Source organism: Nomascus leucogenys, chromosome 12 (genome assembly GCF_006542625.1).
Source record: "Nomascus leucogenys isolate Asia chromosome 12, Asia_NLE_v1, whole genome shotgun sequence".
Lineage (NCBI taxonomy): Eukaryota > Metazoa > Chordata > Mammalia > Primates > Hylobatidae > Nomascus > Nomascus leucogenys.
Genome location: NC_044392.1, coordinates 39,060,940 through 39,133,028, shown reverse-complemented (window position 1 = coordinate 39,133,028; position 72,089 = coordinate 39,060,940). Strand labels below are relative to the sequence as shown.

The 72,089-nt window shown below is 40.1% G+C and overlaps 1 protein-coding gene across 1 annotated transcript; it reads left to right on the top strand.

Annotated features, from left to right (window-relative positions):
* Positions 1–33,086: 33,086 nt before the first annotated feature.
* On the top strand, positions 33,087–60,277 carry UHMK1 (U2AF homology motif kinase 1). The gene is made up of 8 exons (XM_003258779.4): positions 33,087–33,537; positions 35,203–35,495; positions 36,157–36,348; positions 39,294–39,388; positions 48,413–48,489; positions 48,638–48,736; positions 53,691–53,779; positions 58,045–60,277. Exons 1-8 carry the CDS (start codon positions 33,270–33,272, stop codon positions 58,189–58,191), a joined length of 1,260 nt encoding a protein of 419 aa, XP_003258827.1. The 5' UTR covers positions 33,087–33,269; the 3' UTR covers positions 58,192–60,277.
* The last annotated feature ends 11,812 nt before the right edge of the window (positions 60,278–72,089 follow it).

The following is a 72,089-nucleotide window of genomic DNA, read 5'->3' as shown; positions in this document are numbered from 1 at the left end:
TCTTTGCACACTTAAAATTGAGCCATACTGAACTACCTGTACTTCCTGAAAAAGAACATGCTTTTCCGGATGACCACACTTTTCATATATCTAGATCTACACTTGCATCTTTGCATACTTTCTACTTCCTGGAATGCCAGCCCCCTTTGACTAACTGATAAACACGTCTTTCAACATCAAACTCAAGTGTCCTCTCCTATATGAAGCCTTCCTTGATCTCTTGGACAAGTTTAACCAATGAGTCCTTTGTGCCATTGGTTACCTAGTTCGCACTTCAAATATCTTTTCTTTTCTTTTCTTTTTTTTTTTTTTTTTTGGAGACAGGGTCTTCTTGCTCTGTCTTCTGGGCTGGAGGGCAGTGGCACTGTCATGGCTCACTGGAGCCTTGACCTCATGGCTTAAGCAATCCTCCCACCTCAGCCTCTTAAGTAACTGGGATTATAGGCGCACACCACCATGCCCAGCTAATTTTTTAGTTTTGTAAAGATGAATTCTTGCTATGTTACCTAGGCTGGTCTCAAACTCCTGGACCCAAGCTATCTGCCTGCCTCAGCCTCCCAGTGTTGGGATTATAGGTGTGAGCCACAGTGCCTGGCCCACACTTCAAATATTGTAGTTATCTCACTGATGCGCAATTATTTGTTTTTGTTTTTGTTTTGGTCTCCTCAACTAGATTGCAAGCTTTTTAAGGACAGGTACTATATCTTCTGTCTTTTTCGGATGCCTAGTAGTTTCTAGCACATTCCAAATACTCATAAATATCTCTTGAATGAATGAAGCATGCCCTCAGCATCATTGTTTCCCTTCCTCCTTTAGGTTCCCCTTGCTTAGTCTCACCAGCCCTGGCCAGTCTCCCCAGCTCTACTTTGTTGGTGCCCAGATCTTGTCATTATCAGGCTTAGGTGTAAGATAAGACCTGTATTGGGTCTTACACCCAGGAGCTGTTACCTCTCTAGTAAGCTAACTCACCAGGTGAACAAATACACTTGTATGTGGTAATACTAAAAAGCTGGGAGACCGCCTCCCAGATTTGTGCTTGTTACTTCTTTCACACATCCCTCAGTGATATGCCTCTGTCTCTTTGTGTCTCTAATAGGCAAGAAAACAGGCTGCAAGACAGATTTAGGTCCCTCCGATATCTGGATTACTGGAATAGCCTCCTATTATCTCTCTGCTTATAGTTTTGCTCTTTTTCCATCTATTCTCAACATACCCATCAAAGAGATCTTTTAACAGTTTAGTCAGGCAGGGTGCAGTGGTTCACGCCTGTAATCCCAGCACTTTGGGAGGCCAAAGTGGGAGGATCACTTGAGCCCAGGAGTTCAAGACCAGCCTGGGCAATATGATGAAACCTCGTCTATACAGAAAATACAGAAATCATCTGGGCATGGTTGTGCACACCTTTAGTCCCAGCTACTTGGGAGGCCGAGGTGGCAGGATCGCTTGCGCTCTGGAGGCGGATGCTGCAGTAAGCTGAGATCACACCACTGCACTTCAGCCTGGGTGGCAGAGAACCTTTCTAAAAAAAAAAAAAAAAAAAAGGTTCAATCAGACCTTGTTTTTCCTTTGCTCAAAACCCTGCAAATCATTTCCCCTTTCACTTACAGTAAACGTCAAAGCTCTACTAGGCTACGAAGCCCTGATGATCTGTTCCACTGCCCTGCTCCTCTCTGGCCTCATCTCCTACTCTGCCTCTTGCTCACTCAGCCTCAGCCACCCTGGCTGCCCAGTCCCTCTTAAGCACCCTTGGCATGCCCCAGAAACAAAGCTTTCACACTGTCTGTTCTTGCTGCAGGATGGCTTCTTCTGCAGATTCACATAGCTAATTCTCTCACCTCCTTCAAGTCTTTGTTTAAATGCTGTCATCTCAATGAGTCCTGCCCAGACTGCTCCTCTGAAAATTGTAGCTCCCCTCACCCCACCTTCAGGCACTCTTGGTTTCCCTTACTCTGCTTTTTAAAATTAAAACATAGGCCGGGCGCGGTGGCTCACGCTTGTAATCCCAGCACTTTCGGAGGCCGAGGCGGGCGGATCCCGAGGTCAGGAGATCAAGACCACGGTGAAACCCCGTCTCTACTAAAAATACAAAAAATTAGCCGGGCGTGGTGGCGGGCGCCTGTAGTCCCAGCTACTCGGAGAGGCTGAGGCAGGAGAATGGCGTGAACCCGGGAGGCGGAGCTTGCAGTGAGCGGAGATTGCGCCACTGCACTCCAGCCTGGGTGACAAACAGAGACTCCGTCTCAAAAAAAAAAAAAAAATTAAAACATAATGTTTTATTAATGCACTTATAACTTTTGTACCTACTATATAATTTACTAACCTATTAAGAGTACTGTTTTTGTCTGAATTCTCTGGGTAGAACATAAGCTGAAGGAAGTCAAGGACCTTAATTTTGTTCACTGATATATCTCAAGTTCCTGGAACAGTGTCTGTTCTATGGACTCACCAAAACTACCCGTGAAATGAATGAATGAATAAATGAATGATTGAATGATGACAGCTTTAAATTATGAATTTATGAATGAGTGTTCCTAATTCATTCATTCATTATGAAATGCGTGAATGATGACAGCTTTAAATATGCAGGTGGTTCTTTTGAGAACAAAAGGGACACAGATTTGCATAATTCAAGGATAGAGTACATTTCTGATACTTACAATGGGGAGTTAGATACTTATAATGGGGAGTTATGTTTACAGAAAAGCTCAAAGAAAAGAAAATCCTGTATCTTATTACCCAATTTTATCACAAACTTATGAAATGTAGCTATTGAGCAGTGTGTTAGAATAGACATATGTTGTAATCATGGCTGTTAAGTATAAAATTATCTGAAATGAGAAAGAATATTCTGCCAAACCATTTACATACATTCTACACTCGCTGCATCCTCTTTAACACTTTAGAATCCAGATTCTATCTTTTTAATTGTTTCTAATAACAATATTTGTGCATATTTATACTCGGTCTGCTTCCAGTCTTTTTTTTTTTTTTTAGCTCCCCAAGGCATCTGATAAAAACCTCTAGTTTCAGAACCATTTATTTAAGACAAGAACTCTATCTTAACACATTTTTTTTGTCCCTAGCACCTAACACACAATGTGGTACAGAGCAGGCATTCAGTAAATGCTAACTGAATGCAGGAGAGGAGTCTCACCATCCTCTAGGACATTTTCTGCATTATACCACAGGAGTTACTCTTCAACATAATAGAGGTGTTTGGCTTTAGCATTCTTCAATGGTATCAACTCCAAATACATAAACTGTGAAACTTAAATATGTACATTGTGAAAATCAAACTTTTATCAAGATATGAAACACTACCATTATCCTTAAAATTTATTTGTGTCTCATCCCAGTCAATTTCTGCCCCACCCCGACCAGAGACAAACACATTTCTGATTTTTCTCACTGTAAATTAGTTTTGACCTTTGGAAAATGTCCTATAAATGGAATCATAAGGTAAGTAATCTGTGTAAGTCTTTTGCTCAGTATAATTTTGCCAGTTATTTTGTTTAAGAAATTTGGAATTATGCTTATGAGTGAGACAGGTCTATACATTTCCTTTCTTGAACTATCCTGGTTTTTGTATCAAGATTATGCCTTATGTCCCCATGTTGCTCTCTTCCTTTTGTTTAATAGCTAATACAGTGACCTGCACATTGTAAGTACAGAAGAATATGAATAAACAAATGAATAAACAGAGCTATAATAATTTCATAATTGCCTTGTTATAACAAGCTCCTAGTCTTTGTCAAATTCTATGGTGGTTCAAATGAAAATATCAATACCTTCAAAGTTAACACTGGAAAATTAATTTTGACCAGATCCCAATGATGAATTTGTTAATTATGATAATGTAATAGCATTTTAATAACAATAAACCATTGTTATTACTTATTGTGGCTTATACTAATAATTGCCACCCAATGTCCACCTTCCTTACTAATTAACACCTTCCTTACTAATAGAATCCTGATTTTAAGACGATGTGCACAAAGAAAAAGAACTTCACACACCTAGCCTCTCTTGCAGCTAGGGGTGCCCACACCACACAGGTCTGGTCAATAAGACCTTGATACATAATTGCCCGGGAATTGCTGGGAAGTTGCTTGTCTCCCATAGACATTGCATCTTCTTCCCTGTCATTTCCTTATTCATGTATGGAATACAAACATAAATTGAAGATGAATTAGCTATGTTGTACCCACGAAGCAATTGAGACAATGAAAACCAGGTGCTGATACAGATGCTCCTTGGTTTACGTCCCAATAAATCCATCGTAAGTTGAAAATATCATAAGTCAAAAATGCATCAGGGTGGGCACAGTGGCTTATGCCTGTAATCCCAGCACTTTAGGAGGCCGAAGCAGGAGAATTGTTTGGTCCCAGGAGTTTGACAACAGCTTGGGAAACACAGTGAGATGCCATCTCTCAAAAAAAAATTAATGTAGTACACCTAACCTACAGAATATCATAGCTTAGCCAAGCTTACATTAAACGCACTGAGAACACTAATGTTAGCCTAGAGTTGGACAAAACCATCTAACACAAAGCCTGTTTTATAAAAAAGTTTTGAATATCTTACGTAATTTATTGACTACTGTACTGTAAGTGAAAATACAATGGCTGATGAGTACTTGATATACAATTTCTACTGATGCATACCATCATGAAGTCCAAAAATTTTTAAGTCAAGCCATCAAAAGTTAGGGACAGTCTATATGTTAATTGGGTTATAGGCTAATTGGCTGTGACAAAGAGACTGAAAGTACATTGCCTTAAATAAGAGAGTTTATTTCTCTGTCTCTAGAGTTTGCAATTCAGGCCTCTGCCATTCATGATGTGGCTTCCATCTCTGTGATGAATGCATTTGTTTCACCTTCACCATTTCATGGCCTTTGGGAAAGGGGGTAGAGACCAGGAAAGCACACACCTGGTTCCGATAATGTTAAGACCCAGAGGGGTACACATTATTTCCATTCATACCCCATTAGCTTCTACTTAGTCACATGACCTCACCTAGCTGAGAGAGAGGCCAGGAAATCCAGGTAAAATTCTATTAGTAATGGAAGAAGAAGAGGATGGATGCAGAAGGACAGAAACAGGTCTACTTCACTAATACTGGCACAGCAGAAAGGCAGAAGGCTCCTGGGTCCCTAATGGCATAAGAGAAGTCCATTCTAGCTTTCCACTGCCTTCCCCCAGCCTTCTCCTTCCACGAGAAAACTAAATCTCTATTTGATTAAGCCTCTGTTACTATTCTTGTTTCTTATAAGATGTACTGTTTATTTGTTGTAGCAGAATTGTTTTTTATTTTTGGTAAAATATGCATAACATATAGTTTACCATTAAAGCCATTTTTAGTTGCACAAATAGATAATGTTAAGTACATTCACATTGTTGTGCAACAATTACCACCAACCATCTCTGGAACTCTTCTTATCTCGCAAAATTGAAACTCTATCCTCATTAAGAAACTCCCTAGTCTCTCCTTTCCCCAGCCCCTGGCAGCCACAATTCTACTTTCTGTCTCAATGAATTGGATTACTCCAGGTACCTTATGTAAGTGGAATCACACAGTATTCGTCTTTTTGTGACAGGCTCATTTTACTTAGTATTATGTCTTCAAGTTTCACTCATGGTGGAGCACATGTCAGAATTTTCTTCCTTTTGAAGGCTGAATAAAATTGCATTATGTGTATACACCACCTTTTGTTTATCCGTTCATCCACTGATGGAAACTTGGGTTGCTTCCACCTTTTTGAACATTGTGAATAATGCTGCTATGGACATGGGTATAAAATGGGTACACAGACACTGCTTTGGGACCCTGCTATACATTCTTTGGGAGTATATAACCAGAAGTGAAATTGCTAAATCGTATGATAATTCTATTTTTAACTTTTTGAGGAACCATATTCTGGTTTTCACAGCAAGTGGGCCATTTTACATTCCCACCAACAGTGCACAAGGATTCCAATTTCTCACAAACACTTGTTCTTTTTTTTTTCTTTTTCTTTTTTTATGGTGGTCATCCTAATGGATGTGAGATAGTTAAGCCTCTGTTAATTGGATTCTCTCTTACACGAACCCAAATGCAGTTTCTGACCCATATGCTGTACAACATTGTGTATATATCACCAGATTTAATCTTCCAAATCCTAAGGCAATACTACTATTATCCCTGTTTTTCAGACAGAGAAACAGGGGGTTCAGTGACTTGCTTAAAGTTACACAGTTAGTAGAAAAACCAGGATTTGAAATTAGCTCTGAATATTTTTTGGAGGCCCTATTTTTAACAATTCTAATTGCTTCCTTGCTTTTTGTCTGGATTACTTCGTGATTATTTAATACATAAACTATTCCGTTCACTATTCTGCCTCGTTGCTGCAATATAAAGAGTTGGTGAATGAAGAGGTGAGGTGGGCAGGGGAGCTGTGGGAGCATGTGGGAGGAAAAAGTTGTGGTCTTGGTTCTGCCTCTAACTGGTCTGAACCAGTCTTTCTGAGTTTCTGTTTCCTCATCTGCAAAACAAAGGAGTTTGATTAGATGATCTCCATGGTTCCCTCCAGCTTAACATCACTGATAGTTGGACTTCAAGGGGGATGGGAGTGCTAACGGGAGGGAAGACAAAATGAGAAAGTATTTGACTGAGGATAATTATTGGGGGCAATGAGAGTGAAAGTGAAGAACAGATAATTCAGTCAATTAAGCAGTGAAATAGGTAAAAGGGAGACAGCCACACCTGGGAAAATCATCAGGTATGTCAAAATGTGTTGTGGGTCTCTTGTTTGATAATAAAAAAATAGAGTGTTTGGAATTAAAGAAATTGAAAAACACACAAAGATTGATCCCATAGGTTCTGGAAGAATTATTTGATATTTAAAATCAGAGTCCTGGACATTCTTAAAGTTTGACATTTCTAGTTCTAGTCAATTCAGTTTGTATTTTACCAGTCCTATTAGCTTAACATTCTTATTTTTTCCTTCTATTTACTTAAAATAAGGTATCTTGATTATTCCTCCATATTAATGGATTTCAGGTGATCCCCCTCATCAATGTAGAAATGTACCTGAAATATCCTAAGCCCATGGCTGTCCACATTTCTTGTATTAAGAGAAGCCTGCTGGCCAGGTGCAGTGGCTCGCACCTATCAGCCCAGCATTTTGGGAGGCCAAGGTGTTAAGGATCACTTGAGCCCAGGAGCTCAACGTCAGCCTGGGCAACATAGTGAGATCTCATCTCTACAAAAAATATTTAAAAAATTAGCTGGGCATGGTGGTACGTTCCTGTAGTTCCAGCTACTTAGGAGGCTGAGGTGAAGGGATGCTGATGTACCAAGAATATATACATAAGAAAAAGAAAACTAAAAGCCAGGTGTTCTTGGCTTACTACTTACAAATATCTAAATAACTAAATATCCAAGTTTCAGTGGAACCCAATGGAACCCCAATGGTCCAGCAAAATATTGTGATTGAAAACAAACCTATCATTTTTGGTACATTATACACTACCCAATGCTACTGCTCACAGTGAGGGACAGTAACCCAAAACTATGTTAGCAATTACATTAAGAGGTCAACCTATGGGGACAGCCCCATAGGTTGGCACAGGGTAAGGCCATGTTTATTTAGTTGGCTCATTGTCAGTTTTTGATGTGATAATTGGTGATTGCTGTATTGCACAGACGGAAGGACCAGAGACTGATGACATCAACCTCTCCCTCCCAAATTGTCGCGCCCAGTCTCTCTTATAAGCTACTAAGCCACCAACTGCTTTTATGGGAGCAAATTTCATCAATGTAATAAAAACTCGGCCGGGTGTGGTGGCTCAAGCCTGTGATCCCAGCACTTTGGGAGGCTGAGGCGGGAGGATCACCTGAGGTCAGGAGTTCGAGACTAGCCTGACCAACATGGCGAAACCCTGTCTCTACTAAAAATACAAAAATTAGCTGGGAGTGGTGGTGGGCACCTGTAGTCCCAACTACTCCAGAGGCTGAGGCAGGAGAATCGCTTGAACCTGGGAGGCAGAGGTTGCAGTGAGCCGAGATCACGCCATTGCTCTCCAGCCTGGGTGACAGAGCGAGACTCCATCTCAAACAAACAAACAAACAAACAACTCACAGGGAATTTTTTATTCTAAAGAAGGGACATTTATGTGCCATGACTCAGCTACTCTTTGCAGCTTTGCCATTGTAAACATTGCAAAATGTGGATGATTTAGGTTGGAAGTAAACTGCATTGTGAAGTTTTCATATTTCTTATAATATTCTCATTTATTTATAATGCTCTTCCATTTTAAATTAGCAATTATGTTTTACCAATATGTCTGATGGTCACATGTGGCATTTTTTTAAAGTTGAGTTGTGAAAATGTTAGTCCTAGGCCTAGGCCTCTGGAAAGTTCTGCTAAGACTAGCAATAAAAAATTACTGTCAGGCGCGGTGGCTCACGCCTGTAATCCCAGCACTTTGGGAGGCCGAGGCGGGTGGATCATGAGGTCAGGAGATCGAGACCACCCTGGCTAACACGGTGAAACCCTGTCTCTACTAAAAATACAAAAAATTAGCCAGTCGTGGTGGTGGGTGCCTGTAGTCCCAGCTACTCGGGAGGCTGAGGCAGGAGAATGGCGTGAACCCGGGAGGCGGAGCTTGCAATGAGCCGAGATCGTGCCACTGTACTCCAGCCTGGGCGACAGAGCGAGACTCTGTCTCAAAAAAAAAAATTACTACCTTCTGAATCACTTCACTGTACTAGTACAATAATGACAATGACAGAAGTTCATATTTAAAATGGAAGCTGATTATCAATAGGTTTTACATAGGATGATAATCCAAACTGTCCATTGTTGTATGCCTCCCAAACATATGTCCACATCCTAATTCCTGGACCTTATGAGTGTTGTCTTATTTGGAAAATGGGTCATTGTGGATATGATAAAGTTAAGGATTTTGAAATGGGGAGATTATCCTGTATTATATGGATGGGCTCTAAAAGCAGTCATGTGTTCTTATGAGACGGAGGCAGAAGGAGAGGTGACACAGGAGAGAGTAATGCGGAAATGAAATAGAGTTAACAACCGCAGGTTCCAGGAATAACTTTAGGGGCCATTACTTAGCCTACCACATGCAGTAGGAAAAACTGGGAAGCTCAAACAATACAATAAATCCATGTATTGGTAACAAGTTATATGACATTGAGGATACTTCTCTAGAAAAAACTAGAGAATGGCCGGGTGCGATGGCTCACGCCTGTAATCCCAGCACTTTGGGAGGCCAAGGCGGGTGGATCACAAGGTCAGGAGATCGAGACCATCCTGGCTAACACGGTGAAACCCCATCTCTACTAAAATACAAAAAATTAGACGGGCATGGTGGCATGTGCCTGCAGTCCCAGCTACTTGGGAGGCTGAGGCAGGAGAATTGCTTGAACCCGGGAGGTGGAGGTTGCAGTGAGCCGAGATTGTGCCACTGCACTCCAGCCTGGGTGACAGAGCGAGATTCCATCTCAAAAAAAAAAAAACTAGAGAACACGAATTTTTTTATCTAGGATGATGAGTCAACAGAGTTCAAAAATAAATATGCTGTAGCAGTTGTAGGATTTTAAATGATGGCAAGATTTGCTGGGCACGGTGGCTCACCCCTGTAATCCCAGCACTTTGGGGAGGCCGAGGCAGGTGGATCACCTGAGGTTGGGAGTTTGCGACCAGCCTGACCAACATAAAGAAACCCCGTCTCTACTAAAAATACAAAATTAGACGGGCGTGGTGGCGCATGCCTGTAATGCCAGCTACTTGGGAGGCTGAGATAGGAGAATCGCTTGAACCCAGGAGGCGGAGGTTGCGGTGAGCCGTGATCACACCATTGCACTCCAGCCTGAGCAACAAGAGTGAAATTCTGTCTCAGAAAAAAAAAGAAAAAAAAAAGATGGTAAGATTTAAGAAAATCTTTTCTGCTGCAAAGAACTGACAGAAACAAGAAAAGGCCAGGAAATATGAAGTATTCATTTCTGTGTCTAAAAAGGAAGGTATGGGCAGGGTGCGGTTGCTTATGCCTGTAATCTCAGCACTTTGGGAGGCCAAGGTGGGCGGATTGTGGGACTTTGCATTGGAGCTTAGTGCTGCCCTGTCACAGTGGAAGACAACACGAGGCAGAATTCTGCCAGCACCCATGGAGGGAGCATTTAGATCAGTCCTGGCAGGAGGAAATCGAGTTCTGGCTGGCTCCACCACTGGCTGAGTAAAGTGGCCTGGGGCCCAGAACAAACTTGAGTGGCAGCCAGACCACTAGGACTACAGACCCTGGGCAAGTGCTGGTGCTGCACTGAGCTTGAGGGCAGTAGATTTGGTGTGTGTGACCCAGTGAGACACCAGGAGTGGTGACCAAGGTAGTGCCTGTATTATCCCTCTCCCAACCTCAGGCAGTACAGCTTAGGGAGAGACTTCTGCTTGGGAAAAGGTAGGGACAGAGTACAGGGGACTTTGTCTTGCAACTTTGGTACCAGCTCAGCCATAGTAAAATAAAGTACCAAGCAGATTCCTGAAGCCACCATTCCAGGCCCTACCTCCCTCCCAGATAACAATTACTAGGTACACCCTGGGCCAGAAGGGAACCTGCTGACCTGAAGGAAAGGACCCAGTCTTTACAAGATTCATCACTTGCTGACTAAGAAGCCCTTGGAATTTGCATATACATTAGTGGTGGCCAGGCAGTAGTTACCATGGGCCTTGGGCAAGACCCAGTACCGTACTGGCTTCAGGTGTGATACACAGCAGTAGCAGCTGTGGTGGTCACTGGAGTGCCTGCATCATTCCTTCCTCAATTTCAGGTAGCTCAGCACAGAGAGAGATTCCTTCTGATTAGCGGAAAGTGAAGGAAGAGAGTGAAAGACTTTGTGTGGTAATCTAGGGAATTCTCCTTGATCTTACCAAGGCCAACCAAGGTGATTCCTCTGAGTCTGCAAGAGTCGCTATGTTACTGAGCTCGAGGGCACCCCCTAATGCTGATAATGCCTGCAGCAATCACAGTCTCATATCACAACACTCAACTCTCTTTCAATACATGGAAAGTCTTCTCAAGAAAGACAGGTACGAATAAGCCCAGACTGTGAAGATTGGAATAAATACCTAACTCTTCAATGCCCAGACATTAATAAGCATCACAAGCATCAGGAACATCCAGGAAAATATGACCTCGCCAAATGAAATAAATAAGATACCAGTGACCAATCCCAGAGTGATGGAGATATGTGACCTTTCATTTTATTTATTTATTTATTTATTTTTAAATTTTTTTCTTTTCTTTTTGAGACAGAGTGTTGCTCTGTCACCCAGACTGGAGTGCAGTGGTGCAATCTCGGTTCACTACAACCTCTGCCTCCTGGGTTCAAGTGATTCTCCTGCCACAGCCTCCAGAGTAGCTGGGGTTACAGACATGTGCCATCATGCCCAGCTAATTTTTGTATTTTTAGTAGAGATGGGGTTTCACCATGTTGACTAGGCTGTTCTTGAACTCCTGATCTCAAGTGATCTGCTTGCCTCAGTCTCCCAAAGTGCTGGGATTACATGTGTGAACCAACGCACCCGGCTATATGTGACCTTTCAGACAAAGACTTCAAAATAGCTGTCTTGAGGAAGCTCAGTGAACGTCATGATAACACAAAACAGAGAAGGAATTCAGAATTCTATCAGATAAATTTAACAAATAAGTTAAAATAATTTTTAAAAATCAAGCAAAAGTGCTAAAGCTGAAAAATTCAAATGACAAACTGGAAAACGCATCAGTCTCTCAACAGCAGAATTCATCAAGCAGAAGATTGCTTCTCGGCCTTTTGGCTAAGATCAAGTGTAGCATCAAGCAGAAGAGAGAATTAGTGAGCTTGAAGACAAGTTATATGAAAATACACAGTCAAAGAAGAAAAAAGAAAAAAGAATAGAAAAGAATGAAGCATGCCTATAAAACCTAGAAAATCACCTCAAAAGGGCAAACCTAAGAGTTCTTGGCCTTAAATAGGAGTTAGAGATAATTATTGAGGTATAAAGTTTATTCAAAGAAGTAAAACAGGCCAGGCATGGTGGCTCCTGCCAGTAATCCCAGCACTTTGGGAGGCCGAGGTAGGCGGATAATTTGAGGCCATGAGTTCGGGACCAGCCTGGCCAACATGGTGAAACACCATTTCTACTGAAAATACAAAAAATTAGCTGGGCCATGGTGGTGCACGTCTGTCATCCCAGCTACTCAAGAGGCGGAGGCACGAGAATCACTTGATCCTGAGAGGCAGAGGTTACGTTGAGCCAAAATCGCACCACTGCACTCTAGCCTGGGTGACACAGCAAGACCTGCCTCAAAAAAAAAAAAAAAAAAAAAAAAAGTAACAACGGATAACTTTTCAAACCTAGAGAAAGATATCAATATTCAGGTACAAGAAGGTCATGGAACATCAAGAACACTCAACCCTAATAAGACAGCCTCAAGGTATTTAATAATCAAACTACCAAAGTCAAGTATAAGAAAGGATTCTCTCACGCCTGTAATCCCAACACTTTGGGAGGCCGAGGCAGGCGGATCACGAGGTCTTACCACGGTGAAACTCGGTCTCTACTAAAAATACAAAAAAGTTAGCCGGGCGTCGTGGCAGGCACCTGTAGTCCCAGCTACTCGGAGAGGCTGAGGCAGGAGAATGGCGTGAACCCGGGAGGCGGAGCTTGCAGTGAGCCGAGATTGCGCCACTGCACTCCAGCCTGGGCGACGGAGCGAGACTCCGTCTCAAAAAAAGAAAAAAAAAAAAAAAAAAGATTCTAAAAGCAGTAAGATAAAATAAACAAACATATAAAAGAGCTCTGATACATCTAGTACCAGACTTCTCAGGGGAAATCTTACAGGCCAGGAGAAAGTGGAATGACATGTTCAAAGGGCTGAAGGAAAAATTTTTCATTATGGAATATTATAAACAGCAAAAATATCCTTCAAACATGCAGGAGAAATAAAGGCTTTCCCAGTCAAACAAAAACTGAAGGATTTCATCAACACCAGACTAGTCCTACAAGAAATGCTAAAGGGAGTTCTCAATCTGAAAGAAAAGGACATTAATAAACAACAAGAAATTATATGAAGGTATAAAACTCATTTGTAACAGTAAGTACACAGACAAAAACAGAGGGGCGTAACACTACAATTGCTTATATAAACCACTCATATCTTGAGTAAAAAGACTAAAAGAGACACCTATCAAAAACAATAACTTTTTAAGAGACAGATAGTATAAAATGTTACAGAGACAACAAAAAGTCAAAAAGAGGGTGGTGATGTTAAAGTGTAAAGTTTTTTAGTTTTCTCTTTGCTTGTTTCTCTTTTTTTGTAATCAGAGTTGTCATTAGTTTAAAATCATGGGTTATAAGATGTTATTTGGAAGCCTTATGATAACCTCAAATCAAAAATCTGTAACAAATACATTAAAAGATAAAAAGCAAGAAGTTAAAACATATTACCAGGGAAAATTACTTTTACACAAAGGAAGGCAGGAAGGCAGGAAGGCAGGAAGGCAGGAAAGGGAAGGGGAAGGGGAAGGAAGGAAGGAAAGACCAACAAAACAACCAGAAAGCAAATAAACAAAAATGACAGTAGTAAGTCTTTACCTATCAATAATAACACTGAATATGAATGTCCTAAATTTTCCCATCAAAAGACACATAGTGACCAGGTGTGGTGGCTCACGCTTGTAATCCCAACACCTTGGAAGGTCGAGGCAGGTGGATGGCTTGAGCCTGGGAGTTCAAGACCAGCCTGAGCAACATGACAAAATTCTATCTCTACCAAAAGGAAAAAAAAGAAAGAAAAAAAAACTAGCCTGGCATGGTGGTGTGTTCCTGCAGTCCCAGCTATTCAAGAGGCTGAGGTAGGAGGATCATTTGAGCCCAGGAGGTTGAGGCTACAGTGAGCTGCGATTGTACCACTGCACTTCAGCCTGAGTGACAGAGCGAGACTGTTTCAAAAAACAGAAAAAAAGACATAGAGTGCTTAAATGAATAAAAAATAAGACTCAAACTATATGCTGCTTGTAAGAAACTCACTTCATCTACAAAGACATTCATAGACTGAAAATGAAGGGGTAGAAAAGGATATTCCATGCAAATGGAAGCCAAAAAAGAGCAAAAGTAGCTTTATTTACATCAGATAAAATATATTTAAACATGAAAATGTAAAGAGAGACAAAGAAGGTCATTATAAAATGATCAAGGGGCCATGCGTGCTGGCTCACCCCTGTAATCCCAGCACTTGGGGAGGCTGAGGCAGGTGGATCACCTGAGGTCAGGAGTTCCACCAACACAGCGAAACCCCGTCCCTACTAAAAAATACAAAAACTAGCCAGGCGCAGTGGCTCATGCCTGTAATCCCAGCACTTTAGGAGGCTAAGGTGGGTGGATCATGAGGTCAATAGTTCGAGACCAGCCTGGCCAAAATGGTGAAACCCCACCTCTACTAAAAACACAAAAATTAGCTGGGAGTGATGGCGGGCACCTGTAATCCCAGCTACTTGAGGGGCTGAGGCAGGGAGAATTGCTTGAACCCGGAAGGCGGAGGTTGCAGTGAGCTGAGGTCATACCACTGCACTCTAGCCTGTGCGACAGAGCAAGATTCTGGTCCAAAAAAAAAAAAGATAAAGGGGTCAATTCAGCAAGAGGATATGATTGTAAGTATACATACACTCGACACTGGAGATACATAAGGCGAATATTATTAGCACTAAAAGAAAGAAAGACCTCGATACAATAATAGCTGAAGACCTTAACCCCCACTTTCAGCATTGGACACATCATCCAGACAGAAAATCAACAAAGAAACATCCAACCTAGGGGAGGGATAGCATTAGGAGATATACCTAATGTAGATAACGGGTTGATGGGTGCAGCAAATCACCATGGCACACGTATGCCTATGTAACAAACATGAGCGTTCTGCACATGTATCCCAGAACTTAAAGTATAATTTAAAAAAAAAAAAAAAGAGGTTGGGCGTGGTGGCTTACACCTGTAATCTCAGCACTTTAGGAGGCCGAGGCAGGCAGATCACAAGGTCAGGAGACTGAGACCATCCTGGCTAACACAGTGAAACCCTGTCTGTACTAAAAATGGAAAAAATTAGCTGGGCATGGTGGTGCACGCCTGTAGTCCCAGCTACTCGGGAGGCTGAGACAGGAGATTTGCTTGAACCTGAGAGGTGGAGGTTGCAGTGGGCCTAGATTGCACCACTGCATTCCAGCCTGGACAACAGAGCAAGACTCCGTTTCAAAAAAAAAAAAAAAAGAAAGAAACATCCGACCTAATCTGCACCAAGACAACATGGACCTAAAAGATGTTTACAGAACATTTCATCCAGCTGCTGGAGGATACACATTCTTCTTGGCACATGAATCACTCTCAAGGATAGACCATATGTTAGACCATGAGACAAGTCTTAAAATTTTTTTTAAATTGAAATCATATCAAGTATCTTCTCTAACCACAATGAAATAAAACTAGAAATCAAGAACAAGAAGAACTTTGGAAACTATACAAACACATGGAAATTAAACAATATGCTCCTGAAGGATCACTGAGCCAATGACAAATTAGGAGGGATATTAAAAAATGTATTGAAACAAATGAAACATGGAAACACAACATACCAAAACCTATAGGATACAGCAAAACAGTACTAAGAAAGAATTTTATAGCAATAAATGCCTACATCAAAAACCTAGAAAAACCTAAAAAAGAAAAAGAAAAGTCATATTACCTGACTTCAAATTATACTACAGAACTACAGTAACCCAAACAACATGGTACTAGCATAAATATGGACACATAGACCAATACAACAGAATAGAGAACCCATAAATAAATCCACACATTTACAGTAAACTCATTTTTGACAAAGGCACCAAGAATATACATTGGGGAAAGAACAGTCTCTTCAACAAATTGTGCTGAGAAAACTGGATATCCATATACAAAAGAATGAAACTAGACCCCTATCTTTTGCCATATACAAAATTGAAATCAAAATGGATTAAAGGCCAGGCAAGATGGCTCACGCCTATAAACCTAGCACTTTGGGAGGCCGAGGTGGGTGGATCACTTGAAGTCAGGAGTTTGAGACCAGCCTGGCCAACATGGCAAAAAACCTGTCTCTACTAAAAATTAGCCGGGCATGGTGGTGTGCACCTGTAATCTCAGCTACTCAGGAGGTTGAAACATGAGAATCGCTTGAACCCCGGGGGTGGAGGTTGCAGTGAGCCAAGATTGTACCACTGCACTCTAGGCTGGGTGACTGAGTGAGACTTCAAGACTCTATCTCAAGAACAACAACAAAAAAGATTAAAGAGTTAAATCTAAGGCCTGAAACCATAAAACTACTAAGAGGAAACGTTGGCTAAACACTCCGGGACATTGATCTGAACAAAGATTTCTTGAGTAATACCTCAAAAGCATAAGCAACCAAAGCAAAAATGGACAGATGAAGTTAAGAAGTTTTTGCACAGCAATAGCAACAATCAACAAAATAAAGAGACAACCCACAGAATGGGAGAAAATGTTTGCAAACTACCCGTGTGAAAAGGGATTAATAACCAGAATATATAAGGAGCTCAAACAACTCATTATGAAAAAAAAATCAAATAATCCATTAAAAAGTAGGCAAAATATCTGAATAGATGTTTCTCAAAAGAAGACATGCAAATGATCAACAGGTATACAAAGAACATGCTCAAATCGCTAATCATCAGAAAAATGTAAATAAAAATTACAATAAGATATCATCTCACTCCGCCCAGTTAAAATAGCTTTTATCCAAAAGATAGGCAATAATGAATGCTGGTGAGCATGTGGAGAAAGAGGGACCTTTGTACACTGTTGGTGGGAATTTAAATTAGTACAGCCACTGTGGAGAACAGTATGAAGATTCCTCAAAAAACTAAAAACAGAGCTACCATACCAGCTATCCCACTGCTAGGTATATACCTGAAAGAAAGGAAATCAGTATATTGAAGGGATACCTACACTCCCATGTTCATTGCAGCACTATTCACAATAGTCAAGATATGGAATCAACCGAAGTGCCCATCACTGGATGAATGGATAAAGAAATATGGTACATGTGCATAATGAAATGTTATTTGGCCATTCAACAGAAAGAGATCCAATCATTTGCAACAACATGGATGAACCTGTAGGGCATCATGTTATGTGAAATAAGTCAGGCACAGAAAGACAAATTTCACATGCTCTCTCTCATAAGTGGGAGCTAAAAAATTATTTTAAATGAACTATTGAAGACAGAGTAGAATGATGATTACTAGAGGATGGGAAGGGTAGTAGGGAGGGGATGCAAAAATACAGTTAGATAAGTAGGTACAAAAATACAGTTAGATACGATAAATAAGATCTAGCATTCATAGCACAATAGGGTGACTATAGTTAACAATAATCTATTGTAAGTTAAAAAATAACAAAAATAGTGAAATTTGAATGTTCCTAACACAAAGAAATGATAAATGCTTGAGGTGACGGATACCCCAATAACTCTGACTTGATCATTTCACATTATATGGTTGTTTCAAATCATCATATGTACCCCATAAATATATACAACTATTATGTGCCCATAATAATTAAAAATTTAAAACTTTTTTTTTCCTTTTTTTTGAGGTGGAGTCTTGCTCTGTCGCCCACGCTGGAGTGCAGTGGTGTGATCTCGGCTTACTGCAACCTCCACCTTCCAGGTTCAGGCAATTCTCCTGCCTCAGCCTGCCAAGTTGCTGGAATTACAGGTGTCCACCACCACACCTGGCTAATTTTTTTTAATTTTTAGTAGAGATGGGGTTTCACTATGTTGGCCAGGCTGGTCTCCAACTTCTGTTCTCAAGTGATCCTCCCACCTCTGCCTCCCAAAGTGTTGGGATTACGGCCGTGAGCCATTGCACCCGGCCAAAATTTCAAGCTTTTTAAAAATCAAAAAGAACTGCATAGCAAAATTGAACAGTATTGTGTCTTCTTTCAATCCAAGTGTGTGACAGGTAAGCCTGTCTCCCAGGCTGGAGTGCAGTGACACGATCTTGGCTCACTGCGAGCTCTGCCTCTTGGGTTCACACCATTTTCCTGCCTCAGCCTCCCGAGTAGCTGGGACTACAGGTGCCCACCACCACGCCCGGCTAACTTTTTATATTTTTAGTAGAGACGGGGCTTCACCGTGTTAGCCAGGATGACCTCGATCTCCTGACCTCCTGATCCACCCTCCTCGGCCTCCGAAAGTGCTGGGATTACAGGCGTGAGCCACTGCACCTGGCCAGGGATCTTTTTTTCTAACTGGTCTACTCTTGGCTTTGAGAGACAAGAAAGAGCTCTGTAAGGTATAATCTGTTCATATACAAAAGATGAGATTTACTGACCTGCTCCTAGACAAGTTCTGGAATTTGGTAAAGTGAAAATATCCTGCTATTCATAGAAAAACAATAATTTGTTTCAGTTTTTTTGTTTTGTTTTGTTTTTGAGACAGAGTCTTGCTCTGTTGCCCAGGCTGGAGTACAATGGCACAATCTTGGCTCACTGCAACCTCCACCTCCCGGATTCAAGCGATTCTCCTGCCTCAGCCTCCTGAGTAGCTGGGATTACAAGCGCTCACCACCACGCCCAGCTAATTTTTGTATTTTTAGTAGAGACGGGGTTTCACCATGTTGGCCAGGCTGGTCTCGAACTCCTGACCTCAAATGATCCACCCACCTCAGCCTCCCAAAGTGCTGGGATTACAGGAGTGAGCCACCACGCCCAGCTTTGCTTCAGTTTTTAACTACTTAAATCTGTGAGAATTTTTTATAGTATAGAAAGTATGAAGAGTAAAGACAGAAATTGTCTCATTTTACTGGAAAATGAAATCCATGTATGCTTATCTTAAACTCAGAATTCAATATTCTGAATTAAACTTCAACTCAGAATTATTTGTGCAGTAAAAAACAAGCCCAAGTTTCACATTAAAGAAGAAAATTTTCTTTTTCATTTTTAGCCTCAAAAATAACAATTTTGGCAGGGCGTGGTGGCTCATGCCTGTAATCCCAACATTTCTGGGAGGGTGAGGCGAGAGGATTGCTTGAGGCCAGGAGTTTGAGACCAACCTGGGCAACATAGCAAGACCCTCTCGCTATTATTAAATAAAGAAATAACACTTTTATGCAAGAAACCAATACATGTATATAATGATTTTGTCACTGCCACGCTTACATTTAGGCTTGATCATGTCACTAAGAAAATGTTCTTTTTTAAGTCTGGTACAAAATTGTATCTTATACTAGATTATTATTCCTACTGGTTTTGTTTATGATTTTAATAGCTTACCTATTCAGTAAATGTTAATAAAATTTTATGTTGTGAATAACATTAAGCAAAATACATGTGCAGTCTTTGTTTAAGTTAAATCAACCAAGCCTACCTTTAGAAAAAAATCAAACACTATTTTGGCTTGTCAGTTATTTAACAGAAATTTATCATCTGCCTTCTGAATTTCATTTATTTATTTTTTTTTTATTTTGAGACAGAGTCTCGCTCTGTCACCCAGGCTGGAGTGCAGTGGCCTGATCTTGGCTCACTGCAGCCTCCGCCTCCCAGGTTCAAGCGGTTCTCCTGTCTCAGCCTCCCGAGTAGATGGGATTACAAGTGCCCTCCACTTCGCCCTGATAATTTTTGTATTTTGAGTACAGATGGAGTTTCACCATGTTGGTCTGGCTGGTCTTGAACTCCTGATCTCAGGTGATCCGCCCACCTCTGCCTCCCAAAGTGCTGGGATTACAGGTGTGAGCCACCGTGCCCGGCCTGCCTTATAAATTTTAAAAATTCATGAAAAGAAAGAGATTAATTTTTAAAAAGGTAAGTTAAGCTTAACTACCAATTTTCTTCCCAAAAAGATTGGCTATAAAGTAATTATTAGTTTTAGATAGGGTGAAGAACTACTTTTGCCCATCAAATATGTTTTAATATACCCCATTAACATCTTACATAGTAGAAATTTATTATAAGACTTTTAGGCCCACTTGGATAAGGTAAAAAATCAAGCACATTTAAACAAAGGAAAAACTAAACTTTTCTCTATTTGTACTAATGACTTAGATTAGAGTTATCCTTTGTAAGGAGGGAGAACCACGCAAAAGGTATACTAATAAGTCAGCCAAAATAAGCAGATCTATAGAAAATTAGCATTGTCTACTAAACAACATTGACCATCATCTACAATTTACTGATAATGTAAGCCATAGATTTAGTAATTTTTATGTAGGGTTTCCTTGAGACTTGAAGATTATTTTAAGCATTCCTCCAGGGTAAGGAGATTGAGAAATGTTAGAGAGAGTCTAGTTATGAGTCAAAAACAACAACAGTAGTTGGAGCAGGAAAAACTTTCATATATGGAATTATTAAGTAGTAAAAGATGGTTAACTAAAAGGTATAAAAGGGGATTTTACAAAATACAGGAATGGCAAATGCAGGAAATAGCTACCATCCATAGGGTTAAGGGAGAAGATATCTAAGGAGGAAACTAAGAATTTGGAAGAAGATACTCATCCCATAAGGCGGAGACTCAGATCTTGTCAGAGTATGGCTACAGTCCAGCCTGGTAGGCAACAGAAAGTTTGCTGGAGTCCTGGTGGGTCAGGAAACTGAGGGCAGGTCTGTTAACATCCTCTGCTAAGAACTGAAGGCCAGGTTTTGGAATTGCCTTGCTGCCACTTGGAGAGATGGCTGAAAGCTTTATTAAGAGAAGAGCAAGGTTTTGGGGGGAAGGGAAAGAAGAGGTTTTCCTTGCCCTTTGCTCAGCCTTGTAACATTAAAGGATTTTTTTAAATTGTGTGCTATTCCTCATGAGGATTGGATTGCGGGATAGGCAGAATACTAATCTAATACTAATACTCCTTTTCTATGGCACACCAATTTTTTTTTTTTTTTTGCCAAACTCCTACCAATACTATCTGTATTATAACACAGCTCCAGCACAACGAAAAAAAAAATAAAACAATACATCTCTCTCTGTCTATTCCTCTCCAAAGGAATAAATACAATATAAAAATCTATTAAAAGATATATTAAAATATACAATACCATAATGTAATAGAACATAGTAATTTAGCAAATGACTTAGTATTACATCACACAAGAACCCATGAAACAAAAAGGATTTAATGGAAACCTGCCCAGGCTGTAAGAACTAGAACAATAATTCATAAGTGGAAAAGAAAATGTTCAGAGGAAAAGCTGTTGGCATTTGAAAGAATAATGTAGCTCTTAATGCAAATTAATAATGAATGCAGTTAGTTTGTGACACCATGTAAAATAGTGACAAGTGATGGTTTAAAACAATCTGAGTTTATCTTGTTTGTGATTTCCATTATTTCAGGATCAGGAGTAAAAACAATGTTTTTGAATCTAGAGACAATTCTTGATTATCTATAATCATGCAGTTTCTGGATTATCAAGGTCCTTAAATTTTCCTTGGTTTTGCTAACCATCTTTTTTTTTTTTTTAATACTTTAAGTTCTAGGGTACGTGTATACAACATGCAGGTTTCTTACATATGTATACATGTGCCATATTGGTGTGCTGCACCCATTAACTCTTCATTTGCATTAGGTGTATCTCCTAATGCTATCCCTCCCCGCTCCCCACACCCCACGACAGGCCCCGGTGTGTGATATTCCCCTTCCTGTGTCCAAGTGTCCTCATTGTTCCATTCCCACCTATAAGTGAGAACATGTGGTGTTTGTTTTTTTTGTCCTTGCGATAATTTGCTGAGAATTGATGGTTTCCTGCTTCATCCATGTCCCTACAAAGGACATGAACTCATCCTCTTTTATGGCTGCATAGTATTCCATGGTGTATATGTGCCATATTTTCTTAATCCAGTCTGTCATTGATGGACATTTGGGTTGGTTCCAAGTCTTTGCTATTGTGAATAGTGCACACGTATGTTTATTGTAGACCATCTTTTCACTGTTTATCACCACTCTCATCAGAAGATGGAGAACAAAGTAAAGAGATTGTGAAGTCCAAATGACTCAAATGTCACCATCAGTGAAAGTGGCTTTTCTCAGCATTAGTTGGTGCTGGGAGAGAAAGGGAGGTTGGTGCTGGGAGAGAAAGGGAGGAACAGAAGATGTTGAAATAAATTCCCTCGACGGGTGCGATGGCTCACGTCTGTAATCCCAGCACTTTGGGAGGCTGAGGTGGGCAGATCACGAAGTCAGGAGTTCGAGACCAGCCTGGCCAACAGAGTGAAACCCCATCTTTACTAAAAATACAAAAAATTAGCCGGGCGTGGCAGCACCCACCTGTAATCCCAGACACTCAGGAGGCTGAGGCAGGAGAATCGCTTGAACCCGGGAGGCGGAGGTTGCAGTGAGCCAATATCGTGCCACTGCACTCCAGCCTGGGCAACAGTGTGAGACTCCAACTCAAGAAAAAAAAAAGAAAGAAAGAAAGCAAAAAGGAGAGAGAGAGAGAAAGAAAGAAAGAAGAAAGAAAGAAAGAAAGAAAGAAAGAAAGAAAGAAAGAAAGAAAGAAAGAAGGAAAGAAAGAAAGGAAAGAAAGAAAGAAAGAAAGAAGAAAGAAAGAAAGAAAGAAAGAAAGAAAGAAAGAAAGAAAGAAAGAGAAAGAAAGAAAGGCCCTGCTCTGCCTAGTGCCCTTTTCTTTTGCCTCTTCTTCCCCCACCACCTTTGCCTCTCCCTCATCCTTCCCGTCTTTCATCCTTTAGTGCCCTTCAATTCTACATGAAACAATCTTGGTCCAGGATTGATAATTAGAAAAAAAACAGCTGAAGACTTCCCTACCTGGAAGAAGGATAAGGTCCCTAGGTTCTGTAGTGGGTGAGCTGCGGGCCTGGGTTCTTCCTTCAGATGTTACAGATGCTTCTGCTTGGTCTGGGGAACAGCAACACAGCAAACCAGTAATGTGGAGCTATAAAGAAAAAAATAAACATTACATAGGAGGAAACAAGTATTGAAAAACAATCCATCATCCTGCTGTACCAGTGAAGACTCCAGACTGTAGCAATCGTCCTACACTTGAGACTTCCTCTAAATATAGAAAAGTACAGACTGCTGTTCCAGAGGGAACCTTAGGGCTTATCTTGGCGCTGAGACTCCAGGTGGAGACGGCCAATCACTGCCACCTAACCCTCCAGCTACACTGTCTGTCTCATATGTCTCACTTGTGTGGGAAACTCTCATCTCAGTCAGAGGGTAGTGGGAGGAGATGAAATAAATAAAGCCCCAAATCTTGACCTTGACTCATAAACACACTAAACCTTTTTGGGGCTCTTAATTTGTTCTCATGTGTCCCCGGCAATGGGCCAAACACCTTTAATCTTGTAAGGCAGGTGTGTTTCGCTCACATCAGTTTCTCTGTTCTCTACCTTCCTCAGTTCTATTTCTTTTTTTTTTTTTTTTTTGTCTGAGATGGAGTCTCGCTCTGTCGCCCAGGCTGGAGCGCAATGGTGCGATCTCGGCTCACTGCAACCTCCACCTCCCCGGTTCAAGCGATTCTTCTGCCTCAGCCTGCCAAATAGCTGGGACTACAGGCGCACGCCACCACGCCCAGCTAATTTTTGTATTTTTAGTGGAGACAGGGTTTCACCATGTTAGCCAGGATGGTCTCGATTTCCTGACCTCGTGATCCGCCCACCTCGGCCTCCCAAAGTGCTGGGATTACAGGCGTGAGCCACCGCACCCGGCCCCTCAGTTCTATTTCTAATTGTCTTTCCTCCTTAAGACATAATGCCCTTTGCTAAAGTCCATCTTCTGGTTTTTCCATTTTCTCCTGCTGGTTGTCATCCCCTCTCCATCCACTAGCCTCCTGTTGCTGCCTGAAAAATAGACAACCATTTAACAAACATTTATTAAGAGCTTAATAATGTTCCAGACACTATTCCAGGCACTGGAAATACAGCAGTGAACAAATCAAAATCAAACTTGTCCTTATTTTAGACAGGGGAATCTAATTTAAAAAATGAAATATATACTATGTCCAAGGTGATACAGAGTGAAATGAAAGCAAAGTAAGGGGTGCAGGGGATACCAGGGAAGTAAGCAATGGCTAATTTATATAAATGTGGTCAAGAGAGCTTCATCAATTAAGGACATTTGGGCAGACACTTGAAAGAAATGAAAAGTTTTCTGGGTGTGGTGGCTCATGCCTGTAATCCTAGCACTTTGGGAGGCCAAGGTGGGCAGATCACCTGAGGTCAGGAGTTCAAGACCAGCCTGGCCAACATGGTGAAACCTTGTCTCTATTAAAAATACAAACATTAGCTGGGCATGGTGGCAGGCACCTGTAATCCCAGCTAGTATGGAGGCTGAGGCAGGGAGAATCTCTTGACTTCAGGAGGCGGAGGTTGCAGTGAGCCAAGATCACATCGTGGCACTCCAGCCTGGGTGACAGAGTGAGACTCTGTCTCAAAAAGAAAAAAAAAAAAAAGAAATGAAAAGTGAGTCATGTAGATATCTGAGAAAAGACTATGCCAGGCAGAGGAAACAGCAAGTTTCCTTCTTGAGGAAGGCAGCTGCCTGATGTGTTTGAAGAACAGGAAGCTGGTGTGTTGGGACCAGAATGGACATGAAGGATAATGGGAGGACATGAGGTTGGAGTGGTAGAGGGGTCTAAATCATGGACAGCTTCATCATCCATTTTATAGATTTTGACTTTAACTCTGGGAGAGATGGAGGGTTTGGAGCAAAGCCATGAAGCCATGACTTAGCCTGACTTCTGCTCTCACTGGATCACTCTGGCTACAGTGTTGAGAATAGACTGTAGGAGGGCAGGAGTGGAAGCAAGGAGACTGGCTAGGAGGTTATTTCAATCATTGAGGCAGGAGGTGATGGAGGCTTGGAACAGACTAGTAGTTGGGAAGGTTGTAAAAAAAAGTTGTTAGAGACTGAGTATATGTTGAAAATGGAGGAAGGAGAAGAATCAAGAATGACTCCAGGGGCTGGGCGTGGTGGCTCACGCTTGTAATCCCAGCACTTTGGGAGGCCGAGGCAGGCACATCACCTGAGGTCAGGAGTTCGAGACCAGCCTGGCCAACATGGTGAAACCCCATCTCTACTAAAAATACAAAAATTATCTGGGTGTAGTGGTGAGCGCCTGTAGTCCCAGCTACTCAGGAGGCTGAGACAGGAGAACTGCTTGAACTGGGGAGGTGGGGGTTGCAGTGAGCTGAGATTGCACCACTGCACTCCTGCACTCCAGCACTCCAGCCTGGGTGACAGAGTGAGACTCTGTCAAAAAAAAAAAAAACGGAATGACTCCAAGGTTTTTGACTTGAGCATCTGGAAGAATAGAGTTTCCAAGAGCTGACCTGGAAAAGGCTGTGGAGGAAGAAAGTTGGGGAGGAAGATCAGGAATATAGTTATATATATACCAAGTTTGAGATACTGATAAAATGCTAATTTGACATTCCCCACTCAAAATTCCAGGAAAAAAAGTTCCTGTAGCCAGCTGACAAGAGTGACATCGAGACATTCCCCACTCCCTGCAGCCTCTTCCCCAATAGCGTATCAAGTACAGAACTGTTTGGTTAACATTGAGTAAATGCCAACCTCAAATCAAGCTTCCATGTAGATACATGCTGTTCAATTTAAACTCTTCTCTCCAACACATTTCCCACTTTTTTTTTTTTTTTTTTTTTTTTTTTTTTTTTTTTTTTTTTTTTTTTAGACGAGTCTGCTCTGTCCCAGCTGGAGTGCAGTGGCGATTCGCTCACTCAACTCCGCCTCCGGTTACGCATTCTCCTGCTCAGCTTCCAATACTGGACTACAGCGCCCCCACCCCGCTATTTTTTTTTTTTTAGTAGAACAGGTTCACCTGTCTCGATCTCCTGCCTCGTATCCCCCCCTCGCCTCCCAGTGCTGGATCAGCTGACCCCCCCCCTGGATTATTCTTTTTCAATTCCCATATGCTCTCCCTCTCCCCTTCCAGTGATGCTATCATGCCACCTTAATGGGAAAGTTTGAAGTCATCCAGCATTTTTCAGTTCATCACATCACACATTCCCACATCATCCTCTCAGAACTCTCTCCAGTCTCAAATGATGAGCTTTCTCTTTTGCCCTAAGCAAAGTCCTGTTTTTTTTTTGTTTTGTTTTGTTTTGTTTTTGTTTCCTTAATCTTGTCTGTCTCCCCTACTAGACTATGAGTTCCTTGCCCAGGAGACTAGTGGTTCTTTATAAATATATATTGAAATAATGAATAAGTGAATAAATAAATGAATGAATGGTTTTAAGCTACCGATCTTTTCCAGTTTTCTGGATTTGGGGCCCCACAATCCTCTCCCTAGAATCGTCAATCTCTCTAGGCTAAATAGATCAAGGCCAGACTGATTTTAATTAGTGGCTTATGGAATAAATCTTTTTATTATTTAGCCCTACCTGTATCATTAAGCACCTACTTTTCAGGCAAGAGCTAGCTGGGACAGGAGTGAGGGGAACTAAAGAGAAAAAGAAAATCTACCAGGTGATCAAGAAAATTTAAAGAAGAGAAAATAAAAATAAAAGAATTTTTAAAAAAACTCTTGAAAAGTAATGAAAAATCACTAAAAGTATGAAAAAAGTACACCCTACTAATAACAATAAAAATTAAAAACTATATCAAAATGTCACTTTGGCTTTTAAAATTAAAAAGAAAAAAGTTTAAATAATAATGTTTCATATTGGTATGGACATGGTAAGTCAACTTTCGACTGCTGATTAGAACACAAATGTATACAATTCATTTGAAAAAGTGTTAAATTTGAGGGACATTATTTATTCCTTTCTAGTGTACAGCTACTTATTGCTACATAACAAGTACTCTAAAACTTAAAACAACAATAAATATTTATTATCACACATAATACCTGTAGGACTGAATTCAGAAGTGGCTTAGCCGGGATGGTTCTAGCTAGGGGGTCTCTCGTGAGTTGGCAGTCAAGACTTCAGCAGAGCTGCAATCAAGCTGAAAGCTTGACTAGGATTGAAAGATCCACTTCCAAGGTGGCTCACTAACATGGCTGTTGACAGGAGACCTCAGTTGCTCACCATGTAGACATCTCCATTGGGCTGCATGAGAGTGTTCATGACAAGACAGGTAGCTCCCCCAAGGTAAGTGATCAAAGATATAGCAAGGTGGAAGCTGAAATGTCTTTTATGACCTAGGAAGTCTCACACCATTATTTCCATAAATTCCCCTTGGTTATACAGGTCACCCTGCTCAACATGAAAGGGGGTTACGGGAAGGAGTGAATACTAGGACACAAGGATCATTGGGGGCTATTTTGGAGACTGGCTACCACAGGGTGTAATCACTTTCATGCTTGAAGGATTTGGATCTATCTTTAAGAGCTCAACAATTAAAATACAGGCCACCCCTTCTGTTAATGATATTCCAAGGCATATCTGTTTCAGAATATTCTTGCTATGACTTTTGAATATGGCTCAATTCTATAATTTAGTATCCTCACCTTTTAGGTTAGCAAGTGAAGCAACGAGAAGACACTGAAGTATAACAGAAGAGACTGGAAAAGCAGAAAGAAAGAAAACTTTACTAGGAAATATTTTCAGATGGATAACTTTTATTTGTAGTGTTCAGGAAAAGGGCTTATAACTAACCAAGATATGGCATATAACAATGGATATTTTTCACAAGGAGGACCTAGTCAACTTCTAAAAGTTTAGCGCTTAAACTCTCTGATTACAATACACTTTATTTCAACAAGACCCTCTGAGGATCCCTAGTACTTTACTTGGCATTCCTTTAGAGCATTTTTACCTTTATTGTTTGATCATATTACACATGTATAAGTCATTCTACCAACTCCAAAGTCCTTAAAATCAGAGTTCATTTCTATTTCATCTCTTCCCTCTATTTAGGATCTAATGTCATTGTGTTCTCCACTTCCCTCCCTACTTTTCAACTTCCCACTTTGCTGTCCCTTTATACAAACACAGATGGCTGTACTTATTGCCTTAGAGGAGCCATGTGGCTGCAACATCACAAAAACCTGTGAGTCTTTGCTTCAGTTTTGTATTCCAAAATCCTAAAGCCCTCAAGAGATTTGTGTGGACTGCAGACTTAGAGAAAATGCTTTTTAGATATAGTAGGAGAGGGGCTGGGCATGGTGGCTCATGCCTATAATCCCATCACTTTGGGAGGCTAAGGAGGAAGGAGGCCTTGAAGCCAGTAGTTCAAAACTAGCATGGGCAAGAAAGTGGAGACCTTGTTTCTAAATAAATAAATAAATAAATGGATTTTTAAAATTAAAAAAAAAATAGTTGTGCAAGATGGTGTGTGCCTGTAGTCCCAGCTACATGGGAGGTTGGGGCAGGAAGGTCACTTGAACCCAGGAATTGGAGGATGCAGTGAGCTATAATTATGCCACTGCATTCCAGCCTGGGCAACAAGTGAGATTCTGTCTCTAAAAAAAAGAAGAAGAAAAAGAGCAGGAGAGCGCACATATCTCAGTGACAACCAGACAAGATGATGAAAAATGATACTGAAAAGCAGATGTGTCAATGAAAAAAGCCAAACTCTGTAAAATATTTGAGGAGATTTATTCTGAGCCAAATATGAGTGGCCATGGCCCAAGGCACAGTCTCAAGAAGTCCTGAGAACAAGCACCCAATATGTTTGGATTACATCTTGGTTTTATATGTTTTAGGGAAACGTAAGACATCAATCAATACATGTGAGGTACACACTGGATTGGTCTAGAAAGGTGGAACAAAGCAGGGGTGATGGCTTTCAGGTCATGGGTGGATTCAAAGATTTTCTGATAGCAGTTGTTTGAAAGAGTTAAATTATTGTCCTGTAATCAATAGAAAGGAGTATCTTGGTTAAGATAAGGAATTGTACAGTGAGAATACATAGATACAAGGAGGGTAACAACACAACACTGGGGCCTGTTGGCGGGTGGGATGGGGGAGAGAGAGCATTGAGAAAAATAGCTAATGCATGCTGGGCTTAATACCTAGCTGATGGGTTGGTAGGTGCAGCAAACTACCATGGCACACATTTACCTACCTATGTAATAAGCCTGCACATCCTGCACATGTACCCTGGAACTTAAAATAAAAATAAAAATTAATAAGAAATAAAAAAGATAAGGTGTTGTGGAGACCAAGAATCTTATTATGTAGATGAAGTCTCATAGATGGTCATCCTTAGAGACAATAGATGAAAAATGTTTCATATTTGGACCTTTAAAAGGTGCTAGACTCTCATTTAATATCTTCAGGGTTGGGAGGGCCTGGAAAGGGGAAAAGCCCTAGTTATGTTAACATAGATGATTTACAGATGCAAATTTTCCCCCACAAAAGACAGGCTTTGCAGGGCCATTTCAAAATATAGCAAAGAAATATATTTGGGGGCTGGGCACAGTGGCTCATGCCTGTTATCCCAGCACTTTGGGAGGTCAAGGTGGGTGGATTATCTGAGCTCAGGAGTTCGAGGTCAGCCTGGCCAATGTGGTGAAACCTCGTCTCTACTAAAAATAAAAAAAATTAGCTGGGTGTGGTGGCAGGCACGTGTAATCCCAGCAGGAGAATCGTTTGAACTTGGGAGGGAGAGGTTGCAGTGAGCCAAGATCACACCATTGCACTCCAGCCTGGGTGAAATTCCATCTCAAAAAAAAAAAAAAGCAAAACTCTGTCTCAAAAAAAAAAAAAGAGGCCGGGCATGGTGGCTCATGCCTGTAATCCCAGCACTTTGGGAGGCTGAGGCAGGCGGATCACAAGGTCAAGAGACAGAGACCATCCTAGCCAACATGGTGAAAATACAAAATTAGCGGGGCATGGTGGTGGATGCCTGTAATCCCAGCTACTCAGGAGGCTGAGGCAGGAGAATCACTTGAACCCAGGAGGCAGAGACTGTGGTGAGTCAAGATCGCGCCATTGCACTCCAGCCTCGGCAACAAGAGCGAAACTCCGTCTCAAAAAAAAAAAAAAAGAAACATATTTGGGGTTAAAATATTTGTATTTCCTTCTTTATCTGTCATGTGATGTTATGTCAGAGTTAGGGTGGAAAGTAAGTCACGTTATATGGGGTTAAATAAAACCCATCTTGTGGTCAGGTGCAGTGGCTCATGCCTGTAATCCTAACACTTTGGGAGGCCAAGGTGGGAGGATTACCTGAGGTCAGGAGTTCGAGACCAGCCTGACCAACATGGCAAAACCCTGTCTCTACTAAAAATACAAAATTTAACCGGGCATGGCGGTGCATCCCTATAATCCCAGCTACTCGGGAGGCTGAGGTGGGAGAATTCCTTGAACTCAGGACGCAGAGGTTGCAGTGAGCCGAGATCATGCCACTGCACTCCAGCCTGGGCGATAGCATGAGACTTTGTCTCAAACAAACAAACAAACAAACCCATCTTGTTACTGGAAAGTGGTCTCTATCCAGACCCCAGGAGAGGGTTCTTGGACCTCATGCAAGAAAGAATTCAGAATGAGTCCATAAAGCAAGTTTATTAGGAAGTAAAATGGATAAAAGAATGGCTACTCCATAGGCAGAGCAACAGCTTAGGCTGCTCGACTTATAGTTATTCATATTTATAGTTATTTCTTGATTATATGCTAAACAGGGGTGGATTATTCATGAGTTTTCCAGGAAAGGAGTGGGCAATTCCTGGAACTGAGGGTTCCTCCTCTTTTTAGACCTTGTAGGGTAACTTCCGGACGTTGCCATAGCATTTGTAAACTGTAATGGTGCTGGTAAGAGTTTCCTTTAGCATGCTAATGCATTATAATTAGCATCTAATGAGTAGTAAGGACGACCAGAGGTCACTTTCACCACTATTTTGGTTTTGGTGGGTTTTGGCTGGCTTCTTTACTGCAATCTGTTTTATCAGCAAGGTCTTTGTGACCTGTATCTTGTGCTGACCTCCTATCTCATCCTGTGACTTAGAATGCCTAACTTCCTGGGAATGCAGCCCAGTAGATCTCAGCCTTATTTTACCCAGCTCCTATTCAAGATGGAGCTGCTCTGGTTTGAACACCTGTGACAGTCTGATGAGATTTTATGGTTTGTAGGCTGTGACTCCTCACATCCCTTAGATAAGAATTTGGGGCCGGGTGCGGTGGCTCATGCCTGTAATCGCAGCACTTTGGGAGGGTGAGGCGGGCGGATCACAAGGGCAGGAGTTCCAGACCAGCCTGACCAACATGGAGAAACTTTGTCTCTACTAAAAATACAAAATTAGCCGGCTTCGTGGCGCATTCCTGTAATCCCAGCTACTCGGGAGGCTGAGGCAGGAGAATCACTGGACCCCGGGAGGCAGAGGTTGTGGTGGGCCGAGATGCCGAGATCGTGCCATTGCACTTCAGCCTGGGCAACAAGAGTGAAACTCCGTCTAAAAAAAAAAAAATTGAGCAAGAGAGAAGACAGGTCAGAGTTTAGTCCTCAACCTCTCCTCAAACTTTCCACTTAGCACTACATGAATCATCTCATCTGGCTGGGAACTTACACAAAACCTGAGGAAAAGAAGATAGGGCCTATTGTCTGATGCTAAGTTTTTGCCACACAATCAGAATAGAGCTTGAAATAGAAAAGTTTGAATGACTGAAAAGTAAAGAAGGCTACGTTTCTTACACACCCTAGTTTGCGGATTGAGATGCCTATTTGATACATTTGTTTTTTTTTTTTTTAGACTGAGTCTCACTCTGACGCCCAGGCTGGAGTGCAGTGGCGCGATCTTGGCTCACTGCAAGCTCCGCCTCCCGGGTTCAGGCCATTCTCCTGCCTCAGCCTCCCGAGTAGCTGGGACTACACGCGCCTGCAACCACGCCCAGCTAATTTTTTGTATTTTTAGTAGAGACGGTGTTTCACCACGTTAGCCAGGATGGTCTCGATCTCCTGACCTCGTGATACACCCGCCTCGGCCTCCCAAAGTGCTGGGATTACAGGCGTGAGCCACCGCTCCCGGCCTACATTTGTTATTCAATAAACATTTGCTGAATGAATAAAATAATTGAATAAATAAATGAAAAATAAAAATTTGAAACAGATCCATGTTTGCCCAGGGTGAATGTTTTTTGATGAGGGAGCCATAGGCAAGGTGGACTATGTTGATAAAAAGAGTTAAACTCTGTAAAATATTTGAAGAGATTTATTCTGAGCCAAATATGAGTGACCATGGCCTGTGACACAGCCCTCAGGAGATCCTGAGAACATATACCCAAGGTGGTTGGGGTGCAGCTTGGTTTTTTACATTTTGGGAGGCATGAGCCTTCAATCAAATACATTTAAGAAATACATTGATTTGGCCCAGAAAGGTGGGACAACTCGAAGCAGGAATTGGTGGGGGGAGAAATGGGTCCTTCCAGGTTATAGGTAGATTTAAAATTTTTCTAATTGGCAATTGGTTGAAAGAGTTATCAATAGAAAGGAATGTCTGGGTTGTCATAAGAACTTGTGGAGACCAAAGTTTTATCAGGCAGATGAAGCCTCCAGGTAGCAGGCTTCCGAGAAAATAGATTGTAAATGTTTCTTACCAGACCGAAGGTCTGTGTTGACCTTAACCAGAGAGGTATGAGGCTAGTCGGACCCCCACTTCCGGTCATTGCCTGAACCAGAATTTTAGAGTGCCCTGGCCTAGGAGAAAGTCCATTCCGATGGCTGGCGGTGCGGGGGGCTTAGAATTGTTATTTTTGGCTTACATCTAAAAGAAGCACAAAGGTCTAGGCATCCAGAATCATGGGTTCTGGTGACCGTGGAGCTGGAGGTGATGGTAAACTCTCTCTTTTTGTTCCTCGGGTGTTTTCCTTGGGATCCTTTCTATGAGAAATGTAGGCTGGGTTTTATTTTTCTGGGTTCCTGGTGGTGAGGTAAGGTGAGGTGCCTCAACAAGAAAAAGGACCAGTTTTCGCTTCAGGTCTATGTGAAAGCGGTTAACACTGGGCCTGGAATGGTAGATATTCAATAATTAAAGTTACTTCTTATTCTCGGTTCTTTTTTCCAAACCCAGCGCCTCTAATCACTTCTAGGCCCCGCCCCTTCTGAGCCCCCCCCACCTTCGGCCTATAAGATAGGCTCTTCCTCCATTTCCGGCTTCTGGGACTCGGGTGCTCCACGGCTTCCGGTGTCATGGCTGCTTGAAGTCCCGGGAGTCGGTGAGGCGGCTGCAGGTCACTCCCTGCGGAGCCGCTGGTCCGGCTGGCGGGGATGTGACCGCGGGCCCGGCCGGCCTGCCTCAGGCGTCGCGTCAGCTCCCGTGTCCGTGCCCTTAACCCACACCGATGGCGGGATCCGGCTGCGCCTGGGGCGCGGAGCCGCCGCGTTTTCTGGAGGCCTTCGGACGGCTGTGGCAGGTACAGAGCCGTCTGGGTAGCGGCTCCTCCGCCTCGGTGTATCGGGTTCGCTGCTGCGGCAACCCTGGCTCGCCCCCCGGCGCCCTCAAGCAGTTCTTGCCGCCAGGAACCACCGGGGCTGCGGCCTCTGCCGCCGAGTATGGTTTCCGCAAAGAGAGGGCGGCGCTGGAACAATTGCAGGGTCACAGAAACATCGGTAATTGCCGCTGTCTCCTTTCTCTTCTTGCCCAGGTCACAGTCCGAGCACACTCTTCCTCTCGCTGTCTGGCGTTCCATCTTCCTCCCCTTCTGCGGGAGAAGCGGGTCTAGCCCTCTTTATCACCCCATCCAGGCCCCTTTCCGCTTTCACTTTATTACTGTCTGCGGTATAGTGGAGTTGGTGGTCTGCTTTGCCAGGTGTCACATAGATGCTCAGTAAATTCTGTCTTCGAGTCTCATCGGAGAATGCCGCATTCATTAGCATGCAGAAATATCTTTTCTAGTGTGAGGAGGCATGTCTGCTAGATTGCCCTGTCTTGTTGGAAATTTTTGAATCTTTGCATACCAGTAGAAAATGGGAACTATGTCTGGGCCTTGTGACATCAATGCTAGTAACTCATATAGCTCACATGTTATATCTTTAGTACGGATTTGGAAGAAATGATTCACAATTCCATGGGCGCCCTTATAGAAGTGTGAAATTTAGGAACACTATGCCTTTGCTGTCGTGAGACTGTTTCAAGAATCAGATACTCAGAATGTAAGATATGTAATGATCACTGATGATTGATCTGTGAAAAGGTTTCATTTTCATTACACGACAGAAAACTTATCATTAGCTTTGGTTATTAAAGAAAAGTCTTATTTCCTAGCAAGTATGATGCATGTTTAATTTGAAGAGTGAGTTGTTTTATAATACCATTTTGGAGAAGGATTAACACTAGTGCTACATTTTTTTAGTTTACTAAATGGTCTGTTACTATATAACCTTGGTATTGAAAAGGGAAAAATTTTGCAAGCCTAAGGACTTGCCGAATCTCTGCAAGATTAAAATTTTATCCGGAAAGTCTTAATCTCTTTGTTAGTATTTAGATTATAGAAAGCTGTTTATTTTTCTGTTTTAGTTTTTTTTTGAGACAAGTTCTTACTGTGTCACCCAGGCTGGAGTACAATGGCGAGATCACAGTTCACTCCAGCCTCCAATTCCTCCTAAAGCCATTCTCCTGCCTCAGCCTCGCAGGTAGCTGGGACTACAGGCACGTAGCACCACGCCTGGCTAATTTTTTGTAGAGAAGAGGTCCCCTTTTGTTACCCAGGCTGGTCTCCAAACTCCTGGGCTCAAGCAATCCTCCTGCCTCGGTCTCCCAGAATGCTGGGATCACAGGCATGAGCCACCGTGACAGACCTGGACTGCTGCTTTGGATGAAGAAGCAATCTTTGGTTTTTGCACATTGTGACGTTCCTTTTAAAAGAGTTACTTAATATTTGGATTTTTACTTAAAAAAAAATTTTTAAGGACCTCATGATGCAACAGTAAGTTTTATTTATTTATATTTTGGATTTTTACTTTTAATCATTTTTGCTTGGCACTCCAAGTTCATCTTCACCACCACTGAGTACTTGATGAAACACAAATTGAGTAACTGTACCATATTTAGTATCTGTGAATGGTAATCAGCTGTTGTAGGCTGTCTCATCTTATTTTTATTAAAATAACCCAATTGCCAAAATATCTTATTCATGGGAAAAACAAATTACAGTGGAAGCTTGCTCATCAAAGTTATCCTTATCTAGACTATCTCAAATTTGTACTGCAGTTACCTACTTTAATAGTGACTTACTCTGAGTCTGATTTTTAAAGTATTACAATTTCTTTTTCTAGTGACTTTGTATGGAGTGTTTACAATCCACTTTTCTCCAAATGTGCCATCACGCTGTCTGTTGCTTGAACTCCTGGATGTCAGTGTTTCGGAATTGCTCTTATATTCCAGTCACCAGGGTTGTTCCATGTGGATGATACAGCATTGTGCCCGAGATGTTTTGGAGGCCCTTGCTTTTCTTCATCATGAGGGCTATGTCCATGCGGACCTCAAACCACGTAACATATTGTGGAGTGCAGAGAATGAATGTTTTAAACTCATTGACTTTGGACTTAGCTTCAAAGAAGGCAATCAGGTAAGAAACAACCTTTTCTTTTCTCTCTCAGTTTAAAATGTAGTGGTTGAAGCCAAATATTTTTAAATGACAAGGGTAGTTTAGTAGGGACTTAGAAGTCATTTTAACCTAAAATACTGAAATGCCAGGGGATGCAGTAAATGAGAAGAATTTCAGTGCCACTGTGTAAAAAAAAGGACATAATGTTTGGGTCAGGTAGGAGGAGCCAGTAAAGCACGAGAGCTCTGGAATTATTAAAAGTACTTAACCTATATAGAATGTTTTTTTAAATTTTATGCGTGTTTGGCTAATTGCTGAGTTACTATTCCTGGTCTCTTCAGTGTTGGGGCTATCTCGTGGCAGAATGCATATGATAGTTCTGCCAAATCCTCTTTTCTCCATGGTTTATCGTTTCTTTGCAGAGTGTCCTTATTATCAGCAATGCCTAATAGGTAAGAAACAATCCAAAGAAGACTTCTTTATGAGCACTATATGGAAATGTGCTGCCTCTGAGAACTGCCCAGTTAATGAACCAAAGAATTATGGTAACCAAGGACTAAAAATTTTTAGTATTTAGCTTGGCAATGGGTTTACTGCACTCTTAGGGAAGTAAATTCACTGTAGAGATGGACAGAAAGGGAGCAGCTTTTTATTGGTTGTAATATTTACTCATCTTTTTTAGGATGTAAAGTATATTCAGACAGACGGGTATCGGGCTCCAGAAGCAGAACTGCAAAATTGCTTGGCCCAGGCTGGCCTGCAGAGTGATACAGAATGTACCTCAGCTGTTGATCTGTGGAGCCTAGGAATCATTTTACTGGAAATGTTCTCAGGAATGAAACTGAAACATACAGTCAGATCTCAGGAATGGAAGGTAAACTTCACCAGTGCTTTGCTTTGGGGTCCTTACTTAAGAGTATTCAATTTATGATGATTCTTTTTTTTCTTCTTTTGAGATGGAGTTTCACTCTTTCGCCCAGGCTGGAGTGCAGTGGCGCAATCTCAGCTCACTGCAACCTCCACCTTCCGGTTTCAACCAATTCTCCTGCCTCAGCCTCCTGAGTAGCTGGGATTACAGGCACCAGCCACCATGCCCGGCTAATTTTTGTATTTTTAGTAGACACAGGGTTTCACCATGTTGGCCAGTCTGGTCTCAAACTCCTGACCTCATGATGCGCCCACCTGGGCCTCCCCAAGTGCTGGGATTACAGGCATGAGCCACTGCGCCTGGCCAATTATGATGATTCTTTTAGAGAACTCTTGATTGCTGTCTGTTATCCATACTCCTCTTTTTCTATTTATGATACTTGAATGCCACTACCAACTCCTATGGCTATCGATGTGCTAGTGAGTATTGCATTCTTATTGTTCCTAGCCTGTGGCTTGGCATATAGTAAGTGCTTGATAAAACGTTTGAATGAATGCATTTTCCTGAAGAAGCAAAAGTGGTTTCTTTTGTTTACTAACAGTAATATTAAGTTCTAAAGTGTTACTAATACAACCATAACTTATAAGTTAAATGATAATTTTCATAGATTATCTTAACTGCTTTACAGTTAAAAAATATTTTTGCTGGGCGTGGTGGCTCACACCTGTAATCCCAGCACTTTTGGAGGCTGAGGTGGGAGGCTCACTTGAGACCAGGAATTTGAGACCAGCCCAGGCAACGTAGTGAGACCCCAGTCTCTAGTAAAAAAAAAAAAAAAAAAAAAAAAAAAAATTATAAAAGGTATTTTAATACTTGTTTAATATCAAGACCAATAATCATTCCAAAGCATTGTATTTATTAAACCTCAAAAAATTAGCTGGGTGTGATGGCACACACCTGTAGTCTCAGCTACCCAGGAGGCTGAGGCAGGAGGATCACTTAAACAGTAGCCTAAAGGATACTGATATTATCACAACATTAAAGTCCCACAATACCTTTGAAAACATACTGTAGTTAATTCCTAATTTATAAACGCACAAAAAGTTCATTCAAATATTAGAGGTTTGGAACTTAGATACTGAGCAACAAGTTTTTGATACTAAGCAACAAGTATTTTTTTTTAGCATCTAATGCATACTGTATAGCTATTATAACATATAGTTTTGTTTCTTTTAAACATCTAGTCACTGATTTCTGTTGTAGCATTTCCTGGAAGGGATATTTTAATAGCCCAATGTATGTAACTGATGCTTTTATGGGTAAAAATTGCTTTCTTGGGAGTAAAATCAGTATCATTCTTTATTATTGATATCCCAAACAATCAGGAGTCTAAGTATTCTTTCCTAGTGCTAATCCAGACATAGATCAGTTATTTGAATGAGCTTTGACTGTCTTTGGGCCTTTTGGACTATATCTGCTTGGCCTAGAGCTCATCAGAACTAGATCACATACAGATTTGTGTGAAATTTAGAGGGGTGATGTGTAGTGATGGGCTCTCCAATATATGCCTCTAGATAAAACATTATTTTTCTGTTTTATCACTCTCTATGGAGGCAAAATTGCCAACTGATTATGAGCATAGGCTCTAAAGTCAAGCTACTAGGGTTTGTATCTTGCCTCCACAAAGCTCTTACTAAGTTATTTATTTAGATTCACTAAGCCATGGTTTGCTTTCTTTAAAATGAGGATAATAATGGCATCTATCTCATAAGACTATTGAGGTTAATAAAGCAATGATACTTTTAGCAAGCAGCTCGTGGTAAGTATTTAATAAATTTTACTGATGATGATAGTATCTGTTCTTTTAACTCATGTACACAGTTCTAAATTTCTGAGTTAGCATAGTATTCAAGGAGAAAATATATTCTGTACAGATTTAGAGAATGAGTAATATGACAAATAAGATGTTTTAATACTGCATCATATTCACTTTGATAGTTTATTTAAGCTTGAAAACCAATTGAAAGGCCGGGCGCAGTGGCTCACTCCTGTAATCCCAGCACTTTGGGAGGCCGAGGCGGGTGGATCATGAGGTCAGGAGATCGAGACCACGGTGAAACCCCGTCTCTACTAAAAATACAAAAAATTAGCTGGGCGCAGTGGCGGGTGCCTGTAGTCCCAGCTGCTCCGGAGGCTGAGGCAGGAGAATGGCGTGAACCCGGGAGGTGGAGCTTGCAGTGAGCCGAGATTGCGCCACTGCACTCCAGCCTGGGCGACAGAGCGAGACTCCGTCTCAAAAAGAAAAGAAAACCAATTGAAGACTCATCACAGAGATACCCTGAGTCACCTATTACACATTCATTTTTGCATTAAACTATATTCTTATGTGGTTTCTTTGGTATTTATTTTTTATTGTTTCACCTAGTAGATGTTCATAGAGTGCTAGGTGCTGAAAATGAAGAAAAAAATGTTCTTCTCTAGAAGGGTATAATTATGTATATTATTTCCTCTGTTAAGATTGTAGGCTCTTGCTGGGCACGAAGACTCACACTTATAGTCGCAGCACTTTGGGAGGCCACAGTGGGCAGATCACTTGAGCCCAAGAGTTTGAGACCAGCCTGGGCAACATATTGAAACCCCGTATCTACAAAAAATACAAAAAATTAGCTGGATGTGATGGCACACACCTGTATTTCCAGCTACGCAGAAGGCTGAGGCAGGAGGATCACTTAAACCTGGGAGGCAGAGGTTGCAGTGAGCTGAGGCTGTGTCACTGCACTACAGCCTGGGTGGCAGGGCAAGACCCTGTCTCCAAAAAAAAAAAGAAAAGATTGTAGCCTCTCAGAAGATAGTGTTTTCTGTTGCATTTTACTCTCAAATAGTGCTATATGCCTAGTACTCAATAAATACAGACTGAATAACCAAAGGAAAACTTTTCTCCGTTTTTTAAGGCAAACAGTTCTGCTATTATTGATCACATATTTGCCAGTAAAGCAGTGGTGAATGCCGCAATTCCAGCCTATCACCTAAGAGACCTTATCAAAAGGTATGTTACATGTACCGTAAACTTGCTTTGCATACATGTACTATGTGAAATGGTGTGTCTTTTTTCTCTCTGAACAGATTTATATTATTATTTCTAGTTTGCTTGATCCATGTAGGGGTTTTGTTCCCCTAGAAATAAGTCTATGCAGGCTAGCTTCCTGTAAGGAACATAAGTAATGAAATAGTTTTACCAAATTTGTTTTCAAAGGAATGTTCTTTTGCTCATAGTATCAGATGTTAAGCTTTTCCTGGCAGCTGCCTTTTCACTGGAAGATAGATTCACTGTACCTTTTAAAGAGAGTCTTTATTAAATAAAGATTGAATTTGCCTTTGGACTACTCCCCTCCCACCCAAAAAAAGACCTAAAAACCATTTCAAATAAGATAGTTTTTTATTATACTTTAAATAATTACTCTTGACAACGGTCTGGGGACAGATACAGTTTTTCTGATATCTGAATAGATCCAAATACAATAGATATTTTGAAAATACAAATGTGTACAGTCGTGTCATTTAACAATAGGGATCTGTTGTGAGAAATACATCATTAGGTGATTTTGCCATGCCGACATCATAGAGTACTTACATAAACGTAAATGATACAGACTTCTGCCCACATCTAGGCCATATGGCACAGTCTATTGCTCTTAGGCTACAACCTATATAGCGTGTTACTGTACCAAATACTATAGACAGTTGTAATACAATTGTAAGTATTGTGTCTAAACATAGAAAAGTTACACTAAAAATATAAGAGATTAAAAATGGTATACCTTATAGGGCACTTAACCATGAATGGAGCTTGCAGGACTGGAGTTGCTCTGGGTGATTCAGTGAGTGAGTGGTGAGTGAATGTGAGGGCCTAGGACATTACTGTACACTATAAGACTAAGGGTAAACACTGTATGCTTTGCCTACACTAAATTTATTTTAAAATTTTTTCTTTCTTTTTTTGAGACAGAATCTCACTCCATCACCCAAGCTGGAGTGCAGTGGCAAAATCTTGGCTCACTGCAACCTCTGCCTCCCAGATTCAAGTGATTCTTGTGCCTCAGCCTCTCGAATAGCTGGAATTACAGGTGCATGCCACCATGCCCAGCTAATTTTTGTATTTTTAGTAGAGACGGGGTTTCACCATGTTGGCTAGGTTGGTCTCGAACTCCTGACCTCAAGTGATCTGTCTGCCTCAGCCTCCCAAAGTGCTGGGATTACAGGTGTGTGCCACCGCTTCTGGCCCAAATTTTTTTTCTTCTGTAATAAATTAGCTTAACTGTAACTTTTTTACTTTATAAACTTTAACTTTTCTTTATCTTACTTTTAAAATTTTTTGTTAAAAACAGACACAAGCACACGTTAGCCTAGACCTACACAGGGTCAGGATCATCAATATCATTGTCTTCCACTTCCACATATCGTCTTACTGGAATGTCTGCGGGGCAGTGACATGCATAGAGCTACCATCTCCTATGTTAACAATGCCTTCTTTTGGAATACCTCACAAAGGACCTGCCTGAGACTATTTTATAGTCAACTTTTTGGGGGAGGGGGATGTACTTTAAAATAGGAATAAAAAAATATATAGTTATAAATACATAAGCCAGTAACACAGCTATGTATTGTCATTATCAAGTACAGTAGTTTTGTTTACATCTGTGTCCTAACCGCAACACATTACTCACCTGCATTACCACAAGCATGTAAGTGATGTGTTGCGATAGGACATTATGATAGCTACAATGTCACTAGGCGATAGGAATTTTTCAGCCCAGTATAATTTTATGAGATTGCTGTCGTATATGTGGTCCATTGTTGACCAAAATGTCATTATGCAGTGTATGACTGTGTTATTAAATAGTAGGCTTTTCAGGTTGCTAGACTATGGACTGGAAGTGAATAAAATAATTAGTATGCTAGAAAAGTATGGATCCCTTGTCTGAGTTAGAGTATTATAGTTTCCTTTGAATATTGGCCCTATAAACCTTTAAATTAGTTTTATTAACTCTTTACTTTGAAATAGTTACAGACTCACAGGACTTTGCAAAAATGTTACAGAGAGGTCCCTACCATTTACCCAGTTTCCCCCAGTGGTGACTTTTTACATAACTGTAGTATATATAGTATCAAAACCAGTAAATTGAAATAGGTATAATCCACATGATTTATTCCGATTTCACCAATTTTACGCATACTTACTTGTGTGTGTTTTTCAGATTAGTTTTAAATAGCTGTTAGTATCTGATTGATATGAGATATTATAAATTGCATTTTACATTGAAGAGATGGGAGTGAAAAATTATAAAATGGATTCTAGCCTGGAAGTTAAATTTTCATCTAAGTTCTAGTATTGACTTTCTTATTTTTACTTTTTTTAAATAATGCCCCCCCCCGACCATTTTACATAGAATACTAAATTTGGAAACTATAGAAAGTCATGATGAGGAAAATAAAAATTATAAACCCACATTCCAGTGTTAGCACTTTGGTGTATTTCCTTCCACTATTTTTCTGCATTGCATTATATATGCATGCAAGTCACTGAACCTTTTTTGTTGCTGTTGTTGAATAAAGCACAGACACTAAAAACACTAATTAAACAAATGCGTAGCTTAATCTGTAGGAACATTGTACCCATCTTGTAACTACCATTCACATCAAGAAATAAAACTGCCGGTCACCCCGGACGTCCTATATGTGTCTCATCCCAATCTCATACATTTTTGTTTCCTTGAGTGTCTTATATATTACTGCATGTGTTTCTGTTGAAAGTTTGATGACTCAGTAATTGCCTTTTCATTAAAAGTCACTTGGTCTTCCAGCCTGGCCAAAATGGTGAAACCCCGCCTCTACTAAAAATACAAAAAAATTAGCTGGGCATGGTGGCATGCACCTGTAATCCCAGCTACTGGGGAGGCTGAGGCAGAGAATTGCTTGAACCCGGGAGGCGGAGGTTGCAGTGAGCTAAGATCGTGCCATTGCAATCCAGCCTGGGCAACAGAGCGAGACTCTGTCTCAAGAAAAAAAAAAAGTCACTTGGTCTTCTTGTCTGGATGCCCAGAGGATTTTAACTTATTCTTCAATGTATAGTAATTTTATCAAAATATATTTTGATTTTGATTGTTCTGGGTCAGTATTCTCAGAAATATGGTATGTCTCTTAAATTACAGTTTTAAAATATTTTTTCTGTTCTTTTTGGTTTTCACTTTCATGTCCTCCTAGTCTACATATGTTTGATTTTCTTTGCCTTATATTCAATATTGCCATTTTTTCTTTTCTTTTTTTTTTTTTTTTGAGACGGAGTTTTTGCTCTGTTGCCCAGGCTGGAGTACAGTGGCACAATCTCGGCTCACTGCAACCTCTGTCCCCTGGGTTCAAGCAATTCTCCCACATCAGCCTCCCAAGTAGCTGGGATTACAGGCTACTGCCACCACGCCTGGCTAATTTCTGTATTTTTAGTAGAGACAGGGTTTCACCATGTTGGCCAGGCTGGTCTCGAACTCCTGATCTCGTGATCCACCTGCCTTGGCCTCCGAAAGTGCTGGGATTACAGGTGTGAGCCACAGCGCCCAGCTGCCATTTTATCTTGATTCTATATTATCTCTTTTTCCTTTCTTTTTTTAAGAGACGAGGTCCCACCATGTGCCAGGCTGGTCTTGAACTCAAGTGACCTTCCAGCCTCAGTTTCCCAAAATGCTGGGATTACAGGCATAAGCCACCACCCCCAACCCATTATTTCTTTTTTCTTCTTTTTTTCTTTTTTTTTTTTGTGAGATGGAATCTCACTCTGTCGCCCAGGCTGGAGTGCAGTGGCACAATCTCGGCTCACTGCAAGCTCCGCCTCCCGGGTTCACGCCATTCTCCTACCTCAGCCTCCCGAGTAGCTGGGACTACAGGCGCCCGCTACCACACCTGGCTAATTTTTTGTATTTTTAGTAGAGACAGGATTTCACCATGTTAGCCAGAATGGTCTCGATCTCCTGAACTCGTGATCCACCTGCCTCGGCCTCCCCAAATGTGATTACAGGCATGAGCCACCGTGTCCTGCCTCTTTTTTATTTTTAAAAATATCCTCCTTTTTGCCTACTATTTCTCTTTAAGACATCATTTGTTGTGTTTATTCATCCTTGTATCTCTTGTGTAATTTTATTTTATGAAATGATTTTTTAAAATGTCTAATTCTTTCCTGAGTTCTATTACCTTATTTTTGTGATTTTCAATTTTTTTTTTCTGTTGCTTTCACATCTTGTACCATTTTTTAAAAATGTCTTTAGCTCATTTGAGTTTTTGCAGGGGGAGGAGAAGACAGAGTCTCACTCTGTCACCCAGGTTGGAGTGCAGTGGCGCAGTGCTCACTGCGACCTCTGCCTCTCAGTTTTTAGCGTTCCTCCCTCCTCACCCTCCTGAGTAGCTGGGATTACAGGCAGATGCTGCCAGGCCCAACTAATTTTCGTGTTTTTAGTAGAGACAAGGTTTCACCATGTTGGCCAGGCTAGTCTGGAATGCCTGCCCTCAAGTGATCTGCTTGCCTCAACCTCCCAAAGTGCTGGGATTATGGGCATGAGCCACCACACCTGGCCATTTAGCTCATTTTGAAATGGTAGGTTTTAATGGCCAGGCGTGGCCATTTAGCTCATTTTGAAATGGTAGGCTCACGCCCATAATCCCAGCACTTTGGGAGGTTGAGGCGAGCAGACCACTTGAGGTCTGGAGTTCCAGACTAGCATGGCCAACATGGTGAAATCCCGTCTCTACTAAAAACACAATTTAGCTGGGCCTAGCAGCATCTGCCTGTAATCCCAGGTACTCTGGAGGCTGAGGCAGGAGGATCGATTGAATCCCAGAAGTGGAGGTTGCAGTGAGCCGAGATTGCACCACTGCACTTCAGCCTGAGTGACAGAGCAAGACTCTGTCTCAAAAAAAAAAAAAAGAAAAAAAAAAAAAGGTAGATTATAATGGTCATGTCTTTCTGGCATACATTATCTGAGATTTATCATTTTGCAGTTTTTTTTTTTTTTGTACAATAGATACTTTTCTCTTCTCTTCTCTTCTCTTCTTTCTTTCGAGGCAGGGTCTCACTCTGTGACCCAGGCTAGAGTGCCGTGGTGTGATCACAGCTCACTGCAGCTTTAAGCAATCCCCCCACCTTAGCCTCCGAGGTAGCTGGGACCACAGGCATGCACCATCATGCCTGGTTTATTTTTTTTTGTAGACAAAGTTACACTATGATGCCCAGGCTGATTTCAAACTCCTGGGCTCAGGTAATCCTCCTGTCTTTGCCTTCCAAAGTGCTGGGATTACAGGCATGAGCCACCAGGCACGAGCCACCAGGCACAGTCAGTTATAATCCTTTTTATGTTGCTCATTTTTATGTGAAAATTATTTTCCTAAACTTATAAGAAAATATACTTGGGATAACTTTTCTTATTATATAGGGCTCCCTCTTCTGTTGTTTTGTGTAATGTTCCCCAAAAAGTGGCTTTTTTCAGAGATCTCCTGGCTCTTCTCTTCTGCTTTTTTCTGGTACCTCTCTCTCTCCCCTCATGCTGCTCAGTTTGGATTCTGTTCCCAAGATTTCTTCTCACTGTGGGACTTTGCACTGAAAGAAAGGTTTGGCTGGTTAGTTTTAAGAGGTCTTAGTGTCTAGATTACTCCAACCTCTTATGATTTTACAAAGAATGCCTTGTATTCACTTAGTATTAGAATGTATAACCCCTTATAGTTTCAGCTGCTTTTCTCCAGCATCTTGCTGTGCAGTCCAGTGAGTACCTTTTGGCTGTTTGGGGTTATTTTTTTTCTGGTTCATCAGATCAATTGTAGCTTTCCTCTGCCTTCTTACACATAGATGCCAATATAGTGCAAATCTTAAACGGCTATTGATAGTTTGGCACTATAGGTTTGTGTGTGTGTGTGTGTGTGTGTGTGTATATGATGGAGTCACACTCTGTTGCCCAGGCTGGAGTGCAGTGGCACTATCTCGGCTCACTGCAACCTCCGCCCCCCAGATTCAAGTGATTCTCCTGCCTCAGCCTCCCAAATAGCTGGGACTACAGGTGCACGGCACCATGCCTGGCTAATTTTTTGTATTTTTTAGTAGAGACGGTGTTTCACCATGTTGGCCAGGCTGGTCTCAAACTCCTGACCTGAAGTGATCCACCCACCTCTGCCTCTCAAATTGCTGGGATTACAGGCGTGAGCCACCAAGCCCGGCCTAGTTTTTGTTTTTTAAGTGGCTTATTTTTACTTTATAAATGCTTACTTACAATAAGGAAATAATGGTCTTTTTATGCCACAAACACTTCAGTAGCTATATAGAGATATATACAATAATTTTATTAGACTATAACAGCATCTCGGTCTTTTTTTTAATGACATAAAATTGTATGTATCATGTACGTGTTTAAAAGTATATATACATTATGGAATGATTAAATCTAGTTAATGAACAAAAGCATTATTTTACATAGTTATCATTTTTTGTGATGAGAGTGCTTAACATTCACTCCCTATGTTTTTCAAGAATCCAATATATCATCATTAACTAGAATCACCATGTTGTGCAGTAGATCTCTTGAACTTATTCTTTCTATCTAACTGTAATTAGGCATCTTTTGGCTTTGGCCAATGTCTCCCCAAACTCCTCTCTCCTCTAACGCCCCCACTCAGCCTCTAGTAACACCATTCTTCTCTCTACTTCTGTGACATCAACACTTTTTAGAATCCATGTATGAGTGAGATCATGCTGTATTTGTCTTTCTGGACCTGGCTTATAACACTTAACATGATGCCCTACAGGTTCATCTGTGTTGAAAGTGACAGGATTTGCTCCTTTTCAGTGGCTGAATAGTATTCCGTTGTGTATATGTATCATATTTTCTTTTTTTACTCATCTGTGTTTTCCTTTTTTTTTTACTTTTTACACTCATCTTTTTTTATTTTTATTTTTTTTTAAGCTAACATGCAAGAAATGAACACTTACCTGTTAATAGATACTTAGGTTGATTCCATATCTTGTCTATTGTGAATAGTGCTGCAACAAACATGGGCCTACAGGTATCTCTTCATCATACTGATTTTATTTCCTTTGGATATATACCCAGTAGTGGGATTGCTGGTAGTTCTTTTTAAAAAAATTTTTTAAAGGGCCTCCATACTACTTTCCATAATGGCTTTACTAATTTATATTCCCACCAACAATGTGTATGGATTCCCTTTTCTTTATGTCTTTTGTCTGTTTGATAATAGCTATTATAGTAGATATGAGGTGATACCTCATTGTGGTTTTGGTTTTTCATTTTCCTGATGATTAGCGATATTGAGCATTTCTCATATACTGTTGGCCATTTTTATGTGTTCTTTTTTTGAGACGAGTCTGGCTTGTCACCCAGGCTGGAGTCAGTGGCGCGATCTCAGCTCACTGCAAGCTCCGCCTCCCGGGTTCACGCCATTCTCCTGCCTCAGCCTCTCCGAGTAGCTGGCTACAGCGCCCGCCACCACGCCCGCTATATTTTTTTTTTTTTTTTTTTTTTTTTTTAGTAGACGGGGTTTCACCGTGGTCTCGATCTCCTGACTCGTGATCCCCTGCCTCGCCTCCAAGTGCTGGATTACAGCCTGAGCCACCGCGCCCAGCCTTATGTGTTCTTTTGAGAAATGTTTGTTCAGGTCTTTTGCCCATTTTTTAATTGGGCTATTTCCTTGCTATTAAGTTGTTTGAGTTCTTTTTTTTCTTTTTTCTTTTTTTTTTGAGACAGGGTCTCTTTCTGTTGCCAAGGCTGTAGCGCAGTAGTGTAAACATGGCTCACTGCAGCCCTGAATTCATAGGGTCAAGTGATCCTGGAACTACAGGTGCATGCCACCACACCAGCTAATTTTTAAATTTTTTTGTAGAGAGAGGATCTTGCCATGTTGCCTAGGCTGGTCTCGGACTCCTGGGCTCAGTCCTCCCGCCTCTGCCTCCCAAAGTTCTGGGATTACAGATAAGAGCTACCACACCCAGCCAAATTGAGTTCCTTATATATTTTGTATATTACTCCCCTAGCAGATGTATAGTTTGTAAATATTTTCTCCCATTCTGTAAGTTGTCTCTTCACCCTGTTCATTGTTTCCTTGGCTGTGCAGAAGGATTTTAGTTTTATATAATCCCATTTGTCTGTTTTTGCTTTTGTTGCTTGTGCCGTTGAAGTTATATTCAAAAATTCAATGCCCAGAACAATGTTGTGCAGCTTTTCTCCTGTTTTCTTCTAGTAGTTTTGGGTCTTAGATTTAAATTGCTAATCCATTTTGAGTTGATTTTTGTGTAGGTGAGAGATAAGGGTTTAATTTTATTCTTTGGCGTGTTAATACCCAGTTTTTCCCAGCACCGTTTATTGAAAATACTGTCCTTTCCCCATTGTGTATACTTGGTACCTTTGTTGAAAATCAGTTGGTTGTAAATATTTTTTTTTCCCTGGGCTCTCTGATCTGTTTCATCAGTCTGTGTGTGTTTTCATATCAATACCATGCTGTTTTGGTTACTGTAGCTTTGTAGAACTTTTCTGAAGTCAGGTAGTATGGTGCTTCCAGCTTTGTTCTTTTTTCTCAAGATTGCTTTGGCTATTTAGGGTGTCCCTATGGTTTTTGTTATAGGTATTGTCCATGGGTTTTTGGTTTTGCTATCTAGTTGCTTTATTATTAGAGAAATTTGATGAGATTCAACAATCATCCCACCACTATCTTTTTTTTTAATTGTGTTACCCTAAATCTATGTCTTTTTTGTCACTCACTGTTATAGAGTGTGGATCACTTTGCAGTGTTTCATTTATTAATCAAAAGTGTTATTTTAAATCACAGTATAATGTCATAGGTATGTATCATGAATTACTAAACCATTTACTAATAAGTAGCATTTGTATTCTTTATAAGTGAATGGTTCAATAAGTCGTGCTAATATAATTAATACTGTGATGAACATTTAGACATTCTTACTTTCTTTAATGGTTGCATTTTCAAAAGATTCAGCAGAAATGATAAGGCACCTATTTTTGTGTTTTAGCATGCTTCATGATGATCCAAGCAGAAGAATTCCTGCTGAAATGGCATTGTGCAGCCCATTCTTTAGCATTCCTTTTGGTAAGTTGTGTATTCTTTTATTTTTTTCTTGGACATTTGACAGTGATACAAGACATCAGCACTAATTTATATTCCTAAATTCCTTTATCTGGTGTTCAACTTATTTGGGGGGATTTACATTTAACCATATTATGATGAATTTTAACAGCCCCTCATATTGAAGATCTGGTCATGCTTCCCACTCCAGTGCTAAGACTGCTGAATGTGCTGGATGATGATTATCTTGAGAATGAAGAGGAATATGAAGGTTAGTGTTTTCTAAATTAAATTTTAATGTGTCTTCCTTAAATAAGTCTAGAATAAACATATCTGTAACGTTTTCATATTTTCCAATTTATCTAATGAGAATATTGAACAATATGATCTCTAATATACTCTCACTTTTTTTTTTTTTTTGAGGCGGAGTTTCACTCCTGTTGCCCAGGCTGGAGTGCAGTGGCACGATCTCAGCTCACTGCAACCTCTGCCTCCTGGGTTCAAGCCTCAGCCCCCCAAGTAGCTGAGATTACAGGCGTGTGCCATCAGGCCCGGCTAATTTTGTATTTTTAGTAGGGATGGGGTTTCACCGTGTTGGTCAGCTGGTCTCGAATTCCTGACCTCAGGTGATCCACCAGCCTCAGCCTCTCAAAGTGCTGGGATTATAGGTGTGAGCCACTGTGCCCAGCCCTCTCACTTTTTTATTCATAATGTCCTTTGGACTCTTTTACATTTCGTCTTTACCCAGTTAATGAAGAAGATTAATTTTCCCAATAACTTCCCTCTGGTCTGTCTCTTCTAGCCTTTCCCTATGCTTGCATTTCTCCATTTTAGCTCTCTTTTTTGCTTTTAACATTCATTCACTTAAGACATATTAACTGAGTATTTACTATGTGCTGTTGTGGGATTACTTCCTGTCTTTAGTATAGTAGGGGAGACAGCTACATAAACAATTATAGTTGTGATAATCTGAAGACAGGGTACTATACAATGGCAGAAAGGACAAGTACTTAACCCAATCTTAGTAAATGGTGAATGCTTCTCTACAGACGTTATATCTGAGCTCAGTAATTTGGAGTTGCTTGACTAAAAGTTGAGGGGTTAGGAAATAAATAGCACAAACACAAAGATATGAAAGTGTCAGAAAACAGCAAATTGGTATGACTGTATCTTAAGATATTTGTTGGGGAGCAATCAGTTAAAGCTAACGAGGTAGCCAGAGTACAGACTAGTTTGCTATGTTTAAGAATTTGGATTTTATCCCAGAGATAGTAACACCAAAATACAGATATGTGAAGAACTTTGCGTCAGGTATAGAATAATATCTAGTTTATGGTTAAGTATTCAATACCTATCTGTTCTTTGTTGAATGCAGTAAGGAGTTTATTAAATAATTTTAAATGGGAGAATGACATAGTCAAACCTGTATTTTAGTAGGGACATTTTGGAAACAGAGAGGGAGTGGACTAAAACAGGGCCAAACTTAGACCAAGGACAACAGCTGTGAAGCATTTGCATCAACCTATTGTTAGTACTACTAGAGAGACAATTTTATGTAGCGGTTAAGAGTGTAGACTTAACAAAAGTTAGCTGGACGTGGTGGCACACACGTATAATCCCAGCTGCTCGGGAGGCCGAGGTGGGATAATTGCTTGAACCCAGGAGGCAGAGGTTGCAGTGACCTGAGATTGCATCACTGCACTCCAGCCTGGGCAACAGAGTAAGACCATCTCAGGAAAAAAAAAAAGAGTGTAGACTGAGTTTACGTTATGCCTCTATCACTTACTAGCTTCTTTGCAGTTTTCTGCAAAAGAAGGAAACTATAGTTTCCTCATCTACAAAACGGAGATAATAAATAATACCTATCTTGTAGAGTTGCTGTGAAAATTAAATAATGTATGAACATTTCCTAGAACCATGCCTGGCAAATAGTAAGCATTCAACAAATATTACCTATTATTAACCACTAGAATACAAGCTGGTTTGTTTTGTTTATTGCTGTATTAATAGCACTGACACACAGTAGGCACTCAAATATTTATTGTAGGAAGAAAGGAAAGATGGAAGGAGAAATAATTCGCGAGGAGCCAATCTATCTAAATGTAGTGACCAAGTGGATATGAGAGCAAGAAGTGAGGCAGGTTGGGGTTTTGCACGAGGCATCTGAATTGAACCACTTGGCAGATGGTGGTCCTAGTTAAAGAGGTAAGGAATAAAAAAGAAAAAGCAGACCTTGGGGATTCATTTTGGACAAGAGGAATACCTCCTGTACTCACTGAAATAAGTTGGAAGAGAAAGAATTTTGGTGTGGCTGTATCTAAGTTATGTAAGTTATAAGTAAAAGTAGATAGGAAGTTAATGATGTTCCTGCATAGTAACCAAATATTTTCTGTATATGTCCTTCAGCACGCAATTTTGGACTTTTCTAATTTTTTCCCTTTATTTTATTTCAGGTCTTAACTATTATTTTGCTAACAAATGATGGTCAAATATCCTCTAGACTCCTGACCTATTTTTAATTTCTGTATCTTCTGCCCATAAATTATATAAGTTTTATGTCCTCTTAATATTTAAAATAGAAAAAAATTTAAAACACAAATCTTTATTTTATGTTTCCTTTTCCTTTTACTTTGTTTCTTGTTCTCTGGCCTCTCTTAACACTTACTTTGTGCGTAGTACTTTATATATATTACTTGAGAAGTAGTAATTATTTTTCCAGTTTATAGATAATGGAAGTAAACTTAGGTTTATTCACAAAGCTAGTAAATATTTTTAAAGCCTGATGTTTAGGTCTGTATATCTCTAAAGCTCTTATTTTTCTATTTAAAAATATCAATTGCTTAATATTAAATATTCTCCTTGTAGAAAATTAAAATGTTACAGATAAGGCTAATTATATGATAGTACCTCTTGTAAATGATTTCATGTCCCTAACAGTGTAGTGAGAGAACTGTAATTTCTTTGAGTCTGTGACCATTTTAAGAGTCTTGAGTTTTCAGGTTGTCTATCTGGAAGAAAGTCTTGCCCTCAGCATTGTTTCAGGTTACGAAGGTTCAGTGGCTCTGAATTTCTTGGAATCAGTTCAGAATACTACTTAGGTCCTTTTAGTCTTCATCTTTGTAAAGACCTGCTGTCTTCATCACCTCATTCTGTCTACTCCTAATAATTTTTCTCTCTTTAAAACTGAAGCTTGGCCTGTTTTTGAATAAACCTTTAGACAACCATATAACTCTCCTCCTCTATCTTGCTGTGACTTTTTTTCCGCTTTTAAATACACTGAGTCTTTACATTTTTTTTAAATGTTTCTGTTGAATCTTAGTGTTTAAGAATCTGAAGTGAACTAAAGTGCAGCAGACAATATGGTACCATTAAATACCTTTGTTACTTTTGATGAACAAGGTCATCATGAAATAACAAGTTTCTTAGCTAGAAATTATGGTATGTGTTGGAACAGCTGTCTTGTAATCTTGATAGAGGCAGGGAAGGAAGTTAAACCTTACATTATAGACCAAATTAAATTTCAAATCAAGTAAAGATTAAAATACTAAAACAAGGGAATGAAATAGGGAAGGAGGGAAAAGAAAGGGATGAGGGAAGGAAGTAGGGCAGGTAGGAAGGAGATAATTTTTTAATATAAAAAGACATTGTAGAATTTTGTTTTTTAATATTCCTGAAGTTGGAAAGGCCTTTTTTGAATATGGCAAAAAACTCAGAAGCAGTATAATAAGCATTGAACAAAATCAACCCTGACAAAAATCACCCTAAGAAAGATTAAAAGACAAAGGATAGTTTAAAGAAAAAATATTTATAGCTCTTATTACAGTTTATGGAAAAGGAAGTAGACAAGTATTTTACACATATGCTTTTACTCTCTATTATTATTGAAATGCTAATTAGAGCCAAACTGCAATATCTTTGTTACCCATCAAACATATTGACAGTGATGAAACATTTGATTATCTTCTTGTGGGTAAGGGTATATAAGGAAACAGACATTTTTGTACGTTGCTAGAGAAAGTTTACATTGGTAAACTTTTATGGAAAGCAAATTGGAAAAATTACAAATTTATGTCAATTTTGACCCAGCATTTCTATTTCTAGAATGTCAACTTAGAAATACACAAGTGAGGCTGGGCGCAGTGGCTCACGCCTGTAATCCCAACACTTTGGGAGGCCAAGGCAGGTGGATCACCTGAGGTCAGGAGTTTGAGACCAGCCTGACCAACATGGTGAAACCCTGTCTCTACTAAAAATGCAAAGATTAGCTGGGCGTGGTGGCACACGCCTGTAATCCAAGCTACTTGAGAGGCTGAGGCAGGAGAATCAATTGAACCCGGGAGGTGGAGGTTGCAGTGAGCCGAGATTGTGCCACTACACTCCAGCCTGGGCAACAGAGCAAGACTCTGTCTCAGAAAAAAAAAAAAGGAAAGAAATACACAAATGAAATGAGATATGCTTAGGGGGGTTATATATTGCAGTACTGTTTTTAATGGTAAAAGTTCAGAAATTGTCTAATTAATCAGTACTGGACATATTAGATAACATATTGAACATTCATAGAATAAAATATTTCCTAACCATTAAAACAAATGAGAAAATTTTATGTGATAATTTGGAAATATCTTAAAGGACATATTTAATATAAAAAGCAAGGTATTTTTATAATTTCATATTTGCTTGTATATAAGTTTATAATAATTATGGCAGAATACAGAAGAAATTGGCCAGGCGCGGTGGCTCACGCCTGTAATCCCAGCACTTTGGGAGGCTGAGGTGGGTGGATCACGAGACCAGGAGTTCGAGAATAGCCTGGCCAATATGGTGAAACCCCATCTCTACTAAAAATACAAAAATTAGCTGGGCGTGGTGGTGCGCGCCTGTAGTCCCAGCTGCTCTGGAGGCTGAGGGAGAAGAATCACTTGAACCCGAGAGGCAGAGGTTGCAGTGTCACGCTACTGCACTCCAGCCTGGGCGACAGCGAGACTCTATTTAAAAGAAAAAGAAAAAAAAGAAAAACTGATACTATGTGTTGCCTTCAAGGAGAGTAGAAGGTGGAAGACTATTATTTAAAATTTTAAATCATTTGAATGTCAACTATTCAAGACATAAAATGACCTCATTAGCTAGTTATGTATTCCTGAATTCTTTGATGATTAAAAAATTTAAAATGTTGAATACTTGTTTATTATATCAGAGCAGTTACTGTTATATGTTTTAATAATCAGATGTTGTAGAAGATGTAAAAGAGGAGTGTCAAAAATATGGACCAGTGGTATCTCTACTTGTTCCAAAGGAAAATCCTGGCAGAGGACAAGTAAGTGAATATTTTCATAATTGCAGATTACTCAGAGGTTATTAAAATTCTGTGTTAAATGTTTTAGTTCTATAGGAAGATGTACAACAAAATTTTGCTAAGGATTATGAGTTTTGCATTTTAATGATTTTTATATTCTGACTTATACTTTTTACTTCTTCTAAAAGTTCTGTAATATGCTTGCATTTTTTTAGCACTTAAAATTTTTTTTTTTTTACTATTGGCCGGGTGTGGTGGCTCACGCCTATAATCCCAGCACTTTGGGAGGCTGAGGTGGGCGGATTACTTGAGGTTAGGAGTTGAGAGATGGCGAAGCCCTGTCTCTACTGAAAATACAAAAGTTAGCCAGGCGTAGTGGCACATGCCTGTAATCCCAGCTCCTTGGGAGGCTGAGGCAGGAGAATCACTTGAACCCAGGAGGCAGAGGTTGCAGTGAGCTAAGATCCTGCCACTGCACTCCAGCCTGGGCCAGGAGAAATGAGTGAGATTTCATCTCAAAAAAAACTACTTTTGGCCGGGCGTGGTGGCTCACGCCTATAAAATCCCAGCACTTTGGGAGGCTGAGGCAGGCGGATCACGAGATCAGGAGTTCGAGACCAGCCTGGCCAACATGGTGAAACCGTTTCTCTACTAAAAATACAAAAAATTAGCCGGGCATGGTGGCGCATGCCTCTAATCCCAGCTACTTGGGGGGGCTGAGGCAGGAGAATCGCTTGAACCAGGGAGGTGGAGGTTGTAGTGAGTGGAGATTGTGCCACTGCACTCCAGCCTGGGCAACAGTGTGAGACTCCATCTCAAAAAAAAAAAAAAAAAAACTACTCTTGAGCCACTGTAAACAGTAACACCAGGCCAGGTGAGGTGGCTCATGCATGTAATCCTAGCACTTTGGGAGGCCGAGGCGGGCGGATCACCTGAGGTCAGGAGTTTGAGAACAGCCTGGCCAACATGGTGAAACCCCGTCTCTACTAAAATACAAAAATTAGCCAGGCGTGGTGGCAGGTGCCTATAGTCCCAGCTCTTCAGGGGGCTGAGGCAGGAAATTTGCTTGAACCTGGGAGGCTGAGCTGCAGCAAGCCGAGATTGCTTTATTGCACTCCAGCCTGGGTGACAGAGCGAGACTGCATCTCAAAAAAAAAAAAACCAGTAACAGTAACACCAACTGCTAAATCATGCTTTATTTCAGGTTCAGCTGGAGAAATGTTTTAGTCTAATTTTGTTCTAATTAGGTAGAGTTAGAAAGCCAATTAAGTTAGGCTCTAATTGTAATAGAAACTATCAGGGATAGTTTAAAGAAGGAAAGTGTGCTGGACTGAGAATTCTTGAACCTGAGTTCTAGCCTCAATATGATTAGCTTTGTGATGATCCTCATTTTCTTCGTCTGTAAAATATGTGGGCTAAAACTGTTACCACTGCATTTTCTTTAGAAACTCTAATTCCAAATTAAATTATATGACAAAGAATATAAGAAAATATTTATTTGTAGTATTTTTATTTTTTGAGAGAATTTTGGTTTGCTCTATCTTAGGGTTTCTCATTCTTGACACTACTGACATTGAGCCTGATAATTCTTTTGTTGGAGTAGCTGTCCTCTACACTATAGAACGTTTAACAGCTTTCCTGATTTCTACCCACTTTGGACAACACAAATGTCTCTAGACACTGCCAGATGTCTGTCCTCTAGGGGGTGAAGTCATCTCTGGTTGTGGACTATTTTATCTTTTTTTTTTTTTTTTTTTTTTTTTTTTTTTTTTTTTTTTTTTTTTTTTTTTTTTTTTTTTTTTTGAGACAGGATCTCACTCTGTTTCCCAGGCTGGAGTGCAGTGGCACGATCTCAGCTCTCTGCAACCTCTCTTTCCAGGCCCAAGTGATCCTTGTGCCTCAGCCTCCCGAGTAGCCGGAACTACAAGCACATGTGCCACCACACCTGGCTAATTTTTTGTAGAGACGAGGTTTTGCTATGTTGCCCAGGGTGGTCTTGAACACCTGAATTCAAGAGATCCACCCAATTCAGCCTCCCTAAGTGCTGGGATTAAAGGCGTGAGCCACTGCGCCCAGCTATTATTTTATCTTAATAGCTTAGTATTATGAACATTCCTGACAACTGAAAAAATATGAAAACAAAAATATGAACACAGTTTTATTCTAGTCCTAATGAAAAGTTATTGCCAAACTAGTGATAATAGTTTTACATTTAGTATCACATACTGAATACTAATACGTATAATTGTATCCTTGCTGTTTACTCATTTAACTGATATTTATTGAGCATTTATTATGTTCTAGGTACCCATCATAAAAGTGGTCAAATCAGATTTTTTAAAATGTGGTGATAAGTGCTAGGGAGAAAAACAGATTAAGGAAGAAGCTTAAGGAGTGCTGGCGTAGGTAGGGTGGGTTGCACTTTCAAATGGGTAAGTAGGGAAGGACATCTGAGAACGTCATATGAATCAAGATTTGAGGGAAGCGAGGAAGAGAATTTTAGGCAAAAGGAACATCAAGATCCAAGGCACTGGGTATTCCTGGCAGATTTGAAAAGGCCAATGTGGCTGTAGCAGAGTGAGAAAGAAGAATAGTAGGAGATTAGATCAGAGAGATTAGGGAGTGGTAGGGGGCATATTAAGTAGAGTGAGCTTGGTAGAGTATTGAGATTACATTGGCTTTTACTCTGAACTAGGGCAAGGTATTGGAAGATTTTGAATGAATAACTAACATGATCTGACTCAATATTAGCCCCAGTGGTCAAAATGAAGTGGAAGATACAGAATAGAGAGACAGGAGAAGTCTTTTCCAGAGAGAAGTATCCAGGTTTAAGATGATATGAAAAAAGTATCAGTGAGAGCAAAGTTGCTATTTTGAGAAGTTTTCACTGACATTTAAAGGAAAGTGAAAGCAGCTTTTGATAAACTCTTGGAATCACAGATTTAATCTATTTAGGCTTTTGAAATTGTCCATTACCTAGTTGTCAAAGCCATTCTTCATTTGAATTTTTAATTCAAGCAAACATGATTGTATAAGGAATGTTACAAAAAACACTGAAAAATAATGAATGCATCTGATAATGCAATTATTAAAATAATCAGAATTAAAATGATACAGCCCTATTAATTTCATAATAATTTATAAGAATAAGATGCCTTTCTTAGTGTGGGATGGTGTAGTATAGAAAAGTATAGCCTATCTGAAGCAAGGAGTATGATAGAAAACATGATATTCCTTCTATAAATGCATGTCTACTCATTTATCGAACTTTGGTCTATAGGTTTGGAATAATTAAGGATCAGGTAAAAAAAAAGAATCAGGCATAGATTCATTATTCCTTTCTGGGGTGGGGTGGGGCAGGGGACAGGGTCTTGCTCTGTCACCCAGGCTGGAGCACATACAGTGTCATGATTTCAGCTCATTGCAGCCTTGACTTGCTGAGCTCAAGTGATCCTCCCAACTCTGCCTCCCAAGTAGCTGGGATTACAGGCACGTGCTACGATGCCCAGTTAGATTTTGTTTGTTTGTTTTTGAGATGGAGTCTTGCTCTGTTGTTGCCCGGGTTGGAGTGCAGTGGCACAATCTCGGCTCCCTGCAACCTCCGCCTCCCGGGTTCAAGCGATTCTCCTGCCTCGCCTCCTGAGTAGCTGGGATTACAGGTGTGTGCCACCTTGCCCAGCTAATTTTTGTATTTTTAGTAGAGACAGGATTTCACCATGTTGGTCAGGCTGATCTCGAATTCCTGACCTTGTGATCCACCTGCCTCGGCCTCCCAAAGTGCTCGGATTACAGGAGTGAGCCCCTGCACCCAGCCAAATTGTACTTCCTAATAGGTGCAATTTCCAGCAGCTTTTGACCAATATTTTTTCCTTTTTCACTTCTAAAAATACAGATTATCCAGGTACCATTGAAATGCAGTTGCTGTCTGGGCTATTCAACCATATCTTTGGCAGATATCTAGTGTTATTCATCACTCCTGTAATGACCTTAGCAAAAGATTGTACATGATTCACACAACTTGTCTTTGAGAGATTTTTCAGAGTTGAGCTGAGTTGTGAGGAAGTATTCTAAACCTTGCTGCCCTGTAGTTCATAGATCAGCAGCATTGGCATCACCTGGAAGTTTGTTTAGAACAGAAACTCAGGCGACGTCTTAGATCTAAGGAAGCAAAATCTGCATTTTAATAAGATCTCCAGTCAAAGTATGTACGTTAAATGTGGTAAAGCACTGGTCTAAAACAATCTTGGTGGAAATGAAATGACGTTTTTTTCTCTATCTTCTCTCAGGTCTTTGTCGAGTATGCAAATGCTGGTGATTCCAAAGCTGCGCAGAAATTACTGACTGGAAGGATGTTTGATGGGAAGTTTGTTGTGGCTACATTCTACCCGCTGAGTGCCTACAAGAGGGGATATCTGTATCAAACCTTGCTTTAATCAGTAACCTAAGGACTGTTTCCTTTTTCTCCTCTTCCATTTCTTGGGTTATTCCACATCTGAATGCAGGAGTACCCCCTTACCATTTTAAGAAGGTACTTTGTACATTTATTTAATCCTACTAATGTGCAGCCATTGCCCAAGCAGTGACTGCGTTGCATACGTTTGGCACTGAGTAGGACAAGACCTCTCAGCTATACATTGAGGGGTTTTAGAGCATCCATGTGGGCAACCCTTTTTTGTGCAGGAGAGCAGGTGTTGCTCTTCAGTATGTAGCCTAAAAAAATCTTAATTATTTCATGGATCGTGAAGCAAGGATGAATAATATCATGTCTTGGTAAATACTAACAAATTTGTTAGGTTTGGTGACATCATTTACAGATTATTTCTTTATGTTGTCCAGTGGTTCTTCCTTGTTGTTGATATCCATAAGCTGGCACTGGATGCTCTCAGTAATGTTAAGTAATTGTCAAGCAGCAGTTGCCTACTGTGTTCTTAACACTGAGTTGTGGATTTTTTCTTAAAGCAGTACTGTAGTACTGAATATTCCTTTAAAGGAACTGCAGTGAGCCTAAGTTTTTTTAAATTAAGCCTTTTAAAATAGAAAGCTGATGCTTGATCTTGCACAATTTTTATGTCTAGTATGTATGCTTGAGTGAGTGTGCGAGTATGAACGATTAGAGAAAATTTGAGTCAGTGTAGTTTGTAGTGTGAATCCTGTGAGCTAATACAGTCTATACTCATTTCTTCCCTACCTGTTTCACATCCGTAAGATTTAGGATATACATTTTTTGAGAGATAGTCTGTCTGATACAATGTAAATGACAAAACATAATTCCTGAGAGGCCCAGAACAAACTGGAGTCTAGCCTGGAGTTAAATTGAGACTTCTAAAATGATTGGAACAAAGACTGAGTTGTGCCAGATGTAAATCAACCCCTCTTTTAGTTTACTTTAGACTTTGTATTAGCTCATCTTTTTTGTAGTAAATCTATAGTTTTAAGGTTTCTCAAGATGTGGCTCTACCTACTATGATGGAAAGTTGAAGTGGGTCAAAAGAATTAGATGTACAGTGAAGAGAAAAGAAAAAAATGGGCGAAGAGAGGGTAGAAAATAAAAGGATTCTTTTTTCTTCCTCTCTGTTTCTTGTATCCCTGCTCCCTTTTTCCTCCCCTTCCCTCATTCTCTGCCTCTATCCTTAGCTGAAGACAAACTAGAGGAACAGCATCCCAGGTAGTTTGGCTTTTGACTGCAAGGTAGTTAAGAAAGGTGTAGATATAATGAGGTAGAAGTAGAAAGGAAGAAAAACTAAAGAATTCTTAAAAGGATTCATAGCAACCTAATGTGTCCCTGAGTAGAGGATGCTGCTATGCGTGAGTTCATGGACACAAGTTGATTAGATGGTTTTTAGAATTATAATTATGGATTCTTCTTATTTCATGGTAGGTTGTCTTTAAAGATATAAAAATTAGGATGCCTTTATGAAGCACTGATTATACCAAAAAAAAAAAAAAAAGACAAGTTATATACAGGTTATTAATTTTTTTATTTATTTATTTTTTCCTAAGGAAAAAGCTATTTTTCCCTGCTGGAAGCCTCCTCATATTTGCCATGCAGGTTGCTGAGAGTCCAATTAGAATTTGCATTTTACAGAATGAAATACTTTACCCCATTCAAACAATTACTGTTTGACATTTTAGTTATTTATAATTGTCAAATTCAGGACTCTCCTTTAATGTTTATTATGAAACCAAATTTGGCATAAGGAGGCTGATTTATGAATTACCAAAGGGTCTTGTGGCATGTTCCCCAATACATGCCCTTAGAAGGAAGAACTATTATTTTTTATTTTGGCCCTTTAAGGAGTTGATTATAAATTGGTTTGTTTTCAAGTCAGAATTCAAGTGGGCAGAACCAGTATTGTGAAGACCTAAACTTTCCTAAATGTTCATATGGGTAGCAGATTTTGTGGTGATTAGAAACATCAGGTCCTTAAATACGATGAACATGGGATACAAAGGAATTCTTTATAAGGGCAAGTATCCTAAGTTAGCACGTTTACTTTTCTCTCCCCTCCACCCCCAAAAGAAAAATCCTTACAAATAAACTGCAGTTAGGCTTCTAAGCCTAGTCCTGCAGTATGCTGCTAACATCTTGATGCCAATCTTCACAGCATTCTTTGATTGTCATCTTATTGCTGATACATTCATACATATATTTAGTGCTTGACACTGTAGAATTTTATTACAGAAGGTGGTAACTAGATTTTAAGGGAGCTGAGGGAGTAATTGATGAGCCTTGAATTAACCATGCATTTAATTAGATGGTTTTTTTTTTTTTTTTTTGAGATGGTGTGTTGCTCTGTTGCCCAGGCTGGAGTGCAGTGGCTCAATCTCGGCTCACTGCAACCTCTGCCTCCCAGGTTTGAGCGATTCTCCTGTCTCAGCCTCCCCAGTAGCTGGGATTGTAGGCGCTTGCCACCACACACGGCTAGATGTTTTATATTAAAGCCAGAGAATTGAAAATTGAAAAAGAAATGCCTCCTGTGATTTAAATTATTTTATAGCTCTTAGCCCGTTCTACCAAAGATCACATTAGCAGATTACACCTCCCTCCTGTGATATTATCTTTATTAAACCTGAACCAAATATTATCAAAAGATACAGGTTTCATGATTAGGATGAAATATATACATAGGGATTTTGATTTCTTGAAGTTACTGAAAAACCTAGAAATTTTCTTTTTGAGAGAAAGGGTAAAGAGGTGAGGGTTCATGTCACTTAACCCCTACCCTTTTGGGCAAATTTTGTCTCAGGTAGTGTTTCATTCCCTAAATTAATACCTGTGCTTCCTTGCCTCTCACCTTCCCAGTTACTTCTTTGGGGTATTACTGTGGCACACTGTACACCCAGAAAAGGCACATACAGTGATTATTTTGTAGGAAATATTTGATTCTTTTGAAATATATTTGGAGGAGGTAGCTAGCTAGCTACTGTCAAAACTAATGCTGTATTTACAGGACAAAAACAAGGAGAGTTGGACGCCTCAGTAAGAGACAGCATTAACTAAAAGTACTGACTGCCTTTTAAAGGAATTTTTAAAACTATCCTCTTGCAGTAAGAGATCTGCATTTATTACCACTGGATGTCTTCCTTTTTTGTGGCCACCAATATAGCAGCTCTCTTTAGAGGGATTCCCTTTCTGCTATGCCTTGAGCCAAACTGGCTGCTTTTAGAACAAAAACCATAAGTATGGTTTTACTCGAACTTCTCTTTGTTTTTATTGAGAGAAATATTGCCTTCTTTTTGGTACTCCAGCTGCTAAAGAGTGCTGAGATATGTTAAATTATTCTTTAAAAGAAAATTTCCGAATACTTATTTAACTTGTCTTCTAGATTCGTGTTGCTTATATTTTAACTATTGAGCAAGTTTATTATAAGGAATGCTGCCATATAGAGAAAGCTGAAGAGAAACCGTGGGCAGAAGGCTTTTTTCTGTCTTATTACACTGGACCTTTACTCTGGTAAGGGCATCAGTTACTTTTCTGGAATAAAAGGCAGAGTTAGAGCACTTATCAGATGCTGTTTCTTTTTTTTTTTTTGAGACGGAGTCTCGCTGTCACCCAGACTGGAGTGCAGTGGTGCGATCTCGGCTCACTGCAGGCTCCGCCCCCGGGGTTCATGCCATTCTCCTGCCTCAGCCTCCCAAGTAGCTGGGACTACAGGTGCCCGCCACCTCGCCCAGCTAATTTTTTGTATTTTTAGTAGAGATGGGGTTTCACTGTGTTTAGCCAGGATGGTCTCGATCTTCTGACCTCGTGATCCGCCCGCCTCGGCCTTCCAAAGTGCTGGGATTACAGGCGTGAGCCACCGCGCCCGGCCCAGATGCTGTTTCATGGCTTGTTTTAGTTAATTCATCATGCAGATAACTAATATCTGGGTATCTTTTTGTTTTAGGTCTTATTTTCTGACTATTAGGCCTATCTTACACATAATTTCTACTATCAGTATACTTGGCAGCATGACTTTTTTTTTACAGTTAATTTAATGAAAATTAGCACCATTGTAAATGATAGTAATTGTAACAACATAGTTACTGGGTGAAGGAGTAGGGGAGACACTCAGTAACCATATATTTACCTAGACACTTATGCAAGGGTACATGCTAGATGACTTTATTCAGATTCGGGTACAGATGGAATCACATCATGACTTTGAGTCTGATGGATGTGTAGATAAAGATTTAAGCAAGTGCCTTGTGTTTCCTGGAAAATATTAAAACTCATTTGGGTGAAAGCTTCCCAGATGATGATAATTAATAGCACTTCTGCCTTTTTCCTGGAGTAACTTTTAGATTGAATCACATACGATAGTATAAAAGTCCAAAATTTTCTTGGTTTACCTTTGTTTTATTTTTCATATATCTATTCGCTGTCTGCCTGGAAATAGCCTTGGTTTAACTTATTTTTTTGTATGTGTAAATCTATTCTTGTTTGATTTTATTCCAATATTATATATGATGGAAAAGCCAGAATTGTCTGGCAGAATTTAATTCTTCCTTGGATCTCTAGTTCTGTTTTTAATATCAGGTTCCTTTGTCAAATTTTATTACTGTAGCTCTCTGATATAATTTCATTTCTTGTCAATTATGGTCACATATAGACAAGTACTTGGTCACAATTAGCTCAAAAGAATCCCCATTTCTTAAGGTGCTCAGTCAATCACCTTTATTTTGAGATGGTAGTTTTTCAAGTTAGTATTACTTACTAGCTTTCTTGATGAATATAAAAATGTTGTCTCCGTCATATGGAGCTGAGCCTCTTGTGGTATATTAAGATAAGTCCCATTCTTAATCACAGAAGAACATGGATATTTTAGTTTTTGGAGTACCTGGAATTGTAAAGATTTTGTTTCATTTTGTTTTAGGATAGCTTCTCTGCCTGATACTATAGGATATGTCATGTTTGTTATTGTAGCCACCTCCCTCAGATGTTTTTCACTATTTTTAAATTATATAATGACCAGTAGATTCACAGTGGCATGTACTTGACAAGTGCCGTGGATATTTAAGAAGAAGGTAAATAATTTTAATATTTTTGCTGTAATTTTATAGGAGCAGTGGACTGTAAGATAAATATCTATAAATCAGAGAGTATTTAGGAAACTTTGTATTTTATAGGTGGTCATTAAAGTGATCTTCAGGATATAAGATAGTTTACACAAACTTTATTCTCCTGATAGGAAATTTTCATTCATTTTCCTACCACTCAGCACTTTTGTTCTGCCTTGTACTGCTTATGAGGATTAATGTTTTAAATTTGCTTTATTTTTGCTTTTCAGAGAGTTGTCATAATTGTGGCAGTTGTGTTTGTGGCACTGTAAATGCTGGAATTCATGGGAAACTTATCAAATGACTGCTTGAGTGTTATTTCCCATTAAATTGGGTAGCTGTCACAATAACCAGAAGAAATCTTGTGACTCTTTTTGTATGTTTTGTTACCTAGGTTCATAGTATTTTAATTTAAAGACAAAGAGAAGCATTCTATCTTATTTGTCTTATAAACCATTAATCTTTTTTTGTGCAGAAGAGAGCTTATTTTCTTATACTGCTTTGTATAATGGAAATAAGTCACATTCTGGGGGAAAAAAACTGGAATTGTTCGTATTTTGTTTTTTTTTGAGGGGGGGAATCTTTATGTGAAAAATCAGAGCTACTTGTTACCATAAGCCCTTACTATCAACAAGATAATTATTTGTAATCACTTTTTTATCCCAGGTTGGAATTGCTTTCCCCTTGTAAGTTATCTTCCCTTAATAATATTTATGATACCATGACAGTGAGGGTATAAGAGCAAATGTAGTGAGGTATTCAAAAATCCTGCATATATGGACTCAAAAGTTCCTTAGTTATTTGAACTATATATAGCTATATTATTTTAGTAGCTTGGGTTGTCAGAAGATTGCCAATTTTAAGAGTAGAGAGGAGAGAGATAAGTAATAAAAATAGAGGAGGGGAAGAAAATGGCTCCCTTACTGGTCTTAGTAATCTTCTATATAGTTAATGAGCTAAAAAATGATACTTAAAGTTCCAGGTTTGGTACCGCTAGCATAGAAACATTGCCTTTCCTACACATTCCTCATCATTGTTTCCTCAGAAAATTATTTTAAGAGTTTGTGAAACCAGATTAAATATCTATATTCCGTGTGGCCTAATTTTTAAAAATAAGTATTTATACTCCAGCTTTTGTGTGTTTGGTGTACTTCACCACTTATGCAAATCAAGGATCAGAAAACTGGAGGTTAACCATCTCCATTATTTCCTTTTGCACATTGGGTACAGTGGGTGGCATTAGTATGCACTAGCTGCAAAGTTACAGCACCTTATGGAAATAAGTATGTTTATTATAATAAAAAAGTTAAGCTGCATCTCTGTAGATTATTTACTTTGCAGACTGTAAAGCTGTCATATCCTTTCCAGCAGAATTTACTCTTCCATTCTTAATTCTTTTTTGAAATATCTTAAATAATTTAACATTCCTTTATAACCTCTTAACAGTGTCAAAACTGGGGTAGAAGGGATTTTATTTTTTCCCAAAAGGGCTCCATCTCTTTGCTATCTGCTGATCAGTCTTAGAAAATCTAATTATGATCAATAAATTTTAGCAGTTGATGGCATCCCGTGTCAGCTGGAGTAGTTGGTTGTGAATATTAAAACCTACTACTGTTTTCCCTCAGTAACATGTAATCGCTACATTTTTTATAAGAAGGTATGGTTAGAAAAAAATGTGAAAGATCACTTAAACCAAAGCCAGTTACAAGGAGTAATGTCTCCTGTTGGTTTACCTTCACCTCAGAACTACAAGAATATTACAATACATAGTGAATAGTTGTCTGTAACATTTCTACCAGTTGTTTCAGTAGCATATTGGTCTTGGCATTTCTTGGCACTGTGGTTCTGCTGTATTATTTGTGATGTCTCATTGTTTGTGAGCTTTTGTTTTTTTTTTTAAAGAAAAAACAAAAAACAAAAACTAAGTGGGACTATATATGTAGATGTGTCAGTACCAAAAAGTTATTTTCTCAAATCCCTAAATTTCTGATTTCCATTCAAGTCTTTTAAACTCTTTCCTGCTGTATAGCAAAGAACTTTTATTTTCCACTTTCCTATATTCCTAAAAAGTGTGAACAATGCGTTTCAGTTGACTGTATTGCATACTTTTTTGCTGAAGACTTTTTCTGTAAACACAATTGCCTTGTTCAGTTTTGTTGTAAACTGACTTACCATAAGATGCACTGTTGATAATGCTTTCTGATGTGTGTTTGACAAGAGTGATAAAATAAAAGCTTAAAAATAAAGGAGTTGCTTTTTAATTTCAACTTTTTCTATACTTAGTATAAATATTCAGATTACAGGTAAATATATTTATTTTATGATTTAATTTTAACTAAAAACTGCCATTAAAAATTTCCATGTAGCTTTAACCACCCATTTCTAAAAAATATGATTTTTCATTTTTGGAAATCTTTCATCAAATTGGCAATACTGATACATAATTTTTTATTTTGGAAAAGTGTTCTTGATATTGTAGAAACAGCCAGGTCTAATGAAAAGAACCAGAGTTCAGAGTCAGGAAATTTGTGTTCTAATCTTGGCTGTTTTATCAACCTGGGTATCTTTAATCCAGTGATTCTGCTTTGATAATAGCTGTATTTTTATGTTGTGAGGACCAAATGAGATAATAGGTGCAATAGTAATAAAACAGCCATAAATCATGAAGCATCAACTAGGTGATAGATACCATTTTAGTTTATATCATGTTTAGTGTTCCCTTTTTCCATATGGGAACTGAGACTCAAATAACCTGAGACCCAATTAACTGAGACAACTGAGACCCAATTAACCCAAATAAAGAGACTTGCCCGACATTTCATAAAACTGAGAGGTGGTATTTATATACTGATCTGTCTGGGAGTGGCATTGGCATGTTGTTTTGGGAAGTCAGTGACAGATCTGGAAGATAAATTCAACAGGAAAATGTTGTTAGAAGGGACACCCTAAGAGACTGTTTTAATAACTTAGACTGGAGATAAGAATATTTAAACCAGTAATTCTCATCTTTCAGCATATAACAGAATCACCTGGGAGGGCCTGTTAGGCTACCCACTGCTGGGCCCCGCTCCTAGAGTTTCTGACTAGTTCTTTGTGGGATTTGAGAATTTGTATTTCTAACAAGTTCTCAGGTGGGGCTGTTGCTGCTGCTAGTGTGGAGACTGCACTTTTAGAACCACTCATCTAAACAAAGGGTGGTTAGGATTGAAAAGCAGAAGCAGGCCTTTATTCAAAAGCTACTTAGGAGTAGCTCAATCTCTTCATTTCCCTGATAGTAGAATAGTGACTGAGTGTTATTTTGCACCAAACGTGCTAAATGCTTTTTGGTTAATCCTCCCAAGAAGCCTATGAGGAAGATATTAATGTTCACTTCATTTTATGGTTAAGGAAATGGATTGTTTAGCTTACCTCCTAGGGTTTACACAGTGGACTAATGAATATCTAACTCCAGAGTCACCACTGTGCTAGATTGCCTGCTAGTCAACCCAGTAATTCCTTCCAGATCCAGCTTCCCTTTTTCATTTCCTCAGATACTACTTGGTTTAGTCCTTGATCTTTTACTAGAGTTTCTTAGAAGATCCCTGTCTCCTGCCCTCTTATCTCTTAATACTGCTAACAGTTTTCATTTTTAAAAAGAAGCCTGACCATGCTACTCATGTTTAAAATTCTTCATTTTATTTCCTATTCTGCCCATTTGCCTTCAAAATTTTATCTAATTCCCTTGAATTGGCATATAAGACTTTTTACAATCTGGCTCCACCTGTCAGTCATGCCTCCTGTCTCTTTCCCTATTTATATTTCATGCTGCAGCTGCACCTACCTGTATTTCTGCAAAGTCCATCCTTTTTCCTCTTTCTGATCCTCTTATTAAAATGCCATTCAGGCCAGGCGCAATGGCACACGCCTGTAATCCCAACATTTTGTGAGGCTGAGGTGGGTGGATCGCTTGAGCCAGGAGTTTGAGACCAACCTGGGAAACATGGTGAAACCCTTTCTATACAAAAACTAGAAAAATTAGCCTGGCATGGTGGCATACACCTGTAGTCCCAGCTACCTGGGAGGCTGATGTGGGAGGATCACCTGCGCCCGGGAGGTCAAGGCCGCAGTGAGCCGTGATGATGACAACTGCACTCCAGCCCAGATGACAGAGTGAGACCATGTCTCAAAAATAAAACAGAAAAAAATTAGCCAGGCATGGTGGCACGCGCCTGTAATCCCAGCTACTCAGGAGGCTGAGGCATGAGAATTGCTCGAACCTAGGAGGCAGTGGTTGCAGTGAGCTGAGATTGCGCCACTGCACTCCAGCCTGGGTGACAGAGCCAGGCTCTGTCTAAAAAAAGCAAAAACAATAAAATAAAACAGTACCATTCAACTCCCTGCCTACCCATGCCCAGTTATCTGTGTGATAAAATCATATTGATCTTAAAACAGCTCAGTTGTTACTTTCTCTAGTTATCTTCCTTGTGCTCTTCCCTGTCAAATTGTTAGTACTTCTGTACCAAGTCTGTACTTTGTATGTACGCATTTCCTGTATGACTAGATTTACCATTTTGTTTTGCCCCAAGTACTCCTTATCAGTAGTGGATCGTCATATTCAGATCTGTATTCCTAGCACCTAGCCCCATGCCTGAGCTATAGTAATTGCTCAGTAAATGTTTGTGGAGTTGAAAATGAATTCATAGAATCTGGCATCCAGTTGGATGTGGATGACTCCAATATTTCAAAGAATGGCAGTTTAGTAGTTTATTTTATTTATTTATTTTTGAGACAGTTTTGCTCGTTGCCCAGGCTGGAGTGCAATGGCGCCATCTCGGCTCACTGCAACCTCCGCCTCCCAGGTTCAAGCAATTCTCCTGCCTCAGCCTCCCTAGTAGCTGGGATTACAGGCATGCACCACCATGCCCGGCTAATTTTGTATTTCTAGTAGAGACGAGGTTCCTTCATGTTGGTCAGGCTGGTCTTGAACTCCTGACCTCAGGTGATCTGCCCGCCTCTACCTCCCAAAGTGCTGGGATTACAGGCGTGAGCCACTGCACCTGGCCAGTAGTTTCTGTTTTAATTAACTCTATAGCAAAAGGAAATCATTATAATCTATTGATATACAAATAACAAAATTGGCAATTAATCAAATAACTTAGAAATTTAGAAAGGTAGACTTTGGATTTTAAAAATACAGCAGATTATGCCCAGTCACGGTGGCTCACACCTGTAATCCCAGCATTTTGGGAGGCCAAGGTGGGTGGATTGCTTGAGGTCAAGAGTTCAAGACCAGCCTGGCCAAGACAACGAAACCTCATCTCTACAAAAAAAAAAATACAAAAATTAGCTGGGCGTGGTGGCACACACCTGTAATCCCAGCTACCTGGGAGGCTGATGCACGAGAATCGCTTAAACCTGGGAGGCGGAGGTTGCGGTGAGCCAAGATCATGCCACTGCACTCCAGCCTGGGTGACAGAGACTCTCTCTCTCTCTCTCTATATATATATATATAATCAGATTATTTTTGTGGAACAGTTTGTAGTCCTAAATTTAAGGAATTAGGATTTTTCATTTCCTTCTGTTGCATAAAATTGTGTATCTGAACAACCAAAATCCTTGAGTTCTTCCTTAGCATGAGTATATTGAACTTGCTAAGCAAATTTCCACTTTAAAAACATGAGGTGTTTTATTGTGACTTGTAGTCCTCTCCACTATTCTGCAACTTTTAAGAATTCTTGACTTAATAGGTTGGAACATGAGCGAGTTGCTACACATAATTACTAAACCATTTCCAAAAGCCTATTTTTCATTAAGCATACAATGTCATCTGCATATGTAATATTATATAGATGTCTATATGTATATTTCAATATCTTTATTTACATATGAAATAAAAATAATGCTCAAAGGAAAGTGGGTGACTAATGGCTGCATATTCAAATACCAGCTAAATAAAATGTCTTCCAGAGTTGTGCAGACCTGGCAAGAGGCTCTATGACAAGAACCATTGAACACTTGTTCAGTTGAGATTACTTTGTAAAGCAGTGAGACGTTATTGATGTTTCTGTTGGAAAAGATTTATTAGACTAGTAACAAAAGATTACTGCTACAGGCTGGGCGGTGGCTCATGGCTGTAATCCCAGCACTTTGGGAGGCCGAGGAGGACAGATCACTTGAGGTCAGGAATTCAAGACCAGCCTGGCCAACATAGTGAAATCTCATCTATACCAAACAATCCGAAATTAGCGGGGCATAGTGGTGCTTGCCTGTGGTCCCAACTACTCAGGAGACTGAGGTGGGAGACTTGCTTGAACCCAGGAGGTAGAGGTTGCAGTGAGCCACTGTACTCCAGCCTGGGTGTCAGAGTGAGACCGTCTCAAAAAAAAAAAAAAAAATTACTGCTATATAATTAGAATATTTACATTTTTAAGACCACACTCCTTTAAAGAAAAGAGGGATCAGGCCGGGCGCGGTGGCTTGTGCCTGTAATCTCAGCACTTTGGGAGGCCGAGGCAGGTGGATCACTTGAGGTCAGGAGTTTGAGACCAGCCTGGCCAACATGGCGAAACCCTGTCTCTACTAAAAATACAAAAATTAGCTGGGCGTGGTGACATGCGCCTGTAGTTCCAGCTACTCAGGAGACTAAGGCAGGAGAATCACTTGAACTCAGGAGGCGGAGATTGCAGTGAGCCAAAATGGCGCTACTGCCGTCCAGCCTGGGCAGCAGAGCGAGACTCTGTCTCATACAAACAAAAAAAAAAAAAAAGAAAGAAAAGAGGGATCAGGGGTAGATTTTTTTAAAGACAGAGATTTTGCAATAACCTTTTGAAGATGAAGCTCACAAAAAGAACTGCATTTTAGGTAGAAATGAGCAACTTATAGAGGTAGCAAACACATCTGGTCACCTGAGTGGCATTGCTCATTGCACAGTTGGCAATAGAGAGCTTCTAGGGCTTATAAGCGTACTTAAATAAGTATGCTTATTTTTGCTTAAAAAATGTAAACCATATATTTAACTGTATGTTAAGACATGTCTAAATAAAATGTTCTGAGAGAAAAGATCAAGCAAGTAAAGGCTCATCTTTTTTGTTTTTTGTTTTTATTTTATTTTATTTATTTGTTTATTTTTATTTGAAACAGATTGCCCAGGCTGGAGTGCAGTGGTGCCATCTTGGCTCACTGCAACCTCTGCCTCCTGGGTTCAAGCAATTCTCCTGCCTCAGCCTCCCTAGTAGTAGCTGGGACTACAGGCATGCACCACCACGCCTGGCTAATTTTTGTATTTTTAGTAGAGACAGGGTTTCACCATGTTGGCCAGGCTGGTCTTGAACTCCTGACCTCATGATCCACCTGCCTTGGCCTCCCAAAGTGCTGGGAAGGCTCATCTTTAAAGTAAGAATGAAAGCCAAAGCTTAGTTAAGCAGTCATTGAACGAGTTGAAGTTAGAGGAGAAGTGCTTATTAGTGTTTAGTACAGCATTTCCCAAACTGTATATCCTTGGAACATTAGCATGCCGTATAATATTGAGAGGCCTGGAGGGGCTGGGTAGACCAGAAATATTCTATGGTTAAATATGTTTTGGATGTACTGCATACTTTTTCCCCAATTTTCTTAGAGAAGTTCGGAGTCTATTTGGTCTATTTAAACCCACAGAAGAGTTGGAAGGATAGTAAGTTGATGCCAACACACACTTCATCTACTGTCAATATTGTGTCACATATTTTAAATCTCTGGCCCTCTCCCTTTATGTACATAAATAATAAACACAACCTTCTTTCTGAACCATTTAACAGTTGCATTTATCATGACGTTTGGCCTCTAATTACTTCAGCGTGACTCTCCTAAGAATAAAATTGTCCTCTATAACCATAATACCTTTATCACAACCTTAGACTTTAACACCGATACAGAAATTCCTAATATAGTCTGTCCTAGTCTGTTTTCTGTTTCTATAACTGAATACCTAAGATTGAGTAGTTTATAAAGAAGAGATATTTATTTATGTCATAATTCTGGAGGCTGGAAAGTCCAAGATTATGAGATCGGGTTCTGGTGATGGCTCCAAGCTACATCATAACGCGACACAGAAGTAGAAGAGTCAAGACCAGGGGTGGCCTTGTTTTTATAACAACCCACTCTCGTAACTAATCTAGTCTCCAGAGAACAAGGAATCACTCCTTCAAGAATTCACTCAGTCCCATGAGAGCAACATCCGTCCCTCTTTATGACCTAACCACTTCTTAAAGACCGTGTCTCCCAACACTGCCACTCTGGGCACCAGTTTCCAACACATGAATTCTGGGGGACACACTCAAACCATAGAACAGTCCATATGCAGTTTTTCCCAGTTGTCTCGTATAATGTCTTTTATAACTGTATTTCCCTGCCAGGACCCAATTAAGACTCTTTGTATTAAAAGTATCTGTTGAGAATTTGTGTGATGTTGGTGTTCCTCAGAACACAGAACAGCTAGCTGATGAAAAACTAGCTTAGACTATACACTTAAACCCATCCCTTTTATTATTATTATTATTATTATTATTATTATTATTATTATTATTATTATTTTGAGACAGAGTCTTGCTCTGTTGCCCAGGCTGAAGTGCAGTGGCGTGGTCTCAGCTCACTGCAACCTCCGCCTCCCAGGTTCAAGCAATTCTTCTGCCTCAGCCTCCCGAGTAGCTGGACGACAGGCACCCGCCACCATGCCCAACCAATTTTTGTATTTTTAATAGAGACAGGGTTTCACCATATTGGGCAGGCTGGTCTCGAACTCCTGAACTCAAGTGATCCACCTGTCTTGGCCTCCCAA

Bases quoted from the DNA above. Each gene is read 5' to 3' on its own strand.
- UHMK1 (XM_003258779.4), top strand. From the start codon at position 33,270: ATGGCGGGATCCGGCTGCGCCTGGGGCGCGGAGCCGCCGCGTTTTCTG. The intron at 39,389-48,412 runs GTATGTTACATG...TTTGTGTTTTAG, and splicing joins CTAAGAGACCTTATCAAAAG to CATGCTTCATGATGATCCAA. The intron at 48,490-48,637 runs GTAAGTTGTGTA...GAATTTTAACAG, and splicing joins ATTCTTTAGCATTCCTTTTG to CCCCTCATATTGAAGATCTG.